This window comes from Saccopteryx leptura, chromosome 1 (assembly GCF_036850995.1).
Source record: "Saccopteryx leptura isolate mSacLep1 chromosome 1, mSacLep1_pri_phased_curated, whole genome shotgun sequence".
NCBI lineage: Eukaryota > Metazoa > Chordata > Mammalia > Chiroptera > Emballonuridae > Saccopteryx > Saccopteryx leptura.
This window is the reverse complement of record NC_089503.1, coordinates 244,452,993-244,513,490: the sequence shown is the minus strand read 5'-3', so window position 1 is coordinate 244,513,490 and position 60,498 is coordinate 244,452,993. Positions and strand designations below refer to the sequence as shown.

The window sequence follows — 60,498 nt, the reverse complement described above, 5'->3', positions numbered from 1 at the left end:
CTGGTCGTGGCAGAGCGACACCCGGAGGGGCAGAGCATCACCCCCTGTGGGCAGAGCATCGCCCCTGGTGGGCGTGCTGGGTGGATCCCGGTCGGGCGCATGCGGGAGTCTGTCTGACTGTCTCTCCTCGTTTCCAGCTTCAGAAAAATACAAAAACAAAAAACAACAACAAAAAAAACTGTAGTCGCTTCAGGAATGGGCTTATTAACAATTGTCTTAGGAAATACAAATGTAGTAATTAATAAAAATTGAACTATTTTATCAGCTGGGTAGTGAGAATCAATTTGGCCTGTAAAATTTGCAAAAGCAATTTGCCATTTAGTGGAAGTTTCCCAAAGCCACTGTTGTTGATCCTTTGAAAAAGGAACAATAATAATTTGAGGCTCAAAACCTATAAGTTGTAAGAGTCGCCTACGCCCCTTGATAATCAAGGAGGCAACAAGATTAAAATACGGAGATAAAACTTTTTTAGGAGTAACAGCTAAATGAATCCATTCAATAGGACCTGAAGCTTGCCACAATAGTCCCATTGGAGTGTAACTCGAGGGACAAATTAATAAGGCAACTGATTCTTCAGGATTTATGCGTTTTAGTTGTGCTTGTTGCAAGGCTTTTTCTACAAGCTTTAAAGCTTGCTGTCCTGTAGCTGTAAGTAACCGAGGAGAAACTGGTTCAGCCGCACCTCTAAGAATATCAAAAAGTGGCTTCAGTTCCCCAGTAGTTAATTTCAAGGAAGGTCTAAGCCAATTAATATCTCCTAATAATTTCTGGAAATTGTTCAAATTTTGCAAATGATCCGTCCTGATTTCCAATTTTTGTGGACAAATTTGTTGTCCCTCAATAATTTGTCCTAAATAAGAGAAAGACAAAGATTGCCGTACCTTTTCAGGAGCTATATAAAGTCTTGATTCTTTCAAAGAATATTCTAGTTGTTGTAGAATAGTCAGCACAGTGTCTTTATCTGGATGAGCAATAAGAATATCATCTATATAATGAATTATATATGCTTTAGGGTGCTGCCTTTGTGCTGGAGAGATAGCTTGAGCAACATATTTTTGGCACAAGGTAGGACTGTTAGCCATACCTTGAGGCAAAACTCTCCACTGGTATCGCTTCATTGGAGTCTGAAAATTAAGTGAAGGAACACTGAATGCAAAACGCTTGTAATCCTGAGGACTTAAAGCAGGGGTCTCAAACTCGCGGCCCACCGAACAATTTTGTGCGGCCCACAGACTAATCCACGAAGTTCAAAATATTTTAGATAAAATTAAGTAAGCCTAGGGGCCTACTTGTATTTTTCATTTCTCTAGCATCCTAGCTAGATATTAGCTTAGTTAACAGCAGTTGTGATGCGAACTACAGTTTCTGGTTGTTTTGTGACACTGAGTAAACTGCATGTACGATTGTGCTTGTTGTACTGATTTTTTTTTATTTTCAACTGCAGTGAGAAAAGTGTTGCGTAACAGTTGCCTTTTGTAGACCTAGTGCGGCCCGTGGAATGGCTGTGATCTTGCTCTGCGGCCCACATGCTGAGTTGAGTTTGAGACCCCTGGCTTAAAGGAATAATAAAAAAGCAATCCTTCAAGTCAATAATTACAAGGTGAAAATTCCATGGAATGGCAGTAGGAGAAGGGAGTCCTAGCTGGAGAGGACCCATAATTTCCATAGTCTTATTTATTTATCTCAAATCTTGTAATAGCCTCCAGTTTCCTGATTTCTTTTTAATGACAAATATAGGCGTATTTCATGGACTATTAGATGGTTCAATGTGCCCAAGCTGTAACTGCTCTTGTACCAATTGAGCAGCTGCCTTAACTTTCTCCTGAGAAAGGGGCCATTGGTTTACCCATACAGGACTGTCTGATTTCCAAGTAATTGGGTCTGCACAATGCATTAATGGGGTAGCAGGAGCTACCAAGGCCCCTATGCTAAATTTTGATATTCTAACCCCTTAGTGGGCAAAAATTCCTGGTCAAGCATCTGAGTACTAACTAAACTATTAGGACTGACAAGCAACGCTCCCATATTTTTTAAAACATCTCTACCCCACAAATTAACTGGTAATCCAGGGAGCACATAAGGCTGAAAAAGTCCAGAATGACCTTCTTTATCTTTCCATTGTAAATAACTAGAGCTTTGTTGAGGGGATTTACTCTGCCCTATACCTTGTAATTCTGTGGTTGCTGCATGAGTGGGCCAGGAAGGAGGCCAATGTAGCTTAGCAATAACAGATACATCAGCTCCAGTATCTAAAAGTCCTTTAAATTTACATCCTTGTATTATTAGCTCCATTTCAGGGCATTCCTGACCTATTTTTCTAATCCAATAGGCAGCATCAGTAGAACCAAATCCTTAGCCCAACATCGCTGGCTCAAGCAAGGGGTTACTTGGTCTGCTGAAGGCCCGCGGTCAAGGCACATAAAAATAAAAAATAAATAAATAAATAAACCCACACAACGGAGAACCAAATCCTTGATTCTCTCGGGGTCCCTTTTGCAGGGTCTGGCCCTGTCTTAAAAGAGGTAAAAGGGCCTAACCAGGCGGTGGCACAGTGGATAGAGCATTGGACTGGGATGCAGAGGACCCAGGTTCAAGACCCCGAGGTCGCCAGCTTGAGTGTAGGCTCATCTGGTTTGAGCAAAGCTCACTAGCTTGGACTCAAAGTCGCTGACTCGAGCAAGGGGTTACTTGATCTGCTGAAGGCCCATGGTCAAGGCACATATTTATATGAGAAAGCAATCAATTAACAACTAAGACGTCGCAGCGAAAAACTGATGATTGATGCTTCTCATCTCTCTTCGTTCCTGTCTGTCTGTCCCTATCTATCCCTCTCTCTGACTCTCTCTCTGTCTCTGTAAAAAAAATAAAAAATAAAATAAATTTAAAAAAAGAGGTAAAATGATTAATTGAGCAATTTTCATGTCAGGGGAGATAGTGATTATATTCCTCAAGAGTGTGAGCCATTACTTTAATTTCCCCTGTATAACCCGAATCAATTACTCTAGGGAGAACAAAAAATTCTCTCATAGTTAAACTACTTTTGCCTAATAAGAGTCCTACTGTGTTACTAGGAAGTGGCCCAAAAATTCCAGTGGGTATAGCTTGAGGTCCCATCTCTGGAGTTAATACGAATTGGGAGGTGGGACCAAGGTCCAGTCCCACACTGCCTGTTGCTGCCCAGGACAGTTGGGCAATGTTTGGCCTGCTGGAATCAGAATTTGCTGAGGAAACACTGGCATCACCCCTGTTGTTTGATGGGGCTAGGGAGGGCCCCACTGTCCATTTCCCTGAATCACTTGCCCTTTGGCAGTATATTTAGACTTACATTCATTTGCCCAATGTTTCCCTCTCCTACAGAGTGGGCAGAGGTCTGGAGTTTCAGGAACTGGCTGCCCTTGAATAGGAGGCTGAGGCTGATATCCAGGGGGAGTAGGGCAACTTCTAGCAAAATGTCCCACACCCCCGCATTGGAAACAAGGTCCATGAGCAGCAGTACTTTCCTAGCTTTCCTTTTTTCGTTTGTTTTGCCTTTTATCAAAATATCCTGGAATTCTTGCCTTAGCATCTGTGGTAAAAGCAAGACCTTGCATGTATGAAGTCCCAACATCAGCGCATATTCTGATATAGTCCTCTATATCTCCCTTCTTGCGGTGAGGCTGAAGTGCAGCCTGACAAGCCGAATTGGCATTCTCATATGCTAACTGCTTTATTAGAATCTTTCCTATATTTTTATCCTCTACTATTCTTTCGACTGCTTGAATTAGCTGTGAAACAAATTCTTGAAATCGCTCATCTGCGCTTTGTCTAATTTTACTAAATTCTTCCATTTTGCCCCTGGAGTAGGCAGGCATTTCCATTGCCTTTGTGGCTATCTGATTAATTATATTATAAGTAGTTAATTGATACTCTAATTGAGTTGCCATATGGGCATATTGTCCTTCTCTAGTTAACATTATCTATAGTAAAAGCAACCTCCTCTTGCTGGTTTTTCTCATCCTGCTCCACAGCCTTTTCATGAAAGTCTGACTTCCACAGCAAATGATCACCCCCAGAGAGACAAGCACGAGCAATTGCCTTCCAGTCATTTGGCGGAAGAGCCTTTACACTAATAGTATCTAATAAACCAAGTGTAAAAGGGGCAGTAGGCCCATACTGAGCACAAGCAAGTTTAAGTTCTTTCAGAGTTTTAAAAGGTACAAGTTCATGTTCCCGTACTAATTTTCCTTCATCATTCTGTCTTTCTACAACAGGAAAACAGGTAAAGCCATTTATTGTTTCCCCTATATTTCGAGCCTGGTCTGTAGATAGTTGGAGCGGGGATTTTCCAGATTTTGAGCTATAGACTCTGGAATTAGCCCTATAAGGGTACGAAGGAGCAGAGGGTTGAATGTAGGAAGGAGCCAAGAGTGGCAGAGACTCCGCGGTTAAGGCAGCCATAGCTACAAAATTTTTATCCCCCGGGTCATCCTCAGACTCCAAGTTGTTCTCATATTCACATTCCTCTGTGTCTGGCTCACCCTGATACTCTTCAGATGTCGATTCATCCTCATATGGAAACATTTCTACAGAAAGGTCCCTTATTTTTGATCCTAGTACTCCCATAGTTATTTACTCCAAAATTATTACTATACTCTCTGTAAGGTATTTTTCCCCGCCAAGAAGGAAGGAAGGGGCCAGAGCCACCAAGTGTGGAATAATAAAAGGCTTTATTGAGTACAGTGCATCTCGCCCGGCAAGGTTCCCTGGCCCCCAGAAAAGATGGAGGCCAGATGGAGGCCAGGGAAGTTGCAAGGATTAAACCGCGTGGGAGATATTTAAAGGGCCCCTCTGGGGAAGTCGGGCTAATATGACATAGAGAAATCTCACTGGCTGACAGTCAGTCGCTTTTTTTCCAAGGACTCCTAGGAAGTTTCTTTTGGCGCGCTTGGCTGTGGGCGGGCCTACGTTCCCCATGTGACCAACCCTCATTATCCACCAACCTTACATTCCAATCTTTTTGTGTTAATAAGGGGTGCGGCTTATTCATCTGGCTATTTCCTGCTGAATAGGGACCTCATGAGGAGGGGGAGATCCTCCTCCCCCGGTGGTGGTTTTCAGGGGTGTCAGGAGGAACAACCGTTTGGCCGTGAGTTGAGAAACTTCGCTGGTGCAGTTCTGTAAGAATTTTTTTTAAAAAAAGAGAGGTAGGCCCTGGCCAGTTGGCTCAGTGGTAGAGCATCGGCCTGGCGTGCGGGAGTCCCGGGTTCGATTCCCAGCCAGGGCACACAGGAGAAGCGCCCATCTGCTTCTCCACCCCTCCCCCCCCTCCTTCCTCTCTGTCTCTCTCTTCCCCTCCCGCAGCCAAGGCTCCATTGGAGCAAAGTTTGCCCGGGCGCTGAGGATGGCTCTGTGGCCTCTGCTTCAGGTGCTAGAATGGCTCTGGTTGCAACAGAGCAATGCCCCAGATAGGCAGAGCATCACCCCCTGGTGGGCATGCCAGTGGATCCCAGTCGGGCACATGCGGGAGTCTGTCTGACTGCCTCCCCGTTTCCAACTTCAGAAAAATACTGAAAAAGAGAGAAAAAAAAAAAGAGAGGCAAATATGAGTTATACGCTGATAATTAGAAGAAGATTTAGGTAGAATAGGGGCAGCCCAGGTAAGAATAGGTGGCTGCTATTAGGAGTTAAGCAGGTTGTAAGAGGAGAGATTTTTGCTTAATTTTTCTTGCAGAGAGTTCAGATTGAAGCTTCTTTTATCAGGCCAGTCTTACTGAACAGCATTGCTCCCTACTTCAGCTCACTCTGGTGGCAGGTTCCTCGTGGGAGGGACAGGAGCAACAGGAGGGTCTGCATGGCCCAATTTTTTGGTGAGCTGCAGACGAGTAAGGCCCAGTGGTTCTGACTCTAACAATCCTGTATGGGAGCAAGTTTGAGGTGAGAGACATGATACCAAGGTGTTTGCCCTAGGAGCTTAGCTGCAGTAGGAGTAGTCAGTATTACTGTATGGGGTCTCGTCCATCTGGGCTGCAGGGAGCCAGGCTGGAGCTCCCTTAGAAGAACCCTGTATCCTGGCTGGAGGGGGACCACTGGCTGTGTTTCATCAGGACCCCCTATGGGAGGAAAGGTCTGGTCTGCGTGTTCCCTGAGAAGTTGGCAAAGTAAAGACAGAAAGGGGAGGTACGTGGCAAGAGGAAGGGGGTTGACAGGTAAGCTGTGATTGATTAGGAATGGTCTACCATAAACCAGCTCAAAGGGGCTAAGTCCAGTGGGGTTTCACGGGGTTGCTCTGATTCTGGTGAGTGCCAGGGGGAGGAGGTTTGGCCAGGAGAGCCTGGTTTCGATGGAGAGTTTAGTTAGCTGACTCTTCAGGATGCCATGGGCCCTTTCCACTTTACCCGATGACTGAGGGTGATAGGGTATGTGGAGCTTCCAGGTGATGTTGAGAGAGGTGGCAACCTGCTGTACTATTTGGGCAGTGAAGGCCAGGCCGTTGTCTGACTGGATGGTGGTAGGCAGTCCAAACTGTGGGATGATGTTTTCAACGAGAATGGAGGCAACGGTGTCTGCTGTGTCTCGAGAAGTTGGAAAGGCTTCTATCCATCCTGAAAAGGTGTCAACAAAAGTTAAGAGAACGGAGTTTTTTGTGAGGGGGCATATGAGTGAAGTCAATCTGCCAATCCTGGCCTGGCGCATGCCCCCTCAGCTGATGAGTAGGGAAGCGGAGGTGGAGTCCCCCTTGTGTAGAGGTTTTGGAACAGACAGCACATGCTGCGTGTACCTTTTCGATAGTCTGCTGGAGGCTTGGGAAGAAAAAGAGTGGTTGTAAGAACTGATAGAGAGCTTTTGGCCCTATGTTTAAGGAACAGTGGATATAGAAAGGAGAGTTTCAGCTTGTCCTTTTGGTGAGGCAATTCTATCTCCGAGAAATATCCATCCCTGGTTGCACACATCTCCACCCTTTTTGAGGAGGGTCTGTTCTTCCTCAGGAGTGTAGGAAGGTTTCAAGGAGGTGGAGAGAAACATGAGAGGAGAGAAACCTGTGGTGAGGTTTCGAGCTGCTGTGTTGGCCCGAGCATTTCCTTAGGCCACCAGGTCTTGAGAGGTTTGATGGCCCCTACAATGTACCACAGCCACCTCAGTGGGAAGCTGTAATGCCTGCAAAAGTTTAGAAATGAGGGTAGCATTGATTATGGGGGAGCCCCTGGTAGTGACGAAGCCCCTTTCCTTCCAGAGGGCAGAGTGGCTGTGGGTGATAAGAAAAGCATATTTAGAGTCAGTATATATAGTTACGCGTTTTCCCTGGGCCAGACTGAGTGCCCACGTGAGGGCAATCAGCTCTGCTTTCTGGGAGGTGGTGCCCTCTGGCAGCTGTTGAGCTTCTAGGGTGGAGGAGGTGGTGACCACTGTGTAGTCCACCCGTTGTCGTCCGTCAGGTCCCTGTACAGAGCTCCCATCTACAAAGAGTATTAGATCTGGATCTTTTAAAGGAGAATCTGATAATCTATCTCGAGGCCTGTTGAGGAAATCTATTAGTTCAATACAAGAGTGGGTGGGTTCCGGAAGTGTCGCTGGAGCTGGCAGTAGAGTGGCTGGGTTGAGTCTGGGAGAGGGTAAAAGAGTGACTGAAAGGTTTTCGATGAATAGGAGGTGAAATTCTTGTAGGCGGGAAGGACTTAACAGAGAAAGAGATTTGTGTGAAAGGAGGTTGGTGAGTCTGTGGGAGGAGAAGAGAGTGATGGGTTGGGAAAGGGTGAGCTTAGTAGCCTCCTTGGTGAGTTCAGCTGCTGCGTCCAGTGCCCGGAGGCAGGGCTGCCAGCCTTAGACGGTGGTGTCCAATTGTTTAGAGAGATATGCCACAGGAAGATATGTAGGCCCCACAGGTTGAGTTAACACACCAACAATATTACCGTGCTTTTCATCAGTGAAAAGATGGAAGGGGCGTCTGGAATCGGGTAAAACAAGAGGGGGAGAGGAGATGAGGGCATCTCGAAGGGTAGAGAAAGCCCTTTTGACGGTGTTGGGGGATGTAAGAGGTCCCATAGGAGTCTCTTTTGCAGCCTCATAGAGGGGTTTGGCTAAGAGAGAAAATTGGGAATCCAGTGTCTAAAAAAGCCTATTAGACCAAGGAAAGAAAGAATCTGATCAGCGGTGGTAGGTGGTTGGAGACTGCAGATGGTCTGAGTTCAATCTAGGGTGAGACCTCGGGTGGTGGGAGTCAAGGTGATGCCCAGATAAATTACAGACTGAGAGTGAAGTTGAGCCTTAGTAGGGGAGACATGATATCCCTTCATGGCAAGAAAGTTAAGAAGGGGCCCTGGGCCCTGGCCGGTTGGCTCAGTGGTAGAGCTTCGGCTTGGCATACAGAAGTCCCGGGTTCGATTCCCAGCCAGGGCACACAGGAGAAGTGCCCATCTGCTTCTCCACCCCTCCCCCTCTCCTTCCTCTCTGTCTCTCTCACTTCCCCTCCAGCAGCCGAGGCTCCATTGAAGCAAAGATGGCCTGGGCGCTGGGGATGGCTCCTTGGCCTCTGCCTCAGGCGCTGGAGTGGCTCTGGTTGGGGCAGAGCATCGCCCCCTGGTGGGAAGAGCATTGCCCCCTGGTGGGTGTGCCAGGTGGATCCCGGTCGGGCGCATGCGGGAGTCTGTCTGACTGTCTCTCCCCGTTTCTAGCTTCAGAAAAATACAAAAAAAAAAAAAAAAGAAGGGGCCCTGGCCGGTTGGCTCAGAGGTAGAGCGTCGGCCTGGCGTGTGGAAGTTCCGGGTTTGATTCCCGGCCAGGGCACACAGGAGAAGCGCCCATTTTGCTTCTCCACCCCTCCCCCTCTCCTTCCTCTCTGTCTCTCTCTTCCCCTCCTGCAGTTAGGCTCCATTGGAGCAAAGATGGCCCAGGCGCTGGGGATGGCTCCTTGGCCTCTGCCCCAGGCGCTAGAGTGGCTCTGGTTGCGGCAGAGCGATGCCCTGGAGGGGCAGAGCGTCGCCCCTGGTGGGCGTGCCGGGTGGATCCCGGTCGGGCGCATGCGGGAGTCTGTCTGACTGTCTCTCCTCGTTTCCAGCTTCAGAAAAATACAAAAAAAAAAAAGAAAGAAAGAAATTTAAGAAGGGTAGCTGTGTGTCTTCTTGAGGCAGACAGGGAGGGACTGCAGAGAAGTAGGTCATCTATATATTGTAAGAGAGTACTAGTCTCGAGATTGCATGCAGCTAAATCCCAAGCCAGCGCCTGTCCAAACAAGTGTGGGTTGTCTCTGAACCCCTGGGGCAGGATGGTCCACGTAAGCTGCTGGGCTGCATTAGTGTCCAGATCAGTCCAAGTAAAGGCAAACAGAAAGTAAGAGTCAGGGTATAGAGGAATGGTAAAGAAGGCATCCTTGAGATCTAGGACCATAAAGTGAGTGGTGTCTGATGGAATGTGTGACAGTAATGTGTAAGGATTAGGGACTACTGGATGGAGGGGAACTACTGCCTTGTTGATTAGGTGTAAGTCTTGTACGAGGCGATAAGCTCCTGAAGGTTTTTGAACAGGAAGGATGGGGGTATTGCAGGGAGAGTCCGTGGGGATGAGTAAGCCTTGGTTTAAGAGGCGGGTAATTATGGGTTTAAGGCCCTGGCAGTGACTTGCTGAAATAGGGAATTGGGGCCTAGATGGAAATTGGGAGCGATTCTTTAAGCAGATGTGTACAGGTGGGTGGTGGGTAGCTACCACAGGGGTAGAAGTGTCCCAGACCTGAAGGTTGACAACATCCAGTGGAATAGGAGGTGTGACTGGGTTAAGGTGATCTGTGGTAGTGGGAGAGTCTTTAGTCAGGAGTGGTAGGAGTAGGTGGGAGATGTTGTCAGCTGGATAGTGGCTCCGAGACTGTAGAATGTCTTGACCCAGAAGGGGTACAGGGCACGATGGCATAACTAAGAATGAGTGTGAAAAGGGGATTCCATCCAAACTGCATGTCAGAGGTGGTGTGCGAAGAGGAGAAGTAGGGGTCCCACCCACTCCCGTAACCAAGACCTGTGAGGGAACTAGAAGTCCAGAGTATGAAGGCAAAACAGAGAAGGTAGCCCCCATGTCCACAAGAAATGATATGGACTTACCCGCTACCTGTAGCATCACCCTTGGCTCAGAGAGAGTAATGGGGGTCTCCAAGTCCAGGCCATGTCCTAGGAGTTCGAGCGATGCGCCCACCTGGCTGGATTGGCCTTCCCATTTGGGCGGCTTGTCCTCCACGTAGAGGCGCTGAGGAAAAACCTCTTGCCCAAAGGGGCAATCGCTCCGCCAGTGACTGGGTTGTTTGCAGTCAGGGCAGGGCTCAGTGGGCAACTGCGGGCAGGGGCCCTGCTGGGACCAATGGTCCTGCTTGCCACACTTAAAGCAAGCTGCTGGAGGGGTTTCTCTTTGTGGCTTGGATTTGGGTCAGGCACTTCCTGTGTCTTGCCTCTGTTGTTCTACTTGCCTCAGGGCTGCCACAAGAGCCTGGGTTTGGAGCGTTACCTTCTGCTGCATGCGGGCCTGGCGAACAGCCTTGGCCTGTTTCTATTAATTGGGACCATTAAAAACTTTAAATACCATGTTCACAGGTCCTGGATAAGGGTTTGGGGGTTGAGAATAAAAGGACCCAGATCCTGCAGGAAACACTAGAGCCAAAGGCAGGACAGGGCAGGAACTTCCTGCAAGAAAATTGGGGTTAGGGCCTGACCTGTGATGGCGCAGTGGATAAAGCGTCGACCTGGAATTGCTGAGATCGCTGGTTCAAAACCCTGGGCTTGCCTGGTCAAGGCACATATGGGAGTTGATGCTTCCAGCTCCTCCCCACCTTCTCTCTCTGTCTCTCTCTCTCTTTCTTTCTCTCTCCTCTCTAAAATGAATAAATAAAATTTAAAAAAAAAAAAAGAAAATTGGGGTTGGACGTCCTGAAAACTGGTGTAAGAGCCAATGCCAGGCTGAGAATGGCCTGATGGAGGAGGGATTTAAGAACACAGTGGAGAAGGGAAGGGCCCCTGGCCAGCAGGGGAGGAGAAAGAGAGATGGTAGTGGTGAATAAGAAACAGGTTTTTGCAAAGGGAGGGGAGGGGGCTCTCAGAGGGAAGAGACCCGAGCATAAAAGAGGTCTACAGAGGGACCAGAGAAAAGTCCCAAGAGGGGTGCCCCCGGGGGTCAGACAGGAGGGAGAGAGATTTGGGAGTCCACGGAGAAGGAAAGATTAGGATTGGAGATTTTAGGTGAGATTTCTCTGGCCAGAAAAAGGCCTGCGCAGTGGAACAGGTGGCACAGAGATTAAGGATGGGTGCGCGAATAATTAGAAGCCGTGTATCTAAGAGATCTCCAATCAGTTTTCAGCTTTTTTGGCGATAGTTAAATTGGTGAGGGTGTTAAAACCGAAAGTCCCTTCAGGTGGCTAGTTCAGTGGGTTCTGTGGCCTAGCCACAGCAGAGAAGAAGAACAGTTTCTTCTTCTTTAGGGAAGGAGATTCCTGTGCCCCTATGGCCACCCTCAGTCCTCGGAGTGGTCAGATTTGAGTATTAGCATCCTAAACTCAAGGTCTGGCCACGGACAAAAAAGGTAAAGTGGATGTGCTTGGGACGTCTTCGAAAGCACACGCACTCGGTCGGAAAAGACTTCCCTGACGTAGCTATGGTTTTAGACAGGGAGTCTCGGAGGAAAGAACTCAAGGGTGGTTGGAGGCAGGAGACTTACCACACTGTGCGCCGACGTGGGTGGAAGGTCGAAGATCCTGGTTCTTTCTCGGAGGGGACAGGGAGAGGAGCGGTCCTTGCAGACTTCAACTCCTCCCGGGTTTCGGCACCAAAATGTAAGGTATTTTTCCCTGCCGAGAAGGAAGGAAGGGGCCAGAGCCACCAAGTGTGGAATAACAAAAGGCTTTATTTATTTATTTATTTTTGTATTTTTCTGAAGCTAGAAACGGGGAGAGACAGTCAGACAGACTCCCGCATGCGCCCGACAGGGATCCACCTGGCATGCCCACCAGGGGGCGACGCTCTGCCCACCAGTGGGCAATGCTCTGCCCCTCCGGGGCGTCACTCTGTTGTGCCCAGAGCCACTCTAGCGCCTGGGGTAGAGGCCAAGGAGCCATCCCCAGCGCCCGGGCCATCTTTGCTCCAATGGAGCCTCGCTGCGGGAGGGGAAGAGAGAGTCAGAGAGGAAGGAGAAGGGGAGGGGTGGAGAAGCAGATGGGCGCTTCTCCTGTGTGCCCTGGCCGGGAACCGAACCCGGGACTTCTGCACGCTAGGCCGATGCTCTACCACTGAGCCAACCGGCCAGGGCACAAAAGGCTTTATTGAGTACAGCGCATCCCACCCGGCAAGGTTCCCTGACCCCCAGGAAAGATGGAGGCCAGATGGAGGCCAGGGAAGTTGCAAGGATTAAACCGCGTGGGAGATATTTAAAGGGTCCCTCTAGGGAAGTCAGGCTAATATGACATAGAGAAATCTCACTGGCTGACAGTCAGTCGCTTTTTTTTCCAAGGACTCCTAGGAAGTTTCTTTTGGCGCACTTGGCTGTGGGCGGGCCTAGGTTCCCCATGTGACCATCCCTCATTATCCACCAACCTTACACTCTCCCCCCACACTGTACTTAAAAGCTTCACTCTCTAAAAGCTTTAACTTACTTCATGTGCTCACTTCTGGGGGAGTTTCATTACCTCTCCGCTTTCCCTTTTCCGATGACCACACGTATGGGTGCCAATTGTCGCGTTCCAGCCACAACAAGTCTGTTACGGGGTCCTTGAATGGGAAAAGGTATGGAATTAAATAAATGATACAGAATTAAAGATATATACATAAAGATGGGTTCGGGAGAACCGCACGGCAAACAGTCTCTATGGCAAACAGTCTCTACCACTCCTAAGCCGATGCAATGGCGGCCCCCAGAAGCACATCTGTCTTTATTCAGGGAAAAAAACGTGGTTCATTAGCAATTCAATTGTTTCCAAGACAACTCAAAGACAACCCCCATCATACCATTTAGATCTAACTTTACACCAATAAGAAACTAGCTTCCAGCCTCTTCCGGAGAACATGGGTGGGATAAGCAATAATCAGGTATATAGCTCTTTGTTAACTGGGCAGGTGAGATGGGTGGTTAGGCCAGCACCTGTCCCTTGGATATAAAAACACCCTGTTTATATTTCAGTCCCCAACACAGGAAGCTCGATGTTTTTCATTTTAAGAAAAGTCTGGATTTCGCTCAGACAAGCCGCGAAATGGCTGAGCACCTTCCCTCTTGACAACCAACGCACATTGCTGTGCAGAAGCAGACCAGGATAATTATTCCCAACTTGATCCAGCAGTGTTTTAAACTGGCGATCATTTAAAGCTCGGGCAACAATAAAGTTGACCACCCGAATAACCAGCGACATCACCTCACCAAGCTGCTCGCCACACATCTGAACACAAAGTGCCTCCTGATGTAGGGTGCAGTGAAAACTTAGAATGGGTCTCTTTTCATGTTCACGAACAAGCTCTATGAATCCTCTGTTTTTCCCCACCATGCACGGAGCAGCATCAGTACACACCGAAATAAGTTTATCCATCAGTAAATTTTTTTTCTTTAGCAAACTCAGTGAAAGACTTGAATAAATCCTCCCCTCTTGTTATCTCTTTCATAGGCAAAACAGCAAGATTTTCCTCACGTAGTGTGTCACTGACAGCATACCTTGCAATCACGCTGAACTGGGATAAAATGGCTTACATCTGTTGACTCATCCAAAGCAAGAGAAAAGAATGGTGCTGCATTTATGTCCTTCACTTGCGTTGCCTCAATTTGATTTGCCATCATGATGGTACGATCGTGAACAGTTCTTGCTGACAGAGGCATGTCTTTTATTTGTTAGATTATCTTGTCTTTATCCGAAAAGTTATCAAAAAATTCATTGGCGCCTGACCTGTGGTGGCGTAGTGGATAAAGCGTCGACCTGGAAATGCTGAGGTTGCCGGTTTGAAACCCTGGGCTTGCCTGGTCAAGGCACATATGGGAGTTGATGCTTCCAGCTCCTCCCCACTTCTCTCTCTCTGTCTTTCTCTCCTCTCTCTCTCTCTCCTCTCTAAAATGAATAAATAAAATAAAATTAAAAAAAAAGGACAATTCACTTTAAAAAAAAATTCATTGGCAACATCAAGCAAGAATGTTTTGGCATACTCTCCATCTGTGAATGGCTTTCCATCTCTGACAACTGCTAAAGCACCAGCAAAGCTAGCTGAATTCCAGTCACCTTGTTGGGTCCAAACATGGAGTTGCTGCTGACTAGCTTACACTCTGCACAGTAGCTCTTGACATGCTTTCTTCCTGCTGTCCCCCGCTGGATATTTCAATGCAAATGTAGTATGGCGTGCGTCGAAGTGCCACTTTATATTTGACCGTTTCATCAATGCAATTTTATCATTGCATATTAGACACACTGCAGAACCTGTTCTCTCCACAAAGGCAAATTCCTCTGTCCGTTCCTGCTGAAAAGTATGATACTCCTCATCTTTTTTTCTTTTAGCCATCTTCTTTGTCAAAAGGGTTTCTGGCCCTGGCCAGTTGGCTCAATGGTAGAGCATCGGCCTGGCGTGCAGGAGTCCTGGGTTTGATTCCTAGCCAGGGCACACAGGAGAAGCGCCCATTTGCTTCTCCACCCCTCCCCCTCTCCTTCCTCTCTGTCTCTCTCTTCCCCTCCCACAGCCAAGGCTCCATTGGAGCAAAGTTGGCCCAGGCGCTGAGGATGGTTCTGTGGCCTCTGCCTCAGGCGCTAGAATGGCTCTGATTGCAACAGAGAAACGCCCCAGATGGGCAGAGCATTGCGCCCTGGTGGGTGTGCCAGGTGGATCCTGGTCAGGCGCATGTGGGAGTCTGACTGCCTCCTCGTTTCCAACTTCAGAAAAATACAAAAAATAAAATAATAATAATAAAAAAAGGGTTTCTGCAATTAGCTAGCTGACTACTTGATTAAAAGGAGAAAGGTTTACTTCCTGACCTCACAGCTACCCGTGTACATTATGCATTATCCAATAAAAATTTGGTGTTGTCCCAGAGAACAGCTGTGATTGGCTCCAGCCACCTGCAACCATGAACGTGAGCAGTAGGAAATGAATGGATTGTAATACATGAGAATGTTTTATATTTTTAACGTTATTATTATTTTTATTAAAGATTTGTCTGTGAGCCAGATGCAGCCATCAAAAGAGCCACATCTGGCTTGCGAGCCATAGGTTCCCAACCCCTGTTTTAGAATCTCCAGGCCATGTTTAATAGGGGAGTATTTTGCTGTTAATAGTCCCCTTTCTTTCCAGATTACAGCATGAACTTTTTTTTTTTTTTTTTACAGAGACAGAGAGAGAGTCATAGAGAGGGATAGACTGGGACAGACAGACAGAAACGGAGATATAGAAGCATCAATCATTAGTTTTTCATTGCGCATTGCAACACGTTAGTTGTTCATTGACTGCCCCCTCATATGTGCCTTGACCGCAGGCCTTCAGCAAACTGAGTAACCACTTGCTTGAGTCAGCGACCCTGGGTCCAGGCTGGTGAGCTTTTGCTCAAACCAGATGAGCCCGTGCTCAAGCTGGCGACTTCAGGGTCTTGAACGTGGGTCCTTGGCATCCCAGTTCGACGCTCTATCCACTGTGCCACCACCTGGTCAGGCCAGCATGAACATTTAAAAAAAGAAGGCATATTTGGAGTCTATGTAAATGTTGACTCTTTTGTCTTTTTCTAGTTCAAGAGCTTAGGTCAAAGCTATGAGTTCAGTCTTTGAGGTCAAAGTTCCTGAAGGAAGATACTTAGCTTCTGTTGTTTCCAGGAGACTCACAATTGCATACCTTGCCCTCCTCCTTTCCTGGTCAACAGAAATGCTTCCCTTGGTAAACCATTTTATATCTGTACCCGGCCACAAGTTGCTGTGGCTCAGTCTGGTTAAATAGAAAAGAAAGAAAAGAGAAAGTGCACGTTTCTAATATGTTTAATTTCACAATGCTTGTGAGTATACAATGTTTTTTGTTGTTCCATTGTCTGTGTAGATATAGAGATTTTCTGGTTTGCCAAGTCTAGAACACGCAATGTATAATTGTCCATGTGAGAAGCAATCTGTGTGTAGTTCTAAAGCGCACAATTCTAAAGATTGGCCCTGAGCTTTGTTGATGGTGATTGCAAAAGCCAATCGAATTGGGAATTGCAATCTCTTAAATTGAAATGGCATATCCGTTGGAATCATAGAAATGCGAGGAATGAGGACATCTTCACCTTTGAAAAGTCCTGTCAAAATTGTGGCTTCTACGACATTGCTCATTAATTTTTACAGTGCACAGACCCAAACACTTCATGTTTTTTTGGGGGGGTTTTGTATTTTTCCAAAGATGGAAACAGAGAGAGACAGTCAGACAGACTCCTGCATGCGCCCGACCGGGATCCACCCGGCACGCCCACCAGGGGCGAAGCTCTGCCCACCAGGGGGCAATGCTCTGCCCCTCCGGGGCATCGCTCTGTCGCGACCAGAGCCACTCTAGCGCCTGGGATAGAGGCCAAGGAGCCATCCCCAGCGCCCAGGCCATCTTTGCTCCAATGGAGTCTCGCTGTGGGAGGGGAAGAGAGAGACAGAGAGGAAGGAGAGGGGGAGGGGTGGAGAAGCAGATGGGCGCTTCTCCTGTGTGCCCTGGCCGGGAATCGAACCCGGGACCCCTGCACGCCAGGCCGATGCTCTACCACTGAGCCAACCGGCCAGGGCCAATACTTCATGTTTTACCATGAAATCCATCAGCGATTTCAGCTTCTGTCTGAAAACACATGCTGGGATGTCATGCCTATCCACCAGCGATTGGCTAGGAAGTAAGAGCTGTTGTATATCGTCCCAAGCTGGATTGCATGTGAATGTAATGAATAGGTCTGGACGCCCATAGTGATGAACATACGCAATTGCATCTTGAGCATACTCATGCATATGACGTGGACTGCCTGTATATGAAGATGGCAAAATCGTTAGTCCTCCAACGTTAGTTGTATTACCATCATTTACAACTGCATCTCGCAAATGAATATATTCTTCAGAGCAAAGATTGGTCTGATTCCAATGGATGAATATCAAATGTTCTGTTTCGATTTTTACATACATATCTACGATGTATTGGTGAAACAATAGACGGCATTTCAAAATGTGATTGTCAAGGGCTGTGTCCTTTCAGTCAGGTCTGTTGGAGAATACCTGTTCAATAGTTTGTGTGTGTGTGTGTGTGTGTGTGTGTGTGTGTGTGTGTGTGTGACAGAGACAGAGAGATAGACAAAGAGAGGAACAGATAGGGACAGACAGACTGGAAATGAGAGAGATGAGAAGTATTAATTCTTCGTTGTGGCACCTTAGTTGTTCATTGATTGCTTTCTCATATGTGCCTTGACCAGAAGGCCACAGCAAAGTGAGTGACCCCTTGCTCAAGCCAGCAACCTTGGGCTTCAAGCCAGCGACCTTTGGGCTCAAGCCAGCAACCATGGGGTCACATCTATGAACTCACGCTCAAGCCAGTGACCTCAGGGTTTCTAACCTGGGTCCTCTGCATCCCAGTCTGATGCTCTATCCACTGCACCACCTACCTGGTCAGACTCTTGTTCAATAGTTTCAACACAGGAATGAAAGAAGTGCTGGTTTTTCAGGGCCCACTTTAGGAATTAAAGTAGCCAGATTTAGGGTTTGGTATATTTTTCAAATGAACTCAAGGGAGTCTAAGAGAAGGGCCTGGTATTTAATAAGTCTTTTTCCTATTAGCCAGTGATGTCCTTTTGCCTCAAGGACAGTTTGAACCTGATGTGGAGTTTGGACTTCTAAAGGGTAGTCTAGAGTCAGTTCAGTTGCTTTCTCCATTAATAAGGCAGTTGCCATTGGTAGCCTGGACTTCCAGTTGTCACAGAGTCTAATTCGGTGTTTCCCAACGTGGGGCCCACACCCCACAGGGGGGCAATTCGATAGTTAAGGGGGGCAATTTGAAAATGGACTCGACACGACTTTAACTCTTTCGCCCCGGGTCATTTAAATGCAATGCTAGATATCGGGGCCAAATTTAACAAAAAGTGCAATTCTTAAATAATTGCGGTAAATAATTATTAAGTATAATTTCGTTTGACGAGACCAAAATATCAACTGGGTGATTGGCGTCGTCAAGTAAACTTCGTCCTGGGTTCACCGCAGAGCGTGCCGCGGGGAACCCCGGACATTTTAAAAACTCGCTAAACAACGCAGTTTTTCTCACCTAATTGGCCCATCGCAACTTCTGTAGTGTTTCACATCATTCAGTTGGTGTTAATTTGAAATAAGTGTCAGTCAAAACTGTTGTAAAAGCTCGTTGATTTAATAAATATACATATATATATTGTATAGATATAATTGGTAAGTATTTGATTTTATTTTTATCAATATTAAACTCTTTATTAAGTACTTCTTGCATCGGGGCTAGAAAGCACTAATATTTTATAAATATTATTGGGGCTATAATAGTGCATGCACAACAATTTTAATTTTAGAAGCATAACTTTCGGCCCTGGCCGGTTGGCTCAGCGGTAGAGCATCGGCCTGGCGTGTGGGGGACCCGGGTTTGATTCCCGGACAGGGCACATAGGGTAAGTGCCCATTTGCTTCTCCACCCCCACCCCCTCCTTCCTCTCTGTCTCTCTCTTCCCCTCCCACAGCCAAGGCTCCATTGGAGCAAGGATGGCCCGGGCGCTGGGGATGGCTCCTTGGCCTCTGCCCCAGGCGCTAGAGTGGCTCTGGTCGCGGCAGAGCATCGCCCCCTGGTGGGCAGAGCGTCGCCCCTGGTGGGCGTGCCAGGTGGATCCCGGTCGGGCGCATGCGGGAGTCTGTCTGACTGTCTCTCCCCGTTTCCAGCTTCAGAAAAAATACAAAAAAAAAAAAAAAGAAGCATAACTTTCCAGAAAATTTTGTCAAGTGGAAAAAATATAGATACCTTTTGATTTGCAGTGGTAGTGTAGTAAATGTGTTATATACATTTAAATAAATATGAATTTTTAGTATACGTTTACTCTATGTCACATTGAATATATTTTAACACATATTTTAATATTAGTTTTTAATTGATCTTATTTTTATTTCTTATAGCCCATAGTAAAATGAGTGGTGCAAGCAAGAAAAAAACTCGTCAATATTCAGAGGAATGTTTAAAATTTGGGTTCATACCCGCTGTTCACAATGAGCGGATTCCTTTTTGTCTTTTATGCCAGCAATGCTTGACCAACGAATCAATGAAATGAGGTCGTCTTGAGGCACATTTGAAGGCAAAACATAGTGCTCATATTAATTCAGATTTTAGTTACTTTAAAACTTTAAAGAAAAATTTTGAAAAAAGAACAACATTAAAGTCTCTATTTACTGCTCATACTTCAACTAATAATCATGTTCTTGAGGCTAGTTATCAAATTTCTTTTTTTTTTTGTATTTTTCTGAAGCTGGAAATGGGGAGAGACAGTCAGACAGACTCCCGCATGCGCCCGACCGGGATCCACTCGGCACGCCCACCAGGGGCGACGCTCTGCCCACCAGGGGGCGATGCTCTGCCCCTCCGGGGCGTCGCTCTGCCGCGACCAGAGCCACTCTAGCGCCTGGGGCAGAGGCCAAGGAGCCATCCCCAGCGCCCGGGCCACCTTTGCTCCAATGGAGCCTTGGCTGCAGGAGGGGAAGAGAGAGACAGAGAGGAAGGAGGGGGTGGGGGTGGAGAAGCAAATGGGCGCTTCTCCTATGTGCCCTGGCCGGGAATCGAACCCGGGTCCCCCCGCACGCCAGGCCGACGCTCTACCGCTGAGCCAACTGGCCAGGGCCCAAATTTCTTTATTCATCGCTAAAACTGGAGAAAATCACACTATAGGAGAGAATTTAATAAAACCGTCAATATCAGCATTTCTTAAAACGGTTCTTGAAAAAGATGACAAAGATGTAAAAGCTATGCCACTCAGTGACAATACTGTTAGCAGAAGAATAGATTAAATGAGTGAGGATATTGAAAAACAACTTATTGAAAAGCTGAAAACAAGAAAATTCTCCTTGCAAATGGATGAATCAACTTTGAGAGACAGTGAGGCAGTTTTGATAACTTACGTAAGATATATTGAGAGAAAGGACATTTTGCTGAAGAAATGTTGTTCTGTAAAAGATTAGAAAGCACCACTACCTCCAAATATATATATAATAAGCTAAAAAACTACTTAGATGTCAATGATATACCAATGAAAAATATAACATCTTGTGCTGCAGATGGTGCTCCCAATATGATGGGCAAGAAAAATGGCTGCTTAAAATTGATGAAAGATGCGAATCCAGAAATGATTCTTGTGCATTGTGTTACTCATAGGGAAAACTGGGTAGCTAAAAACATCTCGCCTGTTCTGAATGAAGTATTACATGCAGTAATAAAGTGTGTTAATCTATTAAAGCTAGTGCCAAATGTGAGCGTCTTTTCAAGCTATTTTGTGAAGAACAAAATGAAGACCATGTGAGACTTTTACTTCATACTGAAGTCAGATGGCTATCTAAAGGAAACTGTTTGAAAAGATTTATGGAACTGTTTGATACTCTTAGTGATTTTTTAAGCGACAAACCTGAAATGAAGTATCTGTTAACAATAGATGGTAAAGCATTTGTGAGTTATTTAGCCGATATCTTTGAAAAACTAAATATATTAAATAAGTAACTTCAAGGAACAAATAAAACTCTTGTCGATGCAAAACCAAAGATATTTGGTTTCATTACCAATATTGAGTTATGTCAGAAACATATTAACAACAAAAACTTTAAACAGTTTCATTGGCTCCAAAAATGTGAAATAACTGATACCGCTTTACTTGTTATTGTCAATCATTTGAATATTCTATCGGCTGATTTAAAAGAAAGATTTTCTGATTTAAAACAAATTGATTTCCCAACATGGATGATGCAGCCAATGTTAGTGGATTTGTCTGATATATCAAATATGCAGTATCAAGAAGAACTCGCAGAATTGCAAAATGATGAGTCAGTTAAAGCTTTATTTAATATCAAAGGAGCGATGGCATGGCTTTGTGAGGAACCAGAAATCAAATACCCAAATTCAACCAAATGTGCAAGAAAACTATTGCTACCGTTTCCATCTTCATTTTTAGCTGAATGTGGATTTAGTGCTGTAAATGATTTACTGGTAAAAAAAAGAAATCGGCTGGATATAACACAACGTGGAGACTTGAGACTAAAGCTAACCAAATTGGAACCTAATATAAAATCTCTGTGCAGCAAGCATCAAGCGCAAGGATCACACTAAATTAAAATAATAAATTAATATAGAAAAATCTGTATTAAAATTATTTGGAATTTAAATTTCTGTTTTTCATTATATGTTTTGAAATTTTACTTACTGTGTTTTGTTAACAATTTCATAGTGATTTCTTCCTAGAACCTATCATTTATGTTTATTAAGTGAACAAATCAATTTTTTAATGTTAAAAATTATGTACGTTACATAGGGGGGGACATAAAAATTTTAGAAAGGTTAAGGTGGGGCATGGCACAAAAAAGGTTGGGAAACACTGGTCTAATTGTTTTGATAAATAAAACCCTGGCCTAGGAATGCTGCCTAGCTTTTGGGTAGGACTTGTAAGGTGATCTCTTGATTTTCTGCTACATATAGAGTAAATGGCTTTCCTCGGCCAGGGAGAGGCCAATGGCTGGAGCCTTGGTTAGGGTTGATTTGATGGCCTTGATGGCTCAATTCAAGCCCTGGTTCCATTTTAATGGCTCAGAATCAGGTCCTTTTATTATCTCATAAAGGGGTTTAGTTATCAACCCAAACCCAGAGATGCAGATTTGGCAGAAACCTATCATCCCTAAAAAGGTTCTTAATTGCTCTGTTTTTTGTTTTTTTTTTGTCTGGGGACTGTAAGATTTAAAGTAGCTTTGTTGTTTTCTTGTTTGTTTTTGTGTGAGAGAGGGGGGGGATATTCCTGGGTTAGGTGGTAGCCTAAATATTTTACCATTGAGGAAATTAGGGCCTTATTAGAAGACACTCAGTATCCCTTTCCCCCCAGGAAATTAAGGACTAAGATGATGTTGTGGTCAGAGTTCTGTTTGGTGGGGCTAAAGATTAGAATATTATTAACATACTGAATTATGGTTCCATGCTATAACTTTAGTTCTTGGAGACTTTTTCAAGTGTTTGTCCAAAGATATGAGGACTGTTTTGGAGTGTTTGAGGAAGGACAGTCCAAGTATATTGAGCTGTTACATGGGTGTAAGGATCCGTCCATTCAAAAGCAAACAGAGGGTGGATGACTAGGTGAATGGGATGCAAAAAAAATAAAAAATTGTTGAGATCTAGCACCATAAACCATTTGGCATCATGAGGAATCTAGAATAAGATAATATATAAGCCCCTGGCAATGGACAAGGAGGCACCTGATTGGTGGTGTTGCTCTTCTATCAGTCAGGGGTAAAGCAGATATTCAGCCCTAGTTCATCCTAGCTTGATGCCTCTGTTGGTGGCCAGGGCTGTTTCATGTCTGGGGCACATAAAAAAAAAAAAAGATAATATATAGATTGGGTACAAGGCAGTGAATAAAACTACAGCCTCATTAATGGCTCCTAAGTTCTGAACCACATGATACCCTCCATTTGTTTGTTTGTCAATTTTATTTAATGTTTTTAAGTGAGAGGAGGGGAGATAGTGAGACAGACTCCTGCATGTGCCCCTACCGGGATGCACCCAGCAAACCCTGTCTGGTACTCCCTTGTCCCAAACTATTGGATTGACAGCAGACTGTATATGGGCTGGGATAGAGTCTAACTGAGGGTGGGCTGAGTCTTGGTTAGAGACCAAGAGAAGTATGGAGTGGCCATTCCTCTGGATTAAACTAGGAAGTTGGATATTAGTACTAGAGCCACCATTAAATCCTTGACCATTAAGTGAGGGCATTCTGGCATTCCCAGGAATTGTTTAGAAACTAAACATTCTGACCTATGGTGGTGCAGTGGATAAAGCGTTGACCTGGAACACTGAGGTGGCTGTTTCAAAACACTGGGTTTGCCTGGTCAAGGCGCATATGGGAGTTGATGCTTCCTGCTCCTACCCCCTTCTCTCTCTCTCTCTAAAAATAAATAAATAAAATCTAAAAGAAAAGAAACTAAAGAATCTTTTTAAAATTTTATTTATTGATTTTAGAGAGAGAAGAAGGGAGAGAGAGAGAGAAAGAGAGAGAGAGAAAGCAAGAAACATCTATTTGTTGTTCCACTTATTTATGCATTCATTGGTTGATTCTTTTTTTTCCCCCTTCTTTTTCAAGTGAGGGGAGGGGAGATAGAGACAGACTCCTGCATGTGCTCTGACCAGGATCCACCCGGTAAGCCCTATCTGGGGCCCATGTTCTGCACATCTGGGGCCATGCCTGCAATCAATCTACTTTTAGCATCTGAGGAGGAGGCTCCATAGAGCCATTCTCAGTGCCTGGGGCTGATGTGCTTGAGCCAATCAAGCCATGGCTCCGGGAGGAGAAGAGAGAGAGTGAGAGAGAGAAGGGGGAGTGGTAGGGATGGAGAAGCAGATGGTCGCTTCTCCTGTGTGCCCTGACTGGAAATTGAACCTGGGACATTTGCACACCAGGCTATCATTCTACCACAGAGTGAACTGGCCAGGACATTCTTTCCATTCTTTCTTCCTTTTTTTTTTTTTTTTTTTTTTTAGTGAGAGAGAGATGAGAGACATCGATTCATAGTTGTGGCACTTTAGTTGTTCATTTATTGCTTCTCATATGTGCCTTGAGTAAGCAGGGGGCTCCAACGACCTTTGGGCTCAAGCCAGTAACCATGGTGTCATGTCTATGATCCTACACTCAAGCCGGTGACCCCGTGCTCAAGCTGGTGAGCCGGCACTCAAGACTGTGACCTCGGTGTCCTCAGCATCCCAAGTTGGCACTCTATCCACTGTGCCACCACCTAGTCAGTCTCATTGCTTGATTCTTGTATGTGCTTTGACCAAAGATTGAACCCTCAACCTTGGCGTAATGGGACAATGTTCTAACCAACTGAGTTACCCAGCCAGGATAGAGAAACTAAACAATCTTGAAGGTGACAGCTGAGAGGTGGGGTACAATGTTTTCTTAGGCTGCCTGACTACCCACAGAATGGTACAAGCCAAGAAAGTCAAGGATCCCACATGTTCCATTAATGCCAAGTAGTTGGCTCCTGTATCAATTTAAAAAATTAACTTTTGGCCTGACCTGTGGTGGCACAGTGAATAAAGTGTCAACCTGGAATGCTGAGGTCGCCGGTTCAAAATCCCGGGCTTGCCTGGTCAAGGCACATATGGGAGTTGATGCTTCCTGCTCCCTCCCCCTTCTCTCTCTCCTCTCTCTCTAAAAATGAATAAATAAAAAAATTAAAAATTAACTTTTGCCTGACTGGTGGTGGCACAGTGGATAGAGCATCAGCCTGAGATGCTGTGGTCCCAGGTTTGAAATTCTGAGGTCGCCGCCTTGAGTGCAGGCTCTCCAGCTTGAGCACAAGGTTGTCTGTTTGAGCATGGGATTATAGACATGATCCCATGGTTGCTGGCTTGAGCCCAAAGATCAGTGGCTTGAGTAAGGGGTCACTGGCCCCAGGTCAAGGCATGTATGGGAAGCAATCAATGAACACGTAAAGTGCCTCAACTATGAGTTGATGCTTCTCATCTCTCTCCCTTCCTGTCTTTCTCTCTCTTATTAAAAAAATAATAATAACTTTTTTACCTGCTATATCAACAGTCACCTGGGGTTCTTCTGTAGTTATTTATGTCTTTTGTGCAGAGCCACCAGGAATCCTGGGCACCTTTAGTAATTTTTAGATAAGGTCATTATGGGTTCAGGTATCCCTCTCTTCCTTCAGAGCTGAAGATAGTCCTTTTTCTTTTTAATTTATTCATTTTTAGAGAGGAGAGAGAGAGGGAAAGGGGGGAGGAGCAGGAAGCATCAACTCCCATATGTGCCTTGACCGGACTAGCCCCAGGGTTTTGAACCAGTGACCTCAGTATTCCAGGTCGATGCTTTATCCACTGCACCACCACAGGTCAGGCCGGGACAGTCCCTTTTCAATGACCTGGCCAGTTGCAAAGAGGGCAAGGCCTGCGGTGCTCTTCTTTGGGGAGGGGACACCAAGGTTCTGGCTTTTGAGAACATTGACCACCCCAATGATCCTGCTTATTGTACTTAAAGCAGGCCCCTACTTGGGCCTGCCAATGTTTCCCTTGGGTGACCTTGGGGCTGCAAAGTGCCAGCAAATGCTACCAATTGAGCCTGCCTATTGGTCTGTCTGGTCTCACGTTGGGTTTTCATCCCTTTCAACTTGGTCTTGATTACTGAAGACTCTGAAGGTCATTTCCAGTAACAGAGTCATTGGGGTCTGTGGGCCAAATTGAAGTTTTTGTAACTTTCACTTGATATCTGGGGCATATTGCCTAATAAAATGTTGACCAAGTAAGCCTTGTCCCTCAGGGGCAGGGGGTGGGTCTATGTTGGTGTACTTTCTAAAGGCCTCAATCAGTCTGCCCTGAAATAGAGGATAATTTTTTTTCCTTTTTCTGAGTTATCACTTTTACTTTTTCATAATTTACAGACTTGATGACACATTTTTTTATGTTCCTTATAAGGCAGTGTATCTCATCATCCTTCCTAGTGAGGTCCGCCCGTCCCATCTGGTAGTTCCAGGATAGATCTTGGGTTGGGACTACAGTTACCCACACTGGGTGTCTATCCAGTTGGGATTCCATCAGCATACCCCTGAGCTGCTAACCAGATTCTGTGTTTTCCCTCAGGAGTACAGCAAGTGAACAGGACAATATGAATGTCCCTCCAAGTCAAGTCAAAAGGCATTATCAAGGTCTGACCAGGTGGTGGTGCAGTGGATAAAGCGTTGGACTGGGGTGCAGAGGACCCAGGTTCGAGACCCCGAGGCCGCCAGCTTGAGCGCAGGCTCATCTGGTTTGAGCAAAAAGCTCACCAGCTTGGACCCAAGGTCGCTGGCTCGAGCAAGGGGTTATTCAGTCTGCTGAAGGCCCACAGTCAAGGCACATATGAGAAAGCAATCAATGAACAACTAAGGTGTCGCAATGCGCAATGAAAAACTAGTGATTGATGCTTCTCATCTCTCCGTTCCTGTCTATCCCTCTCTCTGACTCTCTCTCTGTCTCTGTAAAAAAAAAAGGGGGGGGATTATCAAGTATGCTCTCCATCCCAGGAGCACACCTGTGCCCCTTCTCTCTCAGGCATGCATGTTCTAAATTCTAAGAGACCCCATGAGACTTGCAACCAGAGAAGCAATGGGCAGCAAGAGCTCATCCTATGCTAACACTCTCAACCTGTCTCCAAAACCTCCTTTTCTCTGACTTCTAGTGAGCCAAAGCAGCCCCACATAAGCTCTTTCCTGTTGCTTCTTCTATTCTAAGCCCTTCCTTTCACTGTCCCCAGCTTTATTAAACGTCCTCTCTCTCAAAAAAAAAAAAGGCATTGTCAAAGTTTGAAATTTATCTACAAACCTGCTGAGATCTTCTGAGAACATGTTCCTTTTTGTTTTGCAATTGGGCAAGGTCTTTCATGCTAAAAGGGATACAGACCCTAATGGTTCTTGCATCTCCATTTGTAACTTCTCTGAGAAGACATAACTTGGTAAGACCTGGGTGATAAATGACTCCACTCCTGATATGTTCTGTGGGGCTGGGCTCTATATTCTTTATTGGTAATGGAGGATACAGTGGTGCATAAGGAGGAGACGTAATAAGAGAGTTTATTGGTGAGGTGGAAGGTGCTTGAGGGGGTATCCCAGGGGAATCTTAAGACAGGGAGGGGCCACCCTGGCTGGATAGCTCAGTTGGTTAGAATGTAGTCCCCAAACACAAAGGTTGTGGGTTTGATCCCTGGTTAGGGCACATACAAGAATAGATCAATGTTTCTGTCTTTCTCTCTCTCTTCCTCTCTCTAAAACCAATAATAATAATAAGCCTGACCAGGTGCAGTGGATAGAGCATCCGATTGGGATGCAGAGGACCCAGCTTCGAAACCCTGAGGTCGCCAGCTTGAGCATGGGCTCATCCGGCTTGAACATGGGCTCACCAGCTTGAGTGTGGGGTCACTGGCTTGAGCATGGGATCATAGACATGACCCTATGGTCATTGGCTTGAGCACAAAGGTCGCTGGCTTGAAGCCCAAGGTCACTGGCTTAAGCAAGGGGTCACTTGCTCTGCTGTAACCTCCCAGTCAAGGCACATATGAGAAATCAATCAATGAACAACTAAGGAGCTGCAATGAAGAATTGATGCTTTTCATCTCTCTCCCTTCCTGTCTGTCTGTCCCTATCTGTCCCTCTCTGACTTTCTCTCTCCGTCTCTGTCAAAAGAAGAAGGGGGGGCTGGGCCTGGCCTTCATGTTCCTCTGGATTATCTACTAGTGTGATGGAGGTGCCAACAAGAGAGGATCATCTAGGATTCTGTATACACCTGGGGAAGGCTAGAAAGATCATAACAGATCTTACATGAGCCTCTTTTTTCTGGGTCTTGGTATAGGGCTATGAAGGCTTGTACATAAGGGATTTCTGTTCATTTTCCCTGAAGCTTGAAGAAATCTAATTGAAGGATGGTATTGTAATTTAAGGTCCCATTTTCAGGCCATGTTTCCCTGTTCCCTAACTTATATTGGGGCCATGCCAAATTGTAGAAGAAAGTGAGGGTTTTTTGTTTGTTTGTCAAATTTGAAGTCCTGACACTTGGCAAGTATGCAGCCTTAGTGGTGAATCCTGGGGAATAGATGAGTTTTCCATAATGTTTGGAGAAAGGAAAGGGATATGCTAGTGAGGGCTAGGTAACCCTACCAGTCCTCCCACTAAGGGTAGACTGAGAATCTACTCACTCGCTAGTGGAGGGAAGGCTAAGAGGGTCTGAACTTAGGGGGCCAGGCGTCCCCTGTGCCCATAAGTTTGGCCAATTTGTCCTGGGCATCTTCTGGGTGAACTAGTGCAGCTCCTCCTACCATGGACCCATGGCCCATTTGTTTACTCTCCCAGAGGGAGGCTGCTAGGGGAAGGGAGGCCTTTAGAGGGAGCAAGTCCATGATGTCTTGGGCTGCCCACCTGTTTTGGGGCTGATAAGGCCATGGCCAATTATTAAATCTGGAATGTGGGGTGGCGGGGAGGCCACAACAGTTATGGGACCATAAAACAGTCTGTAAGATTTCCAATTTGCACTTGAACCAGATAAAACTGAGGTGCATGGGGATTCTGAAGAAACTGTGGCAGACTGGTTCCCCGAAGAAAAAAAAAAGGAGAGAAATTTTATAAAAGTATGTTTATGAAAGGCAGAGGAGAGCAGAAGAGAAACAAGGCATGTGGCAACTTCCCAGCAATCACAGGCAGAAAACTTACTCCTCTGGGGTGTGGATCTGAGGCTCTTGGTCACCTAGGAGGGGGACTCAAGAGGGAGTCCAAGAAAGAGAGAGAGAGAGAGAGAGAGAGAGAGAGAGAGAGCCCTCCCAGAGCCAGTTGGGAGTGGAGGAGAGAAAAAAGAACTTGGGTTCCTGGAGACAGGATCAGGACAGGAGCTACAAACTGCAGCTGCTTGCTCCTTCCTGGTTGCAAGAGCACCGTGAAAGAAAGACACATCCCCCCTCCCCCTGAGCTGATGCCTGGTGGCACCTGGGGAGGCCAGGGAGGCCTCAACTGATCCAGTTTTTCATCATGGAACAAGGACTTCAAGAGCATGACAGAAAGATGTAACAATGCACAGTAAGTTTACTAAAGCAATAGCACGCACTGGAAAAGTGAGAGCAGGCGACCTCACCTAGAGGGTCTGGGTGGAAGATTTTTTTTCTTTTTTTTCTTTTTTGTATTTTTCTGAAGCTGGAAACGGGGAGGCAGTCAGACAGACTCCCGCATGCGCCCGACCGGGATCCACCCAGCATGCCCACCAGGGGGTGATGCTCTGCCCATCCGGGGCGTCGCTCTGTTGCGACCAGAGCCACTCTAGCGCCTGAGGCAGAGGCCATGGAGCCATCCTCAGCGCCCGGGCTATCTTTGCTCCAATGGAGCCTTGGCTGCAGGAAGGGAAGAGAGAGACAGAGAGGAAGGAGAGGGGGAGGGGTGGAGAAGCAGATGGGCGCTTCTCCTGTGTGCCCCGGCCAGGAATGGAACCTGGGACTTCCGCACACCAGGCCGACGCTCTACCACTGAGCCAACCGGCCAGGGCCAGGGTGGAAGATTTTTATTAAATGTGGGCAATGGTGAGGATAGAGTGGTCCTCTTCTTCTGACGCTGGCGGGGGAGTGACTGCCTATACTCATCCCGTCCCTCCTCTCTAGATAGCAATTATTTTTTGGTCTTCTTTTTTTTTTGTTTTGTTTTGTTTTGTTTTTTACAGGGACAGAGAGAGAGTCAGATAGAGGGATAGATAGGGACAGACAGACAGGAACAGAGAGAGATGAGAAGCATCAATTATCAGTTTTTCGTTGCGACACCTTAGTTGTTCATTGATTGCTTTCTCATATGTGCCATGACTGCCGGCCTTCAGCAGACTGAGTAACCCCCCACTCGAGCCAGCGACCTTGGGTCCATGCTAGTGAGCTTTTTGCTCAAGCCAGATGAGCCCGCGCTCAAGCTGGCAACCCCGGGGTCTCGAACCTGGGTCCTTCTGCATCCCAGTCCGACGCTCTATCTACTGCGCCACCACCTGGTCAGGCTTTTTTGGTCTTCTTAATTTCAGGAAATTGGGTAGGGAAAGTGGGGGAACAGGTGGTCAGTGAAAAATCTCATCTGTGATGTTCCAGCCAAGATGAAGAGGGGGAGGGATAGAGCTTGAGATCTTGGTTCCCTATTCTAACTTTCCTGCCTCAGTAATACTATGCATTTTCCAACAGTCATATGTAATTGGCTGTTATATAAATTCAAACTGCAGAAAATTAAGAAAAGCTATGATCACTAGCCACCCCCACCCTGAGTCCACTCAGGTGACTCCTGTTGGCCTGGCTGGAACCTTCCTATAAAGGCTCAAAAGGTGACACACACATTAATGGGCCTGATGGAGCATGACACTGATTGCTGCTGTCCCAGGGAAGGTCCTGCTCATTTTTATAGAATACAAAAACTTTCTGTTAAAGGTCAATAATTTCAGATATGCAGGCCAATATGGGCCCACTGTGGTGTGAAAGCACCATAAATAAGAATGGGCATGGTTGTGTGCCCATAAAACCTTATTTACAAAAACAGATGGTGTGCCCTTTGGCGGGAGGATGGTAGTTTGCCCATCCCATGAGTGAGCATTGGCCCCATCTCCCACTTACATCCGGGCTTCCCCAACCTCTCAAGATGGAAGGGGCTCCAAGTTGCACTTGCACTTGCATGTTGCAGTTGTACCTAGTGGCTGGAAAGTCCTGCCCATGTTTATGGCTGTTCAAGCTCAGGGTCAAAAACCACCTTCTAGAAAAGGGGAGTATTCACCCTGAACATCCTTCTTTTTTTCCCCCAGATTTTATTTATTTATTTCAGAGAGAAGAGAGATAGAGAAGGGGGGAGGAGCAGGAAGCATCAACCCCTTATGTACCTTGACCAGCAAGCCCAGGGTTTCGAACTGGCAACTTCAGCATTTCAGGTCGACACTTTATCCACTGCGCCACCACAGGTCAGGCCAAGCATCCTTTTTCTTAAATTATTTTTTAAATTTATTAATTGATTTTATGGGGGGGAGTGGAGAAGTATCAACTTTAATTGTTCATTGACCAGGCAAGCCCAGGGTTTCGAACTGGTGACCTCAGCATTCCACCACAATGCTCTATCCATTGAGCCACCACAAGTCAGGCAACCCAGAGCATCCTTCCTGACCTTGCCAATCTGATGTGAAAAACTTGTCTTTTTACATTTCATTAATTTCACTTTTTAAATTATGGAAACTCCAAAAATAGAAAATCAAGACTACAATGAAACCTCATGTACTTCTCCCTTCCCTTTCACCTTGCTTGCTAGGCTCAGGCAGACAGCTCACTGAAGGTGGGATCACCCGAAGGCTTCTGTTACACAGAGACCTTCTAGTCTGTAGCAAAGGCTTTGAAACCTCATCACACTGACCTGAGTTAATTTATCATCTAACACTCAAAACATATTCAATCTTCACGTGATGGACTGAAAGGTTCTAGTCTGTTTGAAGCCCATTTAGACTCAGGCAGTCGTTCACACGGAAATTTATTTATTTATTTATTTATTTATTTATTTATTCAGAGACAGAGAGAGAGAGTCAGAGAGAGATAGGGACAGACAGACAGGAACAGAGAAAGATGAGAAGCATCAATCATTAGTTTTTTGTTGCGACATCTTAGTTGTTCATTGACTGCTTTCTCATATGTGTCTTGACCGTGGGGCTGCAGTAGACCAAGTAACCCCTTGCTCGAGCCAGCGACCCTGGTTCCAAGCTGGTGAGCCTTGCTCAAACCCGATGAACCCATGCTCAAGCTGGTGACCTCGGGGTCTCAAACCTGGGTCCTCCACATCCCAGTCTGACGCTCTATCCACTGTGCCACCATCTGGTCAGACTATTTTTTTAATTTTTAAAAATTTTATTCATTTTAGAGAAGAGAGAGAGAGTGAGAGAGAGAGAAGGAGCAGGAAGCATCAACTCCCATATGTACCTTGACTGGACAAGTGCAAGGTTTTGAACCGGCGATCTCAGCGTTCCAGGTCGCTGCACCACCACAGGTTAGGCCACAAGAAAATTTTAAAGCGTTCTGTATATTTAATGGGTTCAAAGTCCTGCGACTGTTTTGGAGCTGGTGGGTGGGCAGGATTACCGGGGATGTGACCCACATGTGTGGACTACTGAGGGCAAGAATAATACGAGGCCCACGGTAGAGGCTCATTATATTTTCAAAATAAATAATTTTCAGCCAACTTATGGATTTGATTCGTTCTTCCCCTGAGTGACTTTGGGCAGGTGACTGGGATTTTCTGACCCTCGGTATCTTCTCAAAAGGGAACAGGACAGCAGGAGTAGCCAAGACGCAGGAATGGGACAGGACGCCGACTGTAGCCGGGTGAAGTGCGGGCGTGGCCTGAGCCCCCAGCTGACCCAAAGCGTCTCCGCCGCTTCCCAATGGAACGAACCGGAAAGCCACAGTTCCGCCGGCGTCCAGCGGTGCCTATTCCGGAACACAGCGGCGCACGCACGCACGCACGCACGCACGCGCACACACGTGGCTCGGCCCACGCGCTCCCCCCGGGGGCAGAGTCAGGGGCGGGGCCAATGCCTGTGCGCGGGACTCCATTTCCCAGCATGTCCCGCGGCGACACCGGCAGCCGCCAAGGAGAAAGCTTGACGTGAAGCGGTCGAGCTGCCGCGGGGCGGGCCCCGCCGCACGCACAAACGCCGGCACGCACGCGGCACGCACGCGGTCGCACCCTCGACCCACCCTCTGACGCCCTGTGCGGGAGCGCGCCCGGACGTGTGCAGGGCGGCGGCGCGGGCGCGGGGGCGCGCGGTGACTGTTGGGTTGGCGCTGAGGGGAGGAGGCAGCGCGGCCGCCGCCGTTGCGCAGATCCGGGCCGCTGCTGTGGGGAGGGCGCCGGGGCCAGTGACCTTCCGGAGGCGGGAGCGAGCCAGGGGGCCCGGGACGCCGAGCACTGCCACCGCCGCCATGAACAACTCGGGCGCCGACGAGATCGGGTGAGAACGCGCCGGGCCGCGGCCGCCGCCTCGGCCGGCCCCCTCCCAGACACCGTCTGGCCCCGTCAAGGTCACGCCGCGGGGCCGCAGCCCAGGATACCGCCGCTTCCTAGCCGGCGGAAGGGGACCCTGAGCAGCAATCTAGAGGTTCTCAGGGTCCCTGTTGTTTCTTGGCCCAGGAGGACCCCAAACGGGAGCCTAAGGGAATCGGGGGGGGGGGGAGCGCTGCCGCGTTTAGTTTCCCGCTGCGCGACTCCAGAAGGGACCCTAGGGGGCACCTAAAGGGCCTGCTGCCGCTGCGCCCGAGCTTACCATGGGGGACCGCGAGCGGGAACCTGGAAGGTCTGAGGCGTCCTTTCCGCCTCCACGCCTCGGTTTCCGGCTGGGAGATCCTGGACGGGAGCTTAGTGGGGTCCCAGGCGCCTCGTCTGCCCCATGCCTAGATTTCCCGCTGGAGGACTCCAAACGGGAATCTTCACGGTCTGCGGCGACCCCAGCCCGCGCACAAACTTGGTGGGTTGGCGCACGTGGCGGGCCCGATGCGGGGGTTCCGGTTCTGCAGCCGCCCAACTTCTCCTACCAGAAACTTTGGGCGGCATCGCATCCTTTACACTCTGGCCCTCCAAGTGCTAAGAATAAGGAAGGGTCACAAACAGAGTCTCCTAGGGCCAAGGTCACGGGGACCGGTCAGCGCACCCCGCGGCGTCTGTAACTTGTTTTTGTGTTAATGGAACTCGTTCTCTCTCAGCGCCCACTTAAACCCTTTCAGGGTGTATTTAAAATAAAGGAAAAGGGAAACTCGGGAGGATCGGCAGCAAGCCTTGCTTCCGAGGTCTTTCTCTTGGCCCAGCTATTGCAGCAGGTTTGTTACAGCTAAGTTTCCCCTTAATTATAACCTTGCTTAATGCCGAACCAGCCAAGATCCAAGAAGCCATCCCAAAGGAGCTAGAAAATGCAGTTCTGCCCTAGTGGAGGGGTTTGCTCTAGTTTTCTGTGCAGAGACCAGCTCCCAGGGCACCAGCGTAATATTACAGTTAGATTCCTCTCTGAAAAAGGTGGCAAAACTGCGGACTGCTTTTCCGTGGCCTTGTGTAAATTTCTTGGTGCCTTTGGCTTTGAACATGTGGTGTTTACAAAGTAATTGATTGGATGAGTCAGTCATTGTTTGCGGTGGGAGGCTGGTATCACTGGGCCCTCATTTGGCTTCAGCCGCTTCGTACACCTTAAATGTAAAATGCATTTTGTGAGCTCCTCCCTCGCCTAAACTCCATGCCATTTAGAAGACCTGGGAGTAAAGGCACTTAGTTCCCAGATGTGTGTGTGGGGGAGGGGGGTTGTTTGTTTGTTTGTTTTGGTTTGTTTGTTAACCCTGTCAAGCACTAGAAGACTGCATTCTCTTAGGTAAATGAAAAGTAACAAGAAATGAGGCAGGGTGAAAGTTAGCAGGCTTCCCAAATTCACACCCACATGCACATGTCTCAGCCCTACAACTTGTCCCAGTTCTTGTATCCCAGCCAGGATCTGAGCCTGGGCCTGGACCCTCCAGCCCCCTGGGCAACTTGGGAAGGCTGCAGAGTGAGTAGCAGAATCAGAATTGGGACTAGAGACCCTGCTTGGCCATGTTCCCCCTCCCAGATTGCCTGAGTTTTAAAGTTGTAAATCAGAGGTGCCACAGAAACCTATTGCTTTTCAAGTAAAAATCTTTTGCCAGAAAGTGCTGGCAGGCCCTGACAGGGTAACTCAGTTGGTTAGTGTCATCCTGATATAGCAAGGTTGTGGATTTGATCCCTAGTCAGAGCACATACAAATGAGTGCATAAATAACAAATTATTTTTCTTTCTTTCCCTTCCCCTCCCTCTCCCTCTCTCTCTTTATTTCTCTCTCTTCCTTTCTAAAATTAATACATAAATAAAACTTTTTAAAAAGTACTGACAAGTTTCTATTTTATGTAGGAACCTTGTGTTGGATGTGGTGTCCCAGGTCCATTTTGACGTCCTTGCTATGTAATTGTGTTATTCAGGCTCCCTGGTGATGAGCCCTCTTGTAGTTTCCTGTGAGGGGACCATGGTTGTGCTTTGGAGTGGTTATTATGTGGGAGGTGTGTAGTGCTCAGATCCAAGCGATGGCAGACATTATCAGGAGGTGGCAGCCCTGAATGATATTTGGTGATAGCCACCCTCACCTCTGATCTCCTTTGCTTTGGTGTGTGGTCACCACCCCAGTAGCTCCTTGGGGAGTGTTTGACAGGTAGGAGGGGCCACTCCCCTTTCCTTGACAGACCCATGTGTGTGCACTGTGGAGGCCTCAGGAAATGTGTGGATGCCTTAGGCCTGTACTTTCCTGGTCTGTACTCCTGAATTTTGTTTGAATGAAGAGCCTCCCCAATTCTTGACTACATGAGCTGGCTCAGAAATTAGTATGAAATCTGACAGGAAAATAGAAGTTGGGTGAGACCACTGGCTGTAGTTAATGTGTTTAGCATCCTGATTGTCATAGTCAGCTAGAACAGAGCAAGGGCTAGGTCTTGAGGGCAGAAGGATAACAGTAGCTGTGTGTCACCTATAGTCATTTGTGGCCCTGTGTAGCTGATGTGTGGATGGTCAGACGTCCTCTGTTCCAAGGCAGGCCTGGCAGTGACAGGCATTCACCTTGTGTGTAGGGGTGGGGGGACTGCTGATCTGACAGGGCTGAGAGGTCCTCCTTTCCTTGCCATGACCTTGGAAAGTCTAAGAAAAGGTCCCTTGATGATCTCAGTTAGGGTCTGTGGGTGCACATCAAGAGAGGGCGCCTGACATCTTGTTGATGCTCCTGGGTGCTGGGGGAGAGCTCTCTCCCTTTAGTGATAGACAGAGGCACTTTGTTCCACACACCTCTGGGGCAGCCAAGCTGTGTCAGGAACTGGAGAAATGGGAGGAAGATTTTATCTGGCACACACTATCCTATTTGCGTAACTGGGGACTGGTAAGACGGGGACACCTGCATGTCATCTAGGGCAGAGTTGCAGGGACGGGACGATTTAGAGAAAGGAAGTTAAGCTGTATTGGGGTTGCTTCGAGGCAAGACTGGGAATGTGGGGTGAGTCCATGGTTGCTCAGCCGGAGAGGCTACAAGTGGGTGACCTCAGCACCTGGAGCCCTGGTGCTGGCTGAGTGACAGCATGTGGAGTGTTCCAAGGCGGAGTGCTTGAGTCCTTGAGTCTTTCCTGGTCTTTCTGGAATAGTTTCTTAGGATCTGGAAAAAGATATACCAGAGTTCAGCTCTGATAGGACCTGGTTACGTTGGGACCAGGAGCAGTGTGCTATACTTGTAAATACTTGTTTGTACTGATCACCCAACGAGGTGGGAAGGGTCATTGATTGGTTTGCTTTAGAGAGGTTGTGATTTGGGAAGGACATTGCATGGGATAGGGCAGTGGAAGAGCTCTTTCCACCATTCAGTTGTCAGTTCTGGGATTTTCTCTTGTGTCACATAACCCCCAGAGTCATCTGGGAGGGCATACTTTTCCCTACTTGCAGAAGAGAAGCCCTAGTGCCAAAGGCTGGCATAAGTGGGCTTTGGGGTGAGGTTCACAGGCCAGGATTGTGTCCCCTCCCAGGGCCACCTTTCTACTTCAGGGATACTGGGACAGACTTAAGGAGACCAGGTCCCATTGTGTCCCCACTGGAGACCAGGAAGATGCAAACATAGGCTCTGGGTTGGATGCTAAGAAGAAAGGCCCATTTGCTCAACAACTGACTGACTGGTCCAGGTCCTCCGCCTCTGTCCCCAGCTGCCTTTGGGTGGTCTTCTTGCCAGGCAGGATAAAACTTAACCAAAACCTGCTACTGTGGTTCCTGGGCACTGCCCACAGTGGTTAGCCCCAACCAAGAGAAGCTACTGAAGACTGACTTTCCAGTGCAAAGACTACATGGTTGCTGTGAAGTCCACAGAGCAAGAGTGGGGTAGTCATCCAGAAACAGGTTTGGTTTCAGCAGGCAGAACATTCAAAGGGAATGTTAACTGGAGCCTGTGCAGAGCCCCTTACAGGAGGAAGTCACCAGTTGCCTCTTGAGGTTTAGGCCCTGGGAGCAAGCATGCTAATCACAGACTACTTTTTCAGATCCCCCAGTTGATGGCATTGCCTGTTTTCTGCTTTGGAACCTGACTTGTTCTGTGGGAGGGCCCGAGAGAGCTAGGAAGTCCGCAGATGGGTTTGGGGAATATAAGATCTGTGGGGCCTTGAACATCCAGTTTTAGCTGACTAATGATACCCTTCAGGAGCAGGGAAGGGCTAGAGAGGGGGAGCAGCATGGTTGGCTAATCCCTTAATCTGCGGAGTCCTATATGTACCTACCCATTTCGTCCTGAGGTTCACATATTGCCAAAGTGAGTGTGTCTGGGCTGTCCCTGGATAGCTGGTGGGGTAATCAGGGCTCTCACTGATGCTACGACTGCATATCTGTGTTGGCTTGCTGCTTGGGCAGCAAGGTCTAGGCTGGTTCTGTAGAGACCTTAAGTTTCTGGGGAGCTGGAATGCCTGTTTCTTACTTGCCTTAGTGAGGTTCGCCCTGAGGGCCCTTTTTATTTTATTGATTACAGAAACCTGAGGCTCAGAATTTGGGACTTTGTGCTGGGGCTCTAGAAAGGTCCCTGCCACCATGAGTCAGTAGGCCTCCCACGACCTTCTGGAACTTTCTTTGTGCAGACCAAGAGAGTGTGCCCTCAGAATAGGAGGAAAGGAAGTAGAAACACGTGAAGTGCCAGCATGGTGCTGCTCGGAAGGGAGGCTCCATGTGTTCTCTCTGCTGATAGTCATATTAGAGGCACCTCTTGCTGAGTGTCTCAGATATCCTATGTGATGGAATGGTTGTTTCAAAAGAAACCTAAATCCTGCCATTTCCTCTATAATGAGAATTTCCTAATTTATAATCTCATATAACTTAAGATTTACAGAACAGCTACAGGTTAATAATAAAGTGTCCAATATTCTTTATCTAGCCAGACTTACCAGGAGCTAACATTCTACCCCTTTGGTTTGTGCATACATCTTCCATGAAATATTAGAGAGGAAGTGATGCCCCAATGCCCCTTTCTGTGAGCCTGTCCTGTGTTGTTGTTTTCTGTTTGTTTGTTTATTTGGGGGCTTTTTTGTGACAGAAACTGATAGGGACAGACTGAAAGGGGGAGAGATGAGAAGCATCAATTCTTTGTTGTGACACCTTAGTTTCTCATTGATTGCTTTCTCATATGTGCCTTGACGGGGGGGGGGGGGTAGGGGGGCACTACAGCAGACTGAGTGACACCTTGCTCAAGCTGGTGACCTCAGGGTTTGGAACCTGGGTCCTCCGCATCCCAGTCCGACGCTCTATCCACTGCGCCACCACCTGGTCAGGCCCATGTGTTCCATTTTCAAGAACAGAAATATTCTCTTAAATGCACACAGTACAGTGATAAAATTGGAAGTCACAGTATTGATGTCATGTTATTATCCATCCACAGGGCAGATGCCAGTTCTGTTGGTTGTGCAGGTGATGGCATATCTGATTTTTCCCCCTTAATGACTAATTTTGAAATTTAAGTGAAGACAAACCTGGACTGGGCTGGTGGGTTCTGCAGATAGGCGGTGGAAATTGGGTGTTTAGATGGGCAAAGACTTATTATTTTACTGTTTTGGTGGATGCAATGCTAAATAGAGGGTGGTATTCTCTAAGTGAATTAGGTTTTGTTTTAATTTTGTTTTTTGGAGAATGCTTGAGGTTTCTTTCCTGCATGAAACTTCTTTTCCACAGCAAACCTTTGGTCATTCCTTTTCTGAAGGACTGGGCAAATGGTTAATAATAAAGTCAGTTACTCAGCAGTGCTAGCCAACCTCTGGCCCTTGTCATTCAAGGCCCTGTACTCCTACTGGGTGCCAGGCCTCAAGGAGTTAGGCATGCTGGGTGGAGCTGGGCCTGAGGCACAGCTTGCTCTGGGCAGGGCCTAGACAGCCCTTGGGGAGTGGGGCACAGATAGAGGCTCCACTCCCTGACCTGCCCCCCAGGGCTTTTGGAAGACAAGAGGCCTGCAACATGGTTTGAAGAGGCCTAAATGTGAGCTTCATTGCTGCTTGGTCAGCATGTTCCCTGAAACCTGTTCTGACTAAGGCATTGAAGCACAGCCACGGCCAGACACCTATCCTGAGTCCTTTTCAGCCCTCCCCAACCAGGAAGAGTGGTGGCCTGTTTGTTGGCATTTTGAGGATGGTAGTAAGTACCTGTCTGGTGGTGGGAAATTGTTTCTCATACTAAATTTAAATTGCCCTTAGAGAAAAGGCAGATTGGAGCAACAACAAAGTGCTGTCACAGGCATTTTGCCAGTGGTTAGCACACTGAGGTTCAGTCACCAGATGCAGCAGAGGTGATGGGTGTGCCTGTTACCTTGAGGGTCCTATCCTTGGGTAGAATGCAAGGCTTGCTGTCTGGTGATTTTCATTTTATTTTATTTTTTTTGCTAGAAATAGAAACAAACAGGAAAGGAGAGAAATGAGAACCATCAACTTGTAGTTGCAGCACTTTACTTGTTAATTGATTGCTTCTCACAATCAATGACTGGGGTCTCCAGCCAAGTCAGTGACTCCTTGCTCAAGCCAGTGAACATAGGATCAGCATGCTCAAGCTGGGGACCCCACACTCAAGTCGGTGGCCTCAGGATTTCGAACCTGGGACCTCAGCATCCCAGGTTGACGCACTGTCCACTGCACCACCATCAGTCAGGCTGTCGATTCTCTTGGTTGCTCAAGAGGCAGGAGTGCGATCAGCCTTGCAGGGTCCTTGTGCGTCAGGTGGAAACTGAGCCCGGGCTACCTGCCAGCATCTGAAGACTTTCCAGTTAGCGCCTGGGTCCAGCTCCAAGGGTGACAATGGTAGTGTCTCCTCTCCTGGTTAAAACAAGGATAGAGAACTGCCTCCATTAATGCTGGAGCCTTCTACTCCTGCCTCCTTTGTCATACCTGTCTCCAGGGTTTGGGAGGCTGGAATGATGCAGAGCAGTGCTGAGGGTGAGACAAGTGAGCATGGTTCCATGTGGAAGCTGAGACAGTTGCAGCGCCTCGGTTCACTCCAGGTCTACACAGTTTGAGAGCAGTATAAGAGGTGGGAAAGGCAGGCACTGCCATAGCCCTCCCTTGTTGGGTCCTAACAGTGTAGAGCTCTCTCCAGGGAGAAGGGGTGTGTTCTGGGTTCCGGACCTGCCAAGGACTGTGCAGACACAAGGCAGGTACACTGCAGGGATGGTGTTGGGTTCCTCCCGAAAGTTCTAGTGTGGCTGCTCAAAAGGATAGCCCAGGCCATCCTTGGGGAATGTGAGCTAGGGCTCCATTGCTTGTCTGGCTGGAGCTCTGAGAACCTTTCCAGTGATTTGTGGGTTCTAGCTCATGACCACGTGTTAGATATCTGAAGCTTTGCCCTGTAGCTCCTACCTGTTTGTCATTCTGGTTTGTCACCTACCATCTCAGATCTTGATTGCAAATGAACAACATTGCAAGAGTAGTAGTGTAGAGACTTCCTCCGGTTAATGATCCACAAGCATATGCAATTCTGGACATTCACCCTGCTGTGTTGGCAAGTCTTGGAGTCATTTTTCATGTCTGCAACCAATGAGGCCAGGTGATGACTGTGGCTGTTGTGTGCTTTGGCCATGGCCATAATCATGACCATGTCACTCCTTCTGTCATGTGGATTACTGCCTTGGGATGGGTCAGATGGGCAGCATCTGTAAGGCAAGCATCATTTGACCCTAAATGTTTTCTTATTGAATTGCAGGAAGCTCTTTGTGGGCGGTCTTGACTGGAGCACCACCCAAGGTAGGTGTTATGACGGAGTGCCAGGTGCTACAGGCGAGCTAACCTTGGTCTTCAGGTTATGTTATGTAAATTAGTCTCTTGCTGCTACCTTGGGTTTCTTTAATTATTGGTTGATTATCTTTGTTCTTTCTTTTCCCAAGTGAGAGAAGGGGAGATAGACAGACTCCTGCATGCATCCCAACTGGGATCCACCTGGTGACCCCCATCTGGGGCCGATGCTTGCCACCAAGCTATATTTAGCGCCTGAGGCAGAGGCTCCACAGAGCCATCCTTAACACCTAGGGCCAAGGCACTTGAACCAATCAAGCCATGGCTGCGGGAGGGGAGGAGAGAGAGAAAGAGAAGGGGGAAGGGTGGAGAAGCAGATGGTTTCTTCTCCTGTGTCCCCCTAACCGGGAATCGAACCCAGGACACCCACACACCGGGCCAACACTCTACCACTAAGCAAACTGGCCAGGGCCAAGATTGATTATCTTGATTTCTGGGATGGAGGGGCATTCAATTGGGCATTGGCGGGGACAGAGGGAATGAATGCAATATTAGCTTTGAAACAGTTAATTTCATCCTGATGTTTCACAGCAGAATTAGGGGAGAAATTAGGCTGCAGGTTCCTAGCTCAAGGCCTGAGGTAGTTTCTAGAGGCAGGAGAACTGTTAACATGCAGAGTACAGTGGCCAGGGATTTGCCCAGCGGTCACTGAGTTCAGATGTAGCAGGAAGAAGCTGGTTGTCAAGTGGCCTTCGAAGTGGTGGTTCTCCATTCTCTTAAACTTCACTTTCCTGGATACCTTTGCCACAGTCCTGCTCAGTTGCAACATTTCTAGGTTATATGAAGATGTGATATATACCCATACTGTGGAGTCCCCCATTCTCCTTCATGTGTTTACCATCCTTGATCCTCTTCCCCTGCCTCCAAACTAGTTGATTAGTCAATGTAAAAGTGGCTAGTTGCACATTTTTCAGGTTAGGCTGGTTAACGAGGAGAGTGGCACATGTGCATACATATTTGCATGCCAGCTATGATGCTGTGCTTAATACTGGTGTGTGTGTGTCTGTTTCTGTTCCTATATCTGAGCAGAGACTCTCCGTAGCTACTTCTCCCAGTATGGAGAGGTTGTGGACTGCGTGATCATGAAAGATAAAACAACCAACCAGTCTCGAGGCTTCGGGTTTGTCAAGTTTAAAGACCCCAACTGTGTGGGCACGGTGCTGGCCAGCAGACCGCACACACTGGATGGTCGAAATGTAAGTGTCCTGGTGCAGTTGAGCTTTCTGCTTCTCTCTCTAATCTGTCCTTCATTTTACTGGTCTCAGAGCTTTTATAGATGTTTATGTTAAAGAATACCTGTACGGGCTCTCTAAAAGGATTAAGGTTCCGTTTAGACTGGAGGTTGGAATAGGAGATGGATATGAACATGGTGTGAATTGTGTGACTTGATGGGTGAGTGCTAGTGTGCTCTGCTACTGGTTGCTGTTGGTAACACCTTTTCCAGAGAGAAGGGTGGCATATTTACAACTTGCTTGTTTGAAACTTCTACAGATTGACCCAAAGCCATGTACACCTCGGGGGATGCAGCCAGAGAGGACACGGCCAAAGGAAGGCTGGGTAAGGGGCCGGTTGGTCAACCTTGTATGTTCCACAGCCAGTTTAAAGGACATCTGTGCCTTTATTGTTTTGTTTTGTTTTTTCAATTACAGTTTACATTTAATATTCTATATTTCAGGTGTATAGCATAGTGGTTGGACAAACATGTGCCTTTGACCTGGGTTTTTTGCTCATTAAGATTAGGACTGCCTGACCAGGCGGTGGCGCAGTGGATAGAGCATAGGACTGGGATGTGGAGGACCCAGGTTCAAGACCCCGAGGTCGCCAGCTTGAGCCCAAGGTCGCTGGCTTGAGCAAGAGGTCACTCAGTCTGCTGTAGCCCCCCAGTCAAGACACATATGAGAAATCAGTCAATGAACAACTAAGGAACCGCAACAGGCCCTGGCCGATTTGCTCAGCGGTAGAGCGTCGGCCTGGCGTGCGGGGGACCCAGGTTCGATTCCCGGCCAGGGCACATAGGAGAAGCGCCCATTTGCTTCTCCACCTGCGCCCCCTCCTTCCTCTCTGTCTCTCTCTTCCCCTCCCGCAGCCAAGGCTCCATTGGAGCAAAGATGGCCCGGGTGCTGGGGATGGATGGTTCCTTGGCCTCTGCCCCAGGTGCTAGAGTGGCTCTGGTCGTGGCAGAGCGATGCCCCGGAGGGGCAGAGCATCGCCCCCTGGTGGACAGAGCGTCGCCCCCGGGGGGCGTGCCGGGTGGATCCCAGTTGGGCGCATGCGGGAGTCTGACTGTCTCTCCCCGTTTCCAGCTTCAGAAAAAAAAAAAAAAAAAGGAACCGCAACAAAGAATTGATGTTTCTCATCTCTCTCCGTTCTTGTCTGTCTCTCTCTCTGACTCTCTCTGTCTCTGCCACCAAAAAGAAAAAGAAAAAAAAAAGAAAAAGATTAGGAGTGACAGGTCTTCTTTGACACTTGACCAGCTGAGAATTGCTCAGATTTACCCTGCGTTATTAATTTTTTATCTCAGCCAAGATAAATTTTTATTAGTCTACTTTAAAAAAAATGACATTTCACACTGTTTATCATCCAGAGCTTTCTGGTTTTATTTGTCACAGATGCTCCCAGCCTGCCTGAAAGGGCCAAGAGCAGCTTCTCCCCCAGTCTCTCACTCCTCTCTGCTTGGTGGCCTGATCATCCTTAATGCCAAGGCTTCCACCACCCAGCTCTGCTGGCTGCTTCTTTCCAGACACAAACGTGGTCACTGGTTTCTCAAACAGCCATTATGGTGACTCCTGGGGAATTCCCTGTGACCTATGTGTGGCCCCTGGACAGGACCAGCTGGAGCAGACCTGTCCTCTGTCATTCACCACCTGCATCTCCACCACCCAGCAGTTCTCAGAGAAGACTATTGCCCGGAATACTCCCATGCTTATAGAAAGCCCTACTAAACAGCTGGGCTGAAGGCTTTTGAGAAGCTGCACACAGACCCCACCACACATGTCTGATCGTAGGTCTAGGCGGACTCTTGAGACCTGCATTTCTGTTGTTGATGGCTAGAGTCTTCAGACCCTTGAAACCACTTTTATTTTTCTAACTTTCTAAAAAAGTTTTCAAATTACAGAAAATTAGATTCATCAATTGATACTATTTGCCAGAGTTATCTATGTTAACATCCATCTCTTTCTGAATAGACCACTCCTAAATTCTGGAACTTGAATTTCCTAAAAGTTCAACTTCCCACAAAACCTCCAACCCCCACAGCTAAGATTCCTATGGTGATGCCCAGTGTCACTTGTGTCCACACCACCATGCTCACATTTCTGAGATTATCTCACAGGCGACCTTCACAGCTTTTCAGACTAAACTCTAAGCACAGTCTAGATTCTTTTTGGTTATTAATGTCATTTAGTCTAAGACAGAATAGTCACGGACCATAATCTGCAAACCCGGGGCCCCCCCCCCCCGCCCCAATTTTTAATCAGGAGCAGTTGGGCCCGACCTGTGATGGCACAGTGGATAAAACATCAACCTAGAACACTGAGGTCACCGGTTCAAAACCCCAGGCCTGCCCAGTCAAGGCACATATGAGAAGCAACTACTATGAGTTAATGCTCCCCACACACACACTTCTCTTTCTCCCCCTTTTCTCTAAAATAAAATCTTTGTTTTTCCTTCTTTTCCAAGTGAGAGGAGGGGAGATAGATTCCCACATGTGTCCTGACCAGAATCCACCTGGCAACCCCTGTCTGGGGCCATGCTCACAACTGAGCTATTTTTAGCTTCTGAGACAGAGATTCTATGGAGCCATCCTCAGCACCCTGGGCCAGTGAGCTTGAATCAATCGAGCCATGACTCTGGGACTGGGAGAGAGTGAGAGAGAGAAGGGGGAGTGGTAGGAGTGGAGAAGCAAATGGTTGCCTCTCCTTTGTGCCCTGACTAGGAATCAAACCTGGGACTCACATACACCGGGCTGTTGCTCTACCATTGAACCAACCAGCCAAGGACAATAAATAAAATCTTTAAAAAAGAAGAAGAAGAAGAACAGTTGGGATGACTTAACCCATAAAGTCTTTGGGTAGAAGGAAGAAGGGTATTAGGAGAAGAGGGCATGGGAGGGTCAGCATTGCAGTGTAGGAGCTAAGGTTAGGGTCCACGCAGAGAGGTCGGATGGGCCTGTCCCCTCCACGTTTGGCCCCCAAGTGATGAGCTGGGCTCAGGTATTTCTCTCTGAGGTAGGTGTGAGATCATTCCACATATAACGGGGTAGGGGTCAGGGATGGTGAAAGAAAAACAACATAATGGAGTGGCTCTTCAGTTATAAGACTTTGTATTGTCACTGTTGGTCACCAGCTTGAAAACCACCACCTGAAAACCAGTCTTATCACTAGTTTTACTCATGGAGGATCCCTTGTGTGTTCCTTACTTTCTTGAAAACCTTAGTTTCACAGTGTAGAGTTTTAAGTTCTGTAGCTGTTGTGATTTAGAATAATTGGACACTGTACTGTGGTCTGCATTTAAACACATTTGAAACAGTGCTGCCGTGGTTCTAGGTCCAGTCTCCTTGGGTCTCTGGGAAAATGTTGTTCTTGGTTCTGTTTGGACTCACTGGATTTTGAGAGTGTTTGGTAGCTTTCGTGGCTCTTACACCTATGCAGACACTCACAACCCTGGGGAGCATGCAGAGGGCTCCCTATGTGACCTAACCATCTTTTCCTTCTTGACACAGCAGAAAGGACCCAGGAGCGATAACAGTAAATCAAATAAGATATTTGTTGGTGGAATTCCTCACAATTGTGGTGAGACAGAGCTCAGGGAATACTTCAAGAAATTCGGAGTGGTGAGTTTTTCCCACATCAGCAGCATCCAGGTAGCAGCTGCTCAACTTGGCCCAGTTGGGTTGGGCATAGTGGAGCCCTCAGAAGTGTCCTCAGATGGCTTAGCCTGGCAGCTATGTCCTCTTGCCCTGCATCTCTAGAACAGAACAACCAGAGCCCATCCTTTTCTTCATGGCCATTTACCACCCAGGAGCCTTTCTGGTTGGTTGTAAGGCACTAGGGAATGTTGGGGAGAAGCTGGCCTACTGTCCCTAATGGAAGATGGACATGTTACAGATCAGGTTCGCCTGGGACCTTGGACTAACTCCTCCTGCCCAGGACCTGAGACAAGGTGCCCACCCTTGGTAGCTGCAGCTGAGGATGGGCCTGGCCTGGCAGAGGAGTCCCAGAGCAGAGACCATTCCCAGGTCCTTGTATCAGCATCATGGACCTCACTGAATAGTGGTCCCTGGCCCAACCCCATTGGTCTTTTTGGAAGCTCTTACTGCCCTCTGGGCAGCCAGGCCTCACATTCTGGAAGAAGTGCAAGTTCTTTGGAATCTCATGGGGATTAGAGTTAATCAGGTTTCTACACGGAACCAGTTCTAGTGGAGCCAGCAGAGGAAAAGACATGGTTAAGTTGCCAGTGTGTGTGGGGCCATTGTATGGGTCACCCTAGGTTTGTGCTGCTCAAATGCCCTGTCTGTGGTGTGATCCTGCCTGCGCCCACTGTGTCCTATTTTGTCAGGTGGCTCCTGAGTGTGTGAAGGCCAAGGTCAGGGTTTAGGAGTGTCAGAGCACGCAGTGAGGGATATACTCAGTGAGTGAGTGTGTGGGGTGCAAATTGGCAGCGAAAGCTGGGTCAGCAAGACTACGGGGGCACTGACCAAGGGAGATCCTGGAGCAGCAGCGCTCTGGGTCATTCCATCCCTGCATTGGGAATGGGAGGGTGCCTTGTGCATCTCCAGGCCATCAGTTCCCCTGTGGAGTGGTAGCCTAGGTCCCTGGCTCCATGATTCTCAGCCATCACACCCTGGAAGGCCGATCTTTGCCCCAGGACTCCCCAGACTGGAGCCTTCCCAGCAGACATTTGGCTTGAGACTTCTGTCGTAGCCAGAGGTACTCATAGGCACCATGGCATCCAGATCTTCTTAACAGCCATTTTTTTTTGCAGGTCACAGAAGTGGTCATGATCTATGATGCAGAAAAGCAGAGGCCTCGAGGTAAAAGAGATGGAGTTTGTCCTTGACCTTCCCCCTCAGATGGCAAACTATCTCACAATTAGGTGGTGGTTGTAGCAAGTATTGCCTCAGAAAAGGGTGATTTGGAGACTTGATTAAAATGCAGGGTCTTCCTGTGCAGCCCCCAGCTTGTCTGTGCTTCCCAAGGTCAGACATTACTGTCTTTTTTTTTTTTTTTTTTTTTTGGCTCATTCTTTTAAAGTTTTTACAACTTGACATGAATTTGAACATGGTTTCTGTTTTGCAATGTGCACTGAAAGACTTGTGTCCTTTTTCATTGTGACCTTAGTTACAACTGTCTTTTGTCTTCAGCTCACGCCAGTGTAGTTCGTCTCTTGCCTTCAGCTCATGCCAGTATAGTCAGAAGTCTCATTTCACGTCGTCAGGCGAGATCTGCTGCAGCTCAGCTTGAATGTGGAGTTTCCTTTATCCATCTCATGCTTTTTTTTCCCTGTTTTTCTACTCAAATCAGTTGGGCCGGTGGGAGGAGGGGCACATCCCCACCAGGACTTCCTGAGCAGCCCACCCTTGCACGTGTGGCCTGGGCCAGCCAGCACCCAACTTCCATGCCCTTTTGGGTTTGGTGGTTTTATTTTTTGTTTTGTGGCTGCTGCTGTTTTCCCTGCCCATCTGTTTTGGTTCATCAGCTGCTTTGGGCCCAGCCAGGAGCTGATCTGCCGATCCGGGCCCTGCAGCCCCTGCCCTGTGGAGACCTCTAGAGTGCTGAGCTGCTGCCCACAGCATGCGCCCGCCGTGCTGGAGAATAGTTTGCCATTTGAACTTCCATCCTCTTACTCCATGATTAAGTAATGTCTTTTCCCTTCATGTTGATTAAGCTGTTAAGTCATAGTCTTAATTTTAATGTAGAAGTACATGCTTAGTGACATATTAAGTGTTTCATAGTAAATATAGTAATGTTAAGTAAGTGGTTTTTCTTTTCTCTCTGTGAATTTTTGTGATTAACGATATCTCTTTAGATTTCTTTTCTCCAGGTGCTAAATTATATCACACAGGTACAGGCCATCCTGCAGTCAGAGGAGGGAGCGGGCTTTGCTCCAGTGGGGTGTAAACGAAGTTTCAGTGTGTTTCTGTGCTGCTTCCTCAGTGGTGATGTCGCCTCTTGACACAGACGCATCCCTAGACGTCCTGCCCCAGGCTCCTTACCCACGAGTCACCGCCTCTTGTGCCCTAATGGACCTCGCAAGCCCTGTGGTTTCAGACACACCTGCACTCTGAGAAAATGTTACTTTGTAATATGCGTTCATCACCCGTGCTGTGTTTCACCATTGCCTCCAATCTTGTGAAGCCTCAGAACGTGGGGATCTCGAGAGCTGCTCTTAGATTCCCCAGGTCACCCCCACCCCCAGGCCACTTGCGGTCCTTATCCTGGGCTCAGGGTTGGGGGTGCAGGTAGAACGGGCTGGCGGAAAGAGCACTTTGAGCTTGGCTCTTGGGCATGCATTCCCCTGTGACGCACACCGTCCTTGGCCATATGGCTCTGTAGGTCCCCCTGAGTCCTGGTGAGCCCCTTTGAGTGCTAGGCAAGCAGAGGGCAGGAGCACCACCTAGAGCAACACAGTTGGTCAGCAGGTGTCCCAGAAACAGTTCCTTCCTTACTTTCCAGAAGCTTTCATAAAGCCTCTGATTCAGTTGATTTAGGATATTGTCCCTGTTGGGGCTTCAGTGTGTATCTCTGATGGTTGGTGACCCCTGACTTCTGGCCCATGCAGCCCCACTCTGCCTTTGCTCACCTCATCTTTCTCCTGCCCTTCATTTCTCTCCAGCTTTGTCTCCTCTCCTAATTTGCCATCATGGTTCCATTTCTTCTCACGTCATATGTAGATTCTGTGTGTGTGTGTATATGGAGAGAAACAAAAGCTCCTGCGTCCCAGCTATGCCTCCCACAATGGTTTTACTTGTTACCTTCCCAGGTGGCCTCGAGGGGGCTGCTCCACCCATCTAACACAGGCCTACCCCTGGCTCTACACCTCGGCCACAGAACACTATTCCTGTGCCCTTTCATCATGCTCATCTTCTGCCCCTTCTTGGCCCTGGCCCCTCCCCTCACCCATCTTTTGTTCTTTGGTGTCTTCTGGCAGCTGTCTTCCCTGTGTCCTTTTGTGCTCAAAGCTGTTGGGCCCCGTGAACAAGGGCAATAGACTGAGGACCAGACACGCCACGTTAGCCAGGTGGTCGCGCTCACCCAGACCAACCAAACTTCGTTTATACTGCCGCTTCCTTGTGTTTGGAAAATGCTAAATTATTTTCTCTTTAAAAGTTTCTTTGATGACGTGGTGCCTCTTGCTCTTGCTGCTGACAGCAGAGTTGACCTGCTGGAACCCGCTGTGGCCTGTATCTTTGTGTATTTTGTTACATAGATACGTGCAAATAGATACCTGTATACATACGTATGTGACCTTGACAGGACTCCTTGGGCTTACCCAACAGTGTTGGATAAGCCTAGCGAGGCACTAACTGTGATAGAGACCATACTGTTAACTCCTAGGACAATATATGGCTGCTGTCAGCACTAGCTACAAAGCAAATTGCAAGCCGAGGGGGAGAACCCTGGGTTTCAGCGAAGCAACAGCACACGTGTGTTTGAGGCAGAGCACTCAGCTGCTCCCTGCCTGCACTTGTCTTCCACAGAATGTCCTAGCACCAACATGGCACACCTTGCCATGTTTCATGACCTTCGCTGTTGGGTTGTCCAGGCTGCTGCTCTCTAAGAGATGCCCTGGCTATTCCAAAGTGTCCAAGTGGAACCCCAGTTCGAGCTGGGCCTGGGTGTCCAGCGGGTCCCCCTGCCTCAGTCAGTTGCCGGGTAGGCCTGCAACCCCCTCCCTCACTTGCTTCGCTGAAGCCCTGGGTTGATCCTTCGGCCCGTCCCTAATACTGTTCATCATCCTGTTTTGTGTCACAACACCCTGCTACCTTGATTCACTCTTCGTCGTTGGCTAGGTTTTGGATTTATTACTTTCGAGGACGAACAATCAGTGGACCAGGCTGTCAACATGCATTTTCACGACATCATGGGCAAAAAAGTGTGTAGTTGTAGTTTTATTTTACCTTAAGACCAAACCAAGTCTCAGGCAACTGAAGGGTGTCACTGGAAACGGAAATTCCTTCATAGAAAAGGTTCGAGCTAGAGGTGCTGGGACCCTCTGCTGTGGGGTGGACCTCTGGATGGGAGTGGGTGGTGGGTGGCGGTTCTCCAGTGACATCGCGGGTTGCCTCAGGCTTGGTTCTAGTGACCACTCCTTCAGATGTCTGTACTGTATTCCGATTGCTTCATCCATCCTGTGATGGGCAGCTAACCTTTGGGACCAGGTTTCGTGTAAAACTGAAAGAAATGTAAACATCCTGAAGGATTGGTTGTTTTAATTGGGTCACTTACTGTGAAACTCCAGTACCAACCACATGCTCTCAATAGTACTTAACTCCATGCAGTCAAGTGACCTCTGGTTGTTTTATCTTCATACTGTGTTGCCGCCACGGAGGTAACTGTCAGAAAGAGATCCTTAACTCATTTGCCTGGGGCCTTGGAGTTTTTGGAGAAGTTAACAGTAAAATAAATAACTGGAGAAATTCTGCTGTGTGGGATTTCTTACAGTTAGCAATCTTTGGGGCTTTTGGCAGGATCCCTGTTTGGGTCCTAGTAAAGCCTGCTTAGCGCACCCTGGCGGCAGTCCCCGTTGGTGTGTGCCCCCAGTTTCTTCTCGTTCGGTTCAGCATGCCCAGCTCTTCTGATTGAGATACTGGAGGGAGCATGGCACTGGGGCCTCCCCGCCTGCCCAGGCAGCTGACCACAGCCACTTCCTGATTTTCATCAACAGGGTAGCTATTCATATTTGCCCGGGGCTCAGGTTTCCATGCAGGCTTAATTTTATTTGAACTCAACTAAATGGGTGACACATACCTCACTCTGACATTCACTGAAGCTTTTAGTTTAAAATTAGTGTATTATGGACTTCAAGGATATACACCAGTTAAGAGTACAAGGTCAGAGGAGCTCACCTTCAGTAGCTGAAGGTCCCGTGACATTTAAAACTTGGAAGAATTGTGGTCCTGCTTCAGGGACAGAAATGTCTGCTAAGTGCATGATCTGCCCCAACCCCAGGCTGCCGGCCCCGGCCTTTGGGGTGAAGGGTGTCTGAAATTAGACTGCTCATAGCTGACATTACTGGCTTCTCATGCCTGAAAGTCTTGCTCCTGTCGCATGACCTTCACTGATCCCTGCCAGTCCTTTTTTGTTTGTTTTCCTTTTTTTTTTTTTAATGACCATGTTTTAATCTTTTTTTTTTTTTTAAGATTTTTTTATTCATTATAGAGAGGGAGGATAGAGAGAGAGAGAAGGGGGGAGGAGCAGGAAGCATCAACTCCCATATGTGCCTTGACCAGGCAAGCCCAGGGTTTCGAACCGGCGACCTCAGTGTTTCCAGGTTGACGCTTTATCCACTGCGCCACCACAGGTCAGGCTACCTTTTTTTTTTTTTTTAAGATTTTTTTAATTTATTAATTTTAGAGAGGTGAGAGAGAGAAGTGGGAAGGAGCAGGAAGCATCAACTCCTATATGTGCCTTGACCAAGCAAGCCCATGGTTTCAAACCAGTGACCTCCACATTCCAGGTCGATGCTTTATCCACTGCACCACCACAGCCAGACCTTGCCAGTTCTTTAGTGGGGATTTCCGACTGTAATAGGCTCAGGTCCCACTTGTAATTAAAACTAGAGTGGCGTGACTATACCCAGGCTCCCATAGGAAGAGAGTAAAGGAACTTTTTTTTTTTAATTACCAGGGCTATTTTGTTTTATAAGCAGGAGTCAAGGTCCCTTAGAGAGTTTGTGAAGACTCATTAATTTAAGCTCTTTGAAACTCCCTTGGTCCTGCTGTTCTGATGCCTTTCACCAAGGGGGACTTTGTTTCATGGAGTGTCCTTGGGGCATCAGGAAGGTGGGGATCTTTGTGCATCTGTTTTACAGCAATATTGATGGAATTCTGATACATAATGGCTAATTAGCTTACCAGATTGATACCCCAAGGGTGACTCTGTGGATCGTTGTTTCTCTTATTAAAATTTATCATAAAAACAAAAATTCAGGATTCTTAAATGCAGTCCTGGAATTGGGACATCTTTTGTTGTCATCAGGGGGCAAGGAGCAGCATAAGTGGGGCAAGCATTACTCCCTGCTGTGTGGGCCCCTACCCTGGCTGTGGCTCCTGACACATTCAAAGAGGAAGGGTCCTGGGCTGCTGACCCAACACAGTATGAAGATTGCTTACTGATCCAAATGTCCATTTTATTGCATGTTTGTTTACTTTTTGTTAGATGTAATGTAAGGCTCTTTATCACATCCATTCCCTCTGACATTATTTTGAATTAATTGAGATCCTTTAAGCGTTAGCCTGGGGAAGGTAAGTCATTATCTTCCTTTAGACATTTTAAATTAAAAACCTAAGTAAACCAATTGTGTTTCTCAGGTATGAGCTGAAGGCACAGGCAGGGTGGGTGGGCTCCAGAGAGGTCCCCCACCACTGTGGTGCGGCCAGGGGCCAGCTCCTGCCACTTGGGATTCCAGGAAGGCCTGTGACAGGGCTGTGATTATTAGAACAGCCCTGGTGTCTGTCCTGGGTTTTTGAGACTATTGAAGGAGGACACTGCTGTTTTAACTTGACTGAGAGACCCTTATCATGCATAAAATGCTCAAAGCTCCCTGCTTTGCAGCACATAGGGCTTAGCATGTTACAGTCACATCTGTTGTACCTGAGAAACATTTTTTAAATATAATAATTAAAACAAAATAACTTTTAAAGAAAAAAGCTATTGGCCTAAGTAAGATTTATAGTTAAGTATTTAGTTTTAAGTTGTAATAAGATGCTAAGCGTAGTTGTAAGTTACCTGAGGGTGTGTCTGACGGGAAGGGGCCTGGGACCTGTGCGTTCCCCTGAACGAGACTTTGGTTTGTCTAGGTGGAGGTTAAACGGGCCGAGCCTCGTGACAGCAAAAGCCAAGTGCCCGGACAGCCAGGGGCCAGCCAGTGGGGGAGCCGCGTCGTGCCCAGTGCTGCCAATGGCTGGGCAGGCCAGCCCCCACCCACATGGCAGCAAGGATATGGCCCACAAGGTAAGGCTCCCCAGACCAGCTATTGCACCACCTCTTCCAGACTTGGCGCAGAAGTGGGGCTCCTTACACCACTGAGCGCTGGGTCCCTGAGTTCTGCCTTGTCACCAGGTCTGTCTTAAGGGTGCTGTGGCCTCCTGTGGTGTGCTTGGGCCCCAGCCTAGTCCCTTTTTGGGGTTTGGGCCAGCAGGGTTGCAGTGAGTGTCCTTGCCCTTGTGTGACTGACTGAGCACTGAAATGCCTCATGTCCCACAGAAGTTTCCCTTTGCTGGGGTGGTGCTTCCAGGGACAAGTCAGGAGAACATGGTGGGTTTTGGAAACTCGGATAGTGAGCAAGTGGCAGCCAGCCCACAGTAAGAGTGGATATAGCCTCCAGATGGGAGACTTTGATCACAGGCTTCTGGGATGTGTAGGGTTTCTGTCTCTGAGACCCTTTGAGGCTGTCCCTGTTCTCTAAGCTGCAGGCTGACACCAGCTAGGTGTTGAGTTCTCTGTGGGGTATGCAGAGCAGTTAAGGACAGGCTGCCAAGAGGTTTGGGGGGCCCTGGCACAGGATCCAGGAGTCGCCACCCTCGTTGGAAACCCAAAGAAGTGGCAGCATCTAGAGAGGGGCAGAAGGAGGTCATGTGGGCCTCTGCATATAGGGTTCCTGGCGCCCCCAAGTTTGTAGAACCATCTATACACAGCTTGAGGCTTTATTCTTCCTTTCTCTAGAGCTCTTTTTTTAAAAAACCTGTATTTTATTGCAAAATAAAATAGCTCCAGGAAACTATTTACTGATTCTAGATACTCATCCACTGGTAGGTGAAGGACTCATGCTTGGCCAGCAGCCAGACCTGAGATCCCACACATGCACTTGAGTCCCTGATCTGTGGGTGTTCCCTACATCCCTTTTGACGGTTCTGTTGAAGAACCGTGGCCATCTGACTCAGTGGCTTTTCTCGGGATCCTCCCCTGTGGAAGAGGGCATGGACAGCAATATCTGCATTCTCAAGATCACAGGGCATGTCTTTCTGGGCTGCTACATCCTGCTTGTGTCCAGTGGAGCTCCAGGAGGGTTCTGCCAGCATGGCAACTATGCTATGGGGGAGAGAAGGTGGGGCTTGGCAACCAGTTGGTGACATTGGGCTGACACAGCACCAATCCCTGTCTTTGTTTTCTGTTTTAGGAATGTGGGTGCCAGCAGGACAGGCAATTGGTAAGTCTTTGTTCAAGAAATAGGGAGATGACAAAATCTGAAGGCAGTGGGCCTCTGGTAGGCCAGGATTTGGGCACATGGGAGCTGTGTGCCATGCTCTTTCTCACCCTGTGTTCTGTGTTCCAGGTGGCTATGGACCACCCCCTGCGGGAAGAGGAGCTCCCCCACCGCCCCCACCATTCACGTCTTACATCGTATCAACTCCTCCTGGGGGGTTCCCCCCTCCTCAGGGCTTCCCACAGGGCTATGGGGCCCCCCCGCAATTCAGTAAGTCTTGGAGCCATGGGAGGCCTTTGCTGCACATGTTTAATAGCCCTCCTGACACTTGCACAAGAAGAGGGGCGGGCAGCTGGGAGCCTGTGCTAGGTGAAGCCTGTCACAGTTACTCAGCCTGGAGGAAAAGATGAGCCGACCTTGTGACCTACATGTTTGTTGGCTTTGGCCTCTTTGTGGGCTGGCCCCAGGAGTTGTCACAGCCTGAAGACCTTGCTCTTGTGGTCATGCCTTGGAACAAGCCTCTGGACCTAATCTCTGTGATTCATAATTAAGGAGGCTTCACGTCTTGATTCACTTTCCTCTGTGTTTTGCTTTGTGGTTGAAGCTCTGGGTGTTTGTTGATCAGCCAAGTTTCCAGAAAGGTTAGAGCTCTTCTCTGACCTTAGGATCCTCATGACAAAAGGGTGCAACTACCCACTGGGAGCTGGGTTCCACAGTAAAGAGGAAATTCTCACCTAACCCAGGATGGCCACATGTCATTCTACCGACATAAAGCCTTTTTCCTACTAAGTCCTTGGGATCCACATGTGTCACTCTTGGGGCTGCAGTGTGGACCAGCCACATTCATAGGCTTAGTAACCACACGTGGCCAGTTGTCCAGGACTGGGTAATTCAGTTCTGTTGCTTGGAGCAGCGCCACATGATGACCTTGTGGCCCTTTATAGAAAAGATATGTCCACTCCTGGCCTAATCACATCTAATTCTCTTTCATTTTTTTTTTTAAGTGAGAGATAGTGGTGAGATAGAGTCCTGCATACACACTGACCGGAATCCATCTGGCAACCCCTCTCTGGGGCCAGTGCTTGAATCAGCTGAGCTCAGTGCCCAGGGCTAACGCTCGAATTGCTAGCCACTGGCTGCAAAAGGGGAAGAGATGAGGAGGAGAGGGAGAGGAAGAGAAACAGTCGCTTCTCCTGTGTGCCCTGACTGGAAATCAAACCTGGGACTCCATATGCCAGACTGATGCTCTATCCACTGAGCCAGCCAATCAAGGCTGACTTTTTCTTTTTTCTTTTTTTTTTAACTGAGACTCCCACATGTGCCCCAACCAGGATCCACCTGGCAAGGCCCCTCGAAAGGCACTGCTCTGCCCATCTGGGATCTCTGCTCCATTGCTTAGCAACCGAGCTATTTCAGCATCTGAAGCTAGGCCATGGAGCCATCCTCAGTGCCTGGAGCCAACCTGATGAAACTATTTGAGCCATGGCTGCAGGAGAGGAAGAGCCAGAGAGAGAGAGGAAGGGGAAGGGGGAGAGATGGAGAAGCAGATGGTCACTTCTCTTGTGTGCCCTGACTGGGAATTGAACCTGGGACTTCACACGCCAGCTGACCTCTACCATTGCACCAACCAGCCAGGACCAACTTCTGCTCTTCTCATGAGCATTCCTGAGCAGTGATTCCTACATAAATTACTAGCCTGACCTGTGGTGGTGCAGTAGATAAAGCGTTGACCTTGAATGCTGAGGTCGCCAGTTCAAAACCCTGGGCTTGCCTGGTCAAGGCACATATGGGAATTGATACTTCCTGCTCCTCCCCCCTTCTCTCTGTCTTTCTCTCTCTCCCCCTCCCCCAGTCTCTAAAATAAATAAATAAATCTAAACTTGAAAAAAAAATTACTAGCCAGCATCTACCATAGGCACATGGCTCCTGGCCCTACACCAGCTCCTACTGTCCACAGTTTTCATGCCAGTCTTTTGCCCGTGTCTGCAGGGTCTAGTTGCTCATGCATTTCAGATGAAAATCCTGATCTGACCTGTGGTGGCACAGTGGGTATAAGCATCCACCTGGAACGCTGAGGTCGCCAGTCTGAAACCCCGGGCTTACCTGGTCAAGGCACATATGGGAGTTGATGCTTTCTGCTCCTCCCCCCCTTCTCTCTCTCTCTGTCTCCTCTCTCTAAAAAAATGAATAAATAAAATCTAAAAAAAAAAATCCTGAGAAGGCTCCTGATGGTTAGGCTATGACAAGCATAGTGTTTGTCTTTCTGTCCTGTTTGTTTGCAGGTTTTGGCTATGGGCCTCCACCACCACCACCGGATCAGTTTGCACCACCAGGTGTTCCTCCTCCACCCGCCACTCCAGGGACAGCACCTCTGGCCTTCCCACCGCCTCCATCTCAGGCTGCCCCAGACATGAACAAGCCCCCAACGGCACAGCCAGATTTTCCCTATAGTCAGTATGGTGAGTGGCTGTGCCTCCTGCCTTCCTCCCATGCAGGCAGATTTCCCACCAGTAGTAGTTTCCAGATCAGGTTGTAGTTGTTGGAAAGTTCACATGACCTAGGTCCTAGGATCAAGCAAGCATAAAGTGGGATTTCAGTTGCTTGGATTTTTGCCAGGCACTAGTCATAGAAAAGCATGGATTGTTCAGCAGGTATCCCCAGGCCTGTGAGTTTGGAAACCCAAGGCCATGGCTGGGCTCCCAGGAGGATGGTGTGAGGGCTGCGATTGCTGTTGGGCCGTGGACCCAGCAGGATCATCACTTGGGTGCCTCAGATATCTGAGTGCAGAGCACAGGCAAGTGTCAGCTGGGTAGTCTCAGCTCTGGATTGGGGCCGGTACTGGGTTTGGCGTTGGCTTTGTGCTTCACTTGAGGGGCTGGTCATGGAGTAGGTGCTTCTGAGCTCGGTCTGCAAGGTGACAGCTGAATGGGGGAGCTCATGTAAGGCCAGGGTGTGGCCTGGGGTCTCCCCATACTGGGATCATTTCTGTGCCTGCTGCAAGGGGCTGGGTCCCCCAGGGCTCCTGCAAGGGTTTCAGCCCCTTGTTTCCCACTTTATGGCATGAACTGTGTCACCAAAGACCAGTGTCTGCAAGTCAAGCTGCTCTTATCTTCGAATGCAGTCCCACCAGCTGACTAGGTGCCCCCCAGTATCCCTGCATTACACACTCTTGTTCCCTTTGGGACCTCGCAGGGCTGCAGTCACTGAGCACATGCATTCTCAACCCTGCCTGGAGCAGGACATGTTGGTGGCAGATGTGTGAACGGCCCTGGGTGGGGGTGTACATGATCTCTAGTGTGTCGCCTCCCTACCATCCTGGGGTAGTCACCCTGGTCTCGTCTCTCGCCAGGCCTGGGTACCTATTCTCAAGACCCGGCGGGCTTCGGGCCCATACTTTGTTTACACTCTTATGGTCAGGCTGAGCAGTGATATGGCCTAGGTAGGTGGCGCTTCCTCATGCACGGTCCTCACCTGCCTGCACCCGGGCACTGGACATCGCCTCCTCTGCTGTCCCGGGTGGGATGGACCCACGCTGCCCTCTGGGACACGGCCCAGGAGCTCCGCCTCCTAGTGTGCCCCCAATTGGGAATCTGGGGGCCCTGGGATGGCCTTCATCCAAAGAGTGTGGTCCGGGTGGGTAGGGAGCGAGGATGGTGCTGTTCCTCTTTCCAGAAGTGCCTTGTGCCTTCCGAGGTCAGTAGTACAGGGTTATGGTCCTATTTAGAAGAAGGACCTGATACACTCAAGATGGGCTGTGCAGGTGTGGCCAACTCAAGTCATTGAAGCCTAACACTCTACTTGCAGTCCCTGCCTGCCCCCATACTGCTTAGTGTTATAGAAGCCTCCAGGTTGGGTCAACAGGAGGGAGGACTGTCTGGGGCCTGGGGTGCATCCAAGAGTGAGGCCAGGGTAGATCAGTTTCCTTAAATCCTGAAAGATGTGCCTGAGCCCATCCTGCATTATACTATAGAACAGACTTTCTAGAAGCCTGAGGTCAGCTGAGCTGGGCCAGGTGATGTGCATCTTCAAGCCCAAAGGTCTCTCCTGACCCTCAGCTCTGCCACCAGGGCTTCCTCTCTCTTGAGTCTGTGGGGACGAGTGGGGACCTGCTGAGATCAGACAAGACAAACCATGGGTCCACAAGGTCTCACAGACTTTATTCTTTCTGTGCGGAGACAGGGTCCCGCTGGGGTTTCAGGGTAGGCTTTTCTGGAGACACATGCTCCTGGGGGCCCAGTGATGCCTGGTAGGAGCAGGACCCTGGGTCCTGTTGGTGGAACCCTGGCCACTCAATGCACTCTCTCCCCACAGGTTATGGACAGGACTTGGCCAGCTTTGGGCAGGGTTTCTCAGACCCCAGCCAGCAGCCTCCCTCCTATGGGGGCCCCTCAGTGCCAGGCTCCGGGGGCCCCCCTGCCGGCGGAAGTGGCTTTGGACGAGGTCAGAACCACAATGTGCAAGGATTCCATCCCTACCGACGCTAGCTGGCTGGTGCCACGCAGATGGCTAGAATGGCCGAGACCCAGGATTTGAAACTTGTGAACTTGTGACAATCACAAACTTGGCAGAAAAATCGCAATTCAACCTTGGGGGGAGGGGCTGACGTGCGGCTTTTGGAAGAGGCTATGGGGACTGAAGTTTTTAAATATATTTCTTTCTCTAACCCATCAGCACAATAAAAAAAAAGTCACTGGTTCAACAACAGGGTTTTAAAAAAATGTCTTCAGCTTTAATTCAAAACTTCAGGTTTCTTTTTCTTCCTTTTTTTTTGAAATTATTTTCCTGAGCCTTTTGTTTTACCGTATACTGTAAACTTATGTTAAAGAAAAAAATATACATTTACAAATTGTGAGATTTTTAAGAGAAATTTTCTACAATGTATACTGGCTTATTTTTTAATTTAAAACAGGGTTTCTGTTGGCACTGGTGGAAGTGAGGGGCATTTTTGGTCCCCATACTCCTGGCTTTGAGGGTTGGGCCTTCCTGGTCCAGAAACTCTGGAGCTTAAAGAAGCAATCTACTGAGTGTGTTTCATTTTTGTTTATTCCTTGCTTTTGTCAATTGACCTGACTGGCGGTGTCTGCAAGTGTGCCGTGGGGGTCGCACCCGCCTAGCTTGGCTGGCAACCACCCCGCGTCCAACAGCATCAAGGACCAGGAGGCCTTGTCAGTCTACTTCCCGCGCATGTGGCTTCAGGGCATCCCCACTGACCAGTATAACCCTGGTTTGAATAAAGAGAAGTGCGTTTGGATTAGAATCCACGTTGTGTCATTTGTTCCCTCCCTGCCTGTGGGAGGACCTGGCACCTGCCCTGACTCCTCTGTGGTCTTGCAACCACTTGCCTGCTTGACTGGGGGGGCCTGGCCCCAACCTCATAGAATCTAGGGATCCTGGGGTCTGGCAGATGGAGGTTTTAGGATGGTTGGGTGGGGGCCTAGTGAGAACTGCAGAGCCAGTGTGAGGGACCCTGGGTTCTGGGGTCCATGGCCACTTGATGGGTGCCAAGGAAAAGGCATCCAGACAGATCTGGCTGGAATTGGCTAGGCCTCCCCAGCCCCTGTGGGAGTAGCATCTGGCCATTTACCTTGACATAAACTGGGCTGTTGACATGAGTGATATGTGGGCATCAGGACCTCCAGTCCAGGCTCTAGGACTAAGTATGATGGCAGAGGGGCACTTAGCAGGGCCCGAGAGGCAGGAGTGGGCCAGGGAGTAGGGCAGCTAGCTCCTAACCTTTGGGTTCAAATCCACATGCATCCTAGAGATGAGTGGGGAATGGGAGGTAGGATGCAAAAGGGAAGGAAGAAGCCCCAGGATCAGGAAGGTGGAATGGGATCCGACACCCACAGGGGCTAACCCCTCCTATTGGACACACATTTTCCTGGCCTGCAAAGCCCTCCCAGCCTCCAATATTTTGGTCTCCACTTTCTTTTTCTTTTGTGTGTGTGTGAGAGACAGGGACAGACAGGAAGGGAGAGATGAGAAGCATAAATTCATTGTAGCACCTTAGTTCACTGACTGCTTTTTCATATGTGCCTTGACTGGTCCTATGCAGACGGAGTGACCTTGGGCTCAAGCTGGTGAGCTGTGCTCAAACCAGATGAGCCTGCGCTTAAACCAGCGACCTTGGGGTTTTGAACGTGGGTCCTCCGCGTACCAGACTGACACTCCATCCACTGTGCCACCACCTGGTCAGGTGGTCTCCATTTTCTTGACTGCCCTCCACCCCAGATGCCCAGGGCTTTGACATTCAATGAAGCCTCTGTTTGCAGCCCCAAAAGAGGCAAGTCAGAGCTTGCATGCAGGACTTTCTTGGCAGGGACTGGTGTGGTTTCTCTGAGGGGTGAGGATGGTGGGGACGAGTTCCTGGGTCCCAGGAGTCTGGCTCCTGGGAAATAGCTGTGACCAACTGTCATGTGTCTGTGTGTATGGGTCTCCTGTGGCTGCTGTGACCACCACAAACTGGTCTAAAACATGTTTATTCTCTCACAGTTCTGAAAGTCAGGAGTCTGGCATAGTCTTAAGGGACTAAAATCCACATGGATGTCATTGAGGGCCGTTATTTTGTCATTCTAAAGACCACAGTCAAGATTTTAAAACATAAGCCTGACCTGTGGTGGCACAGTG

General features: G+C 48.2%; 1 protein-coding gene and 1 pseudogene across 5 annotated transcripts; both read left to right on the top strand.

Annotated features, from left to right (window-relative positions):
• Positions 1–22,351: 22,351 nt before the first annotated feature.
• LOC136389920 (small nucleolar RNA SNORA48) lies at positions 22,352–22,495 on the top strand (annotated as a pseudogene).
• A 9,931-nt stretch (positions 22,496–32,426) lies between these two features.
• On the top strand, positions 32,427–59,128 carry DAZAP1 (DAZ associated protein 1). 5 transcript variants are annotated; one of them, XM_066342434.1, is made up of 13 exons: positions 32,427–32,639; positions 40,418–40,458; positions 41,536–41,702; positions 41,998–42,063; positions 45,227–45,337; positions 46,489–46,537; positions 49,517–49,599; positions 52,526–52,679; positions 53,845–53,874; positions 54,001–54,141; positions 56,154–56,330; positions 58,183–58,237; positions 58,270–59,128. In XM_066342434.1, exons 1-13 carry the CDS (start codon positions 32,611–32,613, stop codon positions 58,379–58,381), a joined length of 1,215 nt encoding a protein of 404 aa, XP_066198531.1. In that variant the 5' UTR covers positions 32,427–32,610; the 3' UTR covers positions 58,382–59,128. The 5 variants fall into 5 exon arrangements, with proteins under 5 accessions (XP_066198531.1, XP_066198514.1, XP_066198507.1 ...); XM_066342417.1 differs by adding an exon at positions 57,221–57,310 and having other exon boundaries at positions 32,428–32,639; positions 58,183–58,318; XM_066342410.1 differs by having other exon boundaries at positions 32,429–32,639; positions 45,230–45,337; positions 58,183–59,128.
• The last annotated feature ends 1,370 nt before the right edge of the window (positions 59,129–60,498 follow it).

Excerpts from the sequence above, each read along its gene's own strand:
- DAZAP1 (XM_066342400.1), top strand. The coding sequence starts at position 32,611 with ATGAACAACTCGGGCGCCGACGAGATCGG. Across the intron at positions 41,703-41,997 it reads ACACACTGGATGGTCGAAAT|ATTGACCCAAAGCCATGTAC; the intron begins GTAAGTGTCCTG and ends AAACTTCTACAG. Across the intron at positions 54,142-56,153 it reads TGGGGCCCCCCCGCAATTCA|GTTTTGGCTATGGGCCTCCA; the intron begins GTAAGTCTTGGA and ends GTTTGTTTGCAG.